The following is a 60,898-nucleotide window of genomic DNA, read 5'->3' as shown; positions in this document are numbered from 1 at the left end:
CCACAAAATGCAGATTTTTCTCTTATCTGCTGTACTACAAAAGTTGAAGGTCTTCAAAAAAAAAAAAAAATAAATGAAATAAGTTTCAAAGTTTTTGAATACAAATTTAACATCTATAGCATACATATTCTTATTTGCGAAAATGTGTTTGTTAAATGCAATGGATATTTCATGATATGATTGTAAAGGTGATCATCGGGCTAAATTTGCAACTTTCGAAGGTTGTGTTCCCGAATTCCATAACATTTACATAAATCGCATCTTATTTTATTCTATCTATATTTGCAATCCTTTAAACGCATTTGATGAAATATTTTAATTTTAGCATTAACTATACTGACTTTAAATTATAATAGTAAGATGCTTTTTAAACAAGTCTGTTTAGTTCAACCGGTTAGAAACCTGATGGTTCGGAGTTCGAATCACCTAGATTTTCCTTCTTTTATTTTGTTATGTTTCTTACTACCATTGATTTTTTTCTTCAGTATATTTAAGATATTTTCAACATCTAAAGTATCTCTAATCGAAAGCATGAGTATAAAGACAAAAATGTTGAGATAGAAAATTTTCACTTGGATAGAAAAGTTAGAGTAAAATAACCGATTTACTCCCTATCGTTCAAAGTAAAATGTATATATACATGTATATAGCGTCGACTAAAGACACATGGACAAGTTAAATTCCTTTTTATTTATTTGTATATTGATTTTTTAAAATTTCTCAATTTTACTTTATTTCATTCTGGCATGTAGGGCGTAAGAAATAGTAAGAGGCGACTAAATTTGGGGTATTATCTTTTCTCTTCTTTCTTAACAAATTTCTTCCTAATATCTGCCTTGACACTGCCTGACTTTGGGGTTTTAGTTGAGCGTTCGTTTCAGTGAGGAATACTTTGGGTTGGTCCACTGGCCGAGACATACCTGAGTCAATGGAGATGTTAAAAGGAAAACACATTTGTAAACTGAAAGCTGCTGGCGTGGAATTCGCTTAATTATCCTTGATTGCAGGTTCTTGTAATCAATATATTTCGTACCAATCGAAATAGTCGATACGTCTCCATTTGAAGTCACCGATTCGTCAGCATGTTAAAAGACTTGGCATGCATTTGATATTGCTCCATGTTGCCCTGAATGAAAACGAACACTAGTCGGCTAAGGGCACATTTTAGTTATGTCAATAGTCTGTACCTAAACAAAGACCTTGTCAAACAAGAATTCAAGCAGTTTCACAATTTCAATCTTATCATTTGTAATGTTTTGCTTTGGTCATGTATTTCAAGAAATACTTCCCGTTTTGTTCCCAACCATACGCTTCCCTAGCGAGACTTTCGTGGAAACAAACTTTAGCAAAATAAACTGGAGGCTTTTTGAAGGCTGAAAAGGAGTTGTGATAGTGTAGAAGTAGACAAATTAAATGATATAAAAGAAGAGACTCGATAGGAAGGGATGTTTTAAAGATAGATAAGAAAAACTACACGAAGCTATTTGCGGACAAGGATCAAAGGATCAAGTTAACGGATGCCTTATGTGCTGCTCGCATCCTTTAGTGATTTTAAGGCACGCTTGTTTGTTGCTAGAACAACATTTTTAGGTGCAGTTGTTCAAAAACTTCTTGCGATCCTCAGCGACGAGAAATATACTTTTCTATATTTGATAAAACCCATTGTGTTCAATGAGCTGTCTTATCATTGAGTAATACCACATCAAAAAGATGGACAAGGGGAGGTAAGTATATATACTCTCGTTGAAATGCGATTATATGGATCATATGGATGTATCAGAGATGAAATATCTTATTATGATCTAGATCAGATAGTTAATAGAAAACACAATAAATTAAATGAACATCTTAACATCTTGGGAACAAATATATGGGGGACAGTTAATAGTCAGTCACAGCTGGTATGCCATATGAAAACCACAGCCCTCTGAAGTCATGAACATTCCTAAAAATAACATGATTACCAACAGGAACCAGCCAGGAATATAAATTTATATAAAAGATAAAATAATAATACATGGAATAAATCAATTAAGAAATAAAGAAAAATTAAAAACATTTGATGAAATAAGAAAATAAAACTCTTCCTATTTCCTTCCATTTTATATCTATATACGTGTAGTGCTTGCTGTACTGCTATATTTCAACCTATGGGTGGCCTTGGAACTTTTGATCTAATATAAATGTCGTTGATGAAAGGTAGGTTTAGTGTGTAATCAAGACTTTCATCTCCGTACATTAATCAATTCTCGCCATTTATCCTGTAGAACGTGTTTTGGAGTGTTCCAAACTTTGTGTAGGAGCGGCCAGCCTTTTTCGGCTGTGGTAAGTGCGTACATATTGGACGGGTCCATGTAATTGGTATAAGCTCCCAATACAAGTGATTGACATAATCGAGCACACACACACATCTGTAAGATATCTAACTCGACATCATCTAAAGGGAAGATGGGTATCAAGCCTGCTAATATATGACCGCCGGCATCAAGTTGTTCAGATGGTTTGCATATGATTGACATATACGCAATGTTAATAGCAATGTCAAATATTGGGTAGGAATCGGTCACGTGCATGAAATCTAGCAGGCCACTGACGTCATAAACACGTGATTCAGGTGGGACATCATCCTGACCCGGAACCTCTGTGACGAGGATGTTATGGGTGCTAAGGTCTCCGTGTATCACACCTGACGGGAAAAGGACATATTGTATACAATATGTAATAAATATACATAAAAAAACCACCAAATATTAGTCAAAGATCATATGACTTTTACAAGTGTAACCGTAATTGCACAAGGTGAACAATTCGTATGTTTAAATAATCTTATAACGATATATATACAAGTAAATCAGTAAAATGAACAAGTTGAAACATTATGATGTTTAAATACTTTCATGTGGTATCATTAGTAATAATTCGTACGATATGATTTTTTACAGATGTATCATTGTGTCTATACAAGAGAACGGAAGCGGAACTAGTATCTAGAATCAAGAACTGTTTACCAAGTTAAATACGATACCAATAGCCAAGAACCAGTTGTCAGTGAAGAAGAAAAGTGATTTTGACACAATATTTATTTGCATTATATTATTGATAATAACAATATTATATTTTTTAGCTATAACTTATTCAACATTCGAAGAACCAGACCATTCTGGAAAATATATCTCAGAAAATCTCCATTCAATCGAGAAAGGAAAGACTTGTAACATAATAAATTATGTTATGTGATGATTGGAATCCCAGACCTACCTTTCTGTAATTCACCGAGAACTGGAAGAACATTGGATTCAAAGGTAGATATAACCTCGTCAATCACACGTATGTTGTTTTCATCTTGCACTACAAATATGAATTCTTTCAGCTTCGGGACCTCCACAAGACTCCACAAGAAGGAATACGTGTCGTAAAATGGGCGATGGAAACCCTAGAATAAAATAGGCTGTGAATATGTAAAATCAGAACTCGACACAGGGACATGCATATCGAATTCATTGACGTATTAAGTCCTTACGTTTGCCATATCTTTTGACCGTCGGAAAAGATTTTGCCGATCCTTGTATGAATACACATTAGAATTCATAATAAATCTGTTGAACAACAATTTTGTCTGTCTAGAATATTTTAATTCCTATATGAACATTATCAGTAATGCTAGAATATAACAGTTTAACCACTTTATATCAGGTACTAAAGTGTACGCAATAAACTGTATCATAATACTTCAAAATGAAGCTAGTAGTACACGTTCACAATTTCAATAGAGCTCATCAGGCAACTTGAGTGAAAAAGCAGACTGGAATACTCACCTTTGTTGCGTTCGATAATGTACCGATAAATTTGCCGACATTGTATAACAATCCGGGTGTACAGGGATTATTGTCCAGCATATCACCAGGAATGTATTTCAGCAAGCGCACAATATACGTACCACAGGGGGCGCTATCCCGATCTGAGGAAGGTTAAGGAGGATATGATTTATATAAATACATTTTACGGTTCTTTACTGACTATAGAGATACATATGTACAGGACAGAACTAATTATTAATTAACGTCTTCGCAACAAAAAGACAAAACACAGACAGAAAGAACATATACTTGACAGAAAGGAGCATATACAATTTTTAGTTAGCTTCAATCAACGTCCGCGGTAAATTGTAATTCTACTTCATGTATTAAATGTTTGTATCATACATTGTAAGTTAAATTACTCAATCAAAAATGATTTCAATTGATCATGTAATATTGTACCAGTACGTCAACGTGGTAACTTTGAAATGCTACACGACATACAAAGAATGTATTTGTAGAGAAATGTAATAAAATCGGAAACATTAGATCGACGATATAACACAAAAGAATACCTTTGGGATCTTTCTCCATAGAAACCGTTTCTAGGGACATCGACTCTCCGGAAGTTGTGAGAACATGTTCTGGCAGCGGTGTGCTTAATTGTTTTCGAAGATGACTTAGAAGACTGTTCTGCGCTTCTGCAAAATCAAATGAGACTCATAGAAGTCGGTCATGAGCTTCTGCAAAGGCAAATACAGTAGCTTTTACGTGGTCATTCTTTGTCTCTTTGATACCGCGTCCTCTTTGAATAATTATCAACAACTTATACTGATAGTCAGTATTATCTTAAGAACATATGTTCTTTGCAGATCAGGTACCTGTAAGCATGCAATAAATAAACTGTTTTGTATTTGTTTTTGTTTTAGCTCGATGTATAGATCGTAGCCTAGGGACACGACTATATTTACTTTAGTGGCCCCCTCTCAGGGAGTATCGCTCTTTGGTCTGATAGATCATAACTTGCTGGGAGTCATTATTTAGACATCGATAAGTGAACAAATTCGCTGACGGATTTCTGATTTCTTTTTTACTCTTTCTAGTCTATTTACATTTTGTTTTGTCTTTTTTTTTTTTTTTGCATGTTGATAACGATACCGGATTGACAATGAAAAGTAAGAGGTCTATCTCGGAAATTCAAAACGAATGATAGAACAATAGCCTATACATTCAAATGGGAAGCAAAGTAATGCAATGATAAACAATTACTTTCCACGCTAGGTCGTTCTTGTATATGGCATTCATTTACTCTATACGACATTTGGGAAGAAATAAACGATAATTTTGCCCACTTGTGTAATCCTTGCTTTTTGTCGCCAGTACAGGTCTTACGGTCATTTACAATATTTACAATCGTCGTTTTCAGAGGAAATGTGTAAGCTTTTACTTTTTAAGTTTCTTCATTATTTGTTTAGGCCTATATGTTACGCAACACATTTTCTATAATTGTTCATCGAACATGTTAATTATCGAAAATAAACTTTTAATGTTTGATATGCACTCTATATAGGTTCATTTGTTTTTATTACGTATTGTAGGCCTGTTTTACTATCAAATATCTAATCAGATGGTGACATCCACTTACCAACGATACTTGGACACTTAGAGTCCATGCTGTTCAGTATCTTCAAAACATAGCCATGCTTCCACACTTCTGGTATATAAGAGTTTTTTGATTGGTCGTGTACAATCACGTGGTAGTTCCTGTCGTTATAACTGATAAGTTCTACAAAGCTGACAACATCTAGGCCATATATGTTTCTAACAATTTCCTCAACAGCACCTTCAGGGATCACTGGTTTGATTATCTCCCCTTTCTTCTGAAACAACGCTCCCGCTTTAATATCTTCGAGGTTACTGTCCATTGTTTCTTAAATAAAACCATTCAATACAAGCATTATTGATCGTTTAACACGACGGCGCCAATTACTTGCTTATATTTTGATTTCGATTTAGGGTTATGGTTTCGTTTGCACGTCTTTGTTCTTTGCTGTTGTTTTTAATAGCAGCTTAGAACAAGTATTTCCCTTTCAAATAGTGTCCCTGTCTCCTTTATATATTTTCATTTCTAAATTTCGACCAACCAGAGGCTAGGCAATGGCCGCCACTCTAAAAAACTAATGTTTTGATATAAAAGAAACCTATTACATCGCATGTATCTGATATCAGAAAAATGCTTCAACAAATGGCAATGCATATACAGGAAAATGCTGTATCGCACGGCCCAAACTAAATCAATGATGTGTGATCACGTGCGTCACACCGAGTGGAGCATAAAGCACGTGTAAATTTCGATTCAAATTCAAACTACCGCGAAAGCTTGATCACGTGATTACAACCAAGTTGAACATGAATGACCTTAAATTCATAACCCTCCATGTTATAAGTGGGTCATATTTAACGAAATGTTACTAGAGCACGAAAATATCAGCTATTTATGGCCCCCATAGCCATAAAATACGAAATGTCGTATGTCGTTTTGCATCACATTCAAATGTTCCATCATTGTCCAGTGAATACATTAAAATGTTGGATGTCGAATGTCGAGCTGCACAACATTCAAAATTTGAATGTCAATTGTCGTGCTACAAAACATTCAACATCTAAATGCCATATCGAGCTACTTATCCATATCCAAAACACATAGGTGACCAATGGTATTATAGATATTCTCTTTTACAACGCCTTGGATCTGTTGTAGATATAAATGTGATTCACTTGGACAATTGATAAAGCAAGAAACACCATCACTGTCTTATTTGATAGTAAAAAGGTAAATATTAATCATTTTGAAAATACCGAGGAAATATCCGAGAAAAATATGGAGGAAATCTCCTGATTTCCGGTTTCCCCACTGATATTATACACAAACGCTTTCCCTCCATACGTGTTTTCAAGTATGAACTTACCTTTTCCTGTAAGGATGCAGGATTCAAGACCGAGAACGAGAACGAAGATACACACCTCGCGCTCGTAGATCGTGCAATCTTCTGGATGGCAACCACATTCAATTATTCTTGTAAGAAAGGGGAATTTTGTTGATGTGCTCTAACTCTGAAGGGATATTTTATTGATAAAAGTGTTGTCATGCTTCAGTGATCATGATTCAATCTCGTGTTCCTACATTCTATTTTTACCGATGATACTGTGTCAGGTTCCGCTCGGATAACGATATTAGAATATATGAATTCTATGGAGCACGGAAACCGCGCTTTCACCACAGGCGTCGGTTACTGGTAGTATTAATAGAAACATATATATATAAATATATTGTATGAGTGGGGCTAATATTTGTTCCTATTAATTCTAAACAAAAGCAGACGTCTGTGCTTTTAACCACTGTTTAGCATAGCAGACATGAAAAATACCTGACAAGAGACGGAAATATTTGTTAGAGGTGTCATAACTACTGCATCTGTTATACTAAGTAACCTAGAATCATAAAACAAACGTAATAATAAAATGGCGATTTTGTCACTCTAATGTATACATGGTGTTCTATAGCAGTGAGATACAATGTACAAGTACGGTCACTCGATATTTTGTTCACCCTTCGTACGACCCCTCGATGTTTTGTTCACCGTTCGTACGACCCCTCGATGTTTTGTTCATCCCTCGAACGACCCCTCGATGTTTTGTCCACTCTTCGAACGACCCCTCGACGTTTTGTTAACTCTTTGTACGACCCCTCGATGTTTTGTTCACCGTTCGTATGACCCCTCGACGTTTTGTTCACTCTTCGTACGACCCCTCGATGTTTTGTCCACTCTTCGAACGACCCCTCGATGTTTTGTTCACCGTTCGTATGACCCCTCGACGTTTTGTTCACTCTTCGTACGACCCCTCGACGTTTTGTTCACTCTTCGTACGACCCCTCGACGTTTTGTTCACTCTTCGTACGACCCCTCGATGTTTTGTTCAATTTCAATTTCTCAATTTGTTTATTCAGTAAGCCTTACGGCTTATGAGATTCATGACATATAACATGATAATAATAGTACACAATTGATGCAGCAATTAACAGGAGAGTGACAAATATATATAAACGCACCCTTACAAGGATACCTACACAGTTACTCACACATGATCACATCCTCACGGGTACGCATGCGCACGCATCCTCGCCCATGTACACCAATACACATACATTATACCAAACAGTACATGGCTATTCATTGTCCTAATATTATAGATATTAAGATGTACATAGATAATATTTTTCAAGATTTTCATAAATAAATTTACCTAAATTATGATGCATCAGAGCGTTGCTTAAATGCAAAATGTATAAATTTCCCCAGATTATTCAACTCCTTGACATTATTTACGCTAAGTAGTTGGACAAGTTTAAATACACTAGGTTTACGAAAATAGTATGGCTTTAGGTATTTAGCACGTAGATTTGAATAAAAAGGACATTTAAGAATAAAATGAAACTCGTCCTCAATATCACGGTTATTACATACCGTACACAATCTATCTGATCTAGCGATATTCGTATATCTTCCACTTTCTATATTAAGCTGATGTGAGGACAATCGTATTCTTGAAATACCTTTCTTATATAATTTATCAATAGGTTTTCTTAAATAAAATTGCAGACCGTCATTATCTATCAAATGTTGATACAAAACACCTTTCGGAGAGTTTCTAATATTTGACAACATTTCATGTGTGTGAATTTCATGGAATTTGTTTTCAATCAATTTATACATTGTTTTCCCTTCGTAATTACTGTTCCATAGGTATCCCAACCCTAACTTATCCAATTCTAATCTGATATTTACAGTCCATTCATCATTATCTAACAACCTTTGCTTATAGCATGCTTTCACCACACAATTATCTGTATCTTTAACTTTGATCCAATATTTCAATATTTTTAATTTTCTAACAATATACATTGGCAGTCTACCTAATTCAAAATAAACTAGGTCATTACATGTATTTTTGGCAACACCTAAGACATATTTACAGAAGCGTGTATGCACTCTCTCAACTTCTACAGCTCTGTGAAAACCCCATATTTCACTTGCATACCCTAATACACTACTTACATATGTGTCAAAAACTGAACATAAAGTTTCAACATTAAAGTTATGATTTTTCATCTTATTTAATAATGAAAAATATGATTTTCTTCCCTTTTCTGCCGCATGTTGCTGTGTTTTGTTGAATTTGCCGTTAAAATTAAAAAGCATACCCAAATAATTAAACTCATTTACAGCTTCAATTTCAATGTTATTATAAAACCATTTTTCATCTTCTCTTACCCGTCCACCATTTCTAAAAATCAATATTTTCGTTTTATTTACATTAAGTGTAAGTTTCCATTTGTTGTTGTACAGGAGCAGTGCATTTAACATAGATTGCAAATCACCTGGTGATTCTGCTAATAAAACCGAGTCATCCGCGTACATAAGCAAAAATATTGTAATCAAACCTATTTCAACAGATGGACTGTTTTCAGTAATAAAATTCATTTCACAATCATTGACAAAAAGACTATATAAAATCGGCGAGAGGACTTCCCCTTGAAAGAGACCGATTTGGTTATTGAAATAATCTGAAATATGACCATTGTACTTAACACAAGATTTTACATTATCGTACAAAGATTTTATAATCTTTAATAATTTCCCCTGGACTCCCTGCTTTACAAGTTTACACCAAAGACTACTTCTGTCAATAAGATCAAATGCTTTTTTGTAGTCTACAAAACAGCAATACAATCTCTTTTTATTTTTTAATGTTTTGTTAACCAGAGATTGGAGCGCAAATATTGCGTCGACAGTTGAACTACCCTCTTTAAAACCAAATTGGGCATCAGAAATAACGTTATTGTCTTTATCCCATTTTAAAAGTCTTCTATTCAGGACCGATGTAAATAGTTTCCCCATACAGCTAACCAGGGTTATGCCTCTATAATTTCCTGTGTCGTTAACATCCCCCTTTTTATGAATCGGTACTATACAACCACGTGACCAAATTTCCGGGAAATAACCAAATTCAAATAAACTAGAGTATAATTTCGTAATACACGGAAGCATAATTTCCTCAAATTCTAAAAATAACTCATTAAAGATACAATCTTCGCTACAACTTTGATCTCTTTTTAGATTTCGAATGGCGATATGTACCTCATCTTCAGTAAATGGTTGATCTAGTTCTTCAAACACAGCGAAATCTGTGTTTTCATTTGACATATCTAGAGGAATATTGTCTAAAATAGAATTACTGTCTCCGCCCAAGTTTTTGAAGTGTTCTACGAATTCCTCCATATTAATATTAGAATTTGAGGCGTTATTTCGACGTTTTGAGAAATATTTGTAAAATTGTTTGGGGTTAGACTTTCTGAGAAACTCAACCATATTACCTTCTTGACGCATATATTGCCTTTTTAATCTAAATTCTAATTTTTTGTACGCAGCCTTTTTTCTTATGAGAATAGTGTGATTTGAAACAGACTTGCATATATTATAGTCAAATAAGGCCTTTTTATATTCCCCGTATTTTCTTTTACACTCTTCTGAAAACCATGGTTTGTCCTCTGTCTTTGTTTTCGCCTTATTTGATGCACTACATTTCGATTGATAGTTCGAAGTTTTAATATCACAATTAGGTAATACTATATCATTTACAATGCCACAAAAGTTGGCTATACATACATCAACATCTTCTTTAGTATTAAAAGGCATACCACAGGTATTCATAAGTACTTCCGCCATTTCGTTAAGACCATTAGATATATTATCAACATTATCTCCATTCCATCGGACATTTGGTAGAGTACTACCTGTACATGATTTATCATCATGGTTTACATTTTCATTCAAATAACTACATTCAAGAGTAAAAGACAATGGTGAATGATCAGACAGAGTATTAAACTCGCCGGAAGAAAAATGTCGAACACGTGACATATATTCACAGTCCACAAGCAGATAATCAATTAGGCTTGTGCCATTTGTGCTATAAAAAGTAAAACTCCCTTGCTTATCATCTGCATGACGCCCGTTTACAATACGTATGCTGGTAGATTTACATACGGATAATAATTTTCTTCCATAAGTGTTTACGTTTTTGTCCATGTTCGTACGTTTAGAAGTAGTTGAATCGTTATTATAGTTAAAAACATTATTGATATCTGACCTGTTAAGACCATCATTTGCAATAAAATCGTCCCTAGTTCCTGTTCTAGCATTAAGGTCACCGGTAACATAGATGTTTCCGTTCGTTTTATAACGGATAATAGAATCTTCAAGATTTTGAAAAATATCGATATCACGATTATGATAAAACACACTATTTTCCGGTGGAAAGTAACAAAAACATAGAAATAAAGGTTCTAATAAATTACATGTACTAACTTCTACCCAGTATATACACTCATATATATTTTCAACAAGCCGAACATAATTGGCGCAATTACTTTTATAAAAAATCACTATACCGCCTCCTTTACCAGTAGTTCTTGGGAAAACGTATGTACAATACCCAGGTAAATCTGCTTCATCTGTGTTGGAGATCCAACATTTGAGAGAAATATAATGTCATGCTTATTAACAATTTCTAAAAAGTCAGGGTCATTGAGCTTGTTGACAAGTCCTTTGCCTATGTTCCACGATAGGATTGACAGATCACCCTCCTCACTGTCCTACCTGTCGTTCAGCCGAGAATCACGCGGAATAGCGTTGGAATCCCAAGTTCGCTGTGAACCTCTGGTGTTGGGTGGCTGATTGTAATGGTTGGGAGCACCGGTCGGCCTCGTTCTCGCCGTGTTGGTGTTAGAAGCGCGTCCGTTCGAAGCGCGGGACGGAGTCCCATGCGGAACTCTCCGCCGCGGAGCAATGGGAGGCCGCTGCTGACCGCCACCAGAGGTGGGGACGGGCTGCCTGTCCTCTGGGCCTGAAGTTGGTTCTCTTGTCCTTCCGGTGTGTTGATGGGCGCGGTTGGCTGCGTAGCTATCGCCAGCATTCTGACCTTCCTCATACTGGATGCCGTTTATGTAAAGTCGGTCTCTGACCAGCTTCACGGTCTGACCCGCGTTCTTGTGGCTTCGGAGGACCGGATACAGCTTCTTTCGTCTCTCTTCTATTTCCACGGGATACTGCTCGTGTATGCCAAACGGGGTCCCTTTTAGATGAAATGATCTGCCCTTGACCAACTGGAGATCTTGGTGGTATACAAATCTGGCAACAATCGGCCGGGGCTTACCACGCATGTACCTTCCAAACCGGTGGACATTTCCAAATTCTATTTTGCGTTCTATGCCGAGTTCAATATACACGAAGTCTCTAATGAGAGCTAAGGTGTCCTCAATCCGGGATTCTCCACCTAGTCCAGTGAACACAAGGTTGTACTTCATAGACCTGCACTGTAGGTCTAGTACCGTCTGCTTGGTGTCATCGCGATCTAATCGGAGAGTTTCTAACTGTCTTGAAAGTTCAGTAATGGTTGCTTCATGCTTTTTGACTGCCGCTGTCAAATCACTGTTGTTAACCCACTTGGCGTTGATTTCGTCGTATTTTCCCGATACAAAACTAGCCGTGGTTTCAAATTCACCACATCTCCGCTCAGCGTCCAACACCCGTCTTTCGACTTCACTAACTCGAGTAGATAGATGGGAGAGATGTTCCTCAATCACGTCTAGCTTGTCTAGCTTCTCTATTTTACTGAGAATAAAGTCGAGTTTACGGTTGGTTTCGTCGAAGCGCTGTTCATCAACTTTATCCGTGGCTCTAAATGTCGGTTTCGGAGTGGACGATGGGGGAATGGGTGTGAGCTTGGTAGGGCTGCCGTACAGTACGCCACTGACAGCGTTCAGTATACTACTCATAGTACTTGAAGAATTGTTACTGCTCACGCTTTCATCTCCTTCATCTAAATCCTTCTTCTTCCTTTTTTTGCTTTTACCCATGGTTGTGAAACGGTTATCGCAAGAAATACTATAATAATTCTCCTTTAGAAGTCCACATGAGGCCGATATAAATCCTCAGAGTAGTAGAGTGTCAATGGAGCGTGACGAATTTTCGGTCGTGTTTTGTGCGTGCGTCCATATACATGTACCTTCAATACAGGTGAGCACTCGGGGTCATGGTACAATGCATTCAATAATAGTATAAACACACAACTCACAATACGGTAAACGTTGCAGAAGTCACAAAGTATATCACGGATAAGCAAAACAGCGAGATGCTTACATTGCAGCGACTTGCCTCCGTCCTCGCTCAGGACTTCACATCCGAGTTCATCTTGGAAATGCACAAAAAATGTCAAAAACTACGGAGCTCGCCATACCCGGTCATCATAGGGCGCCGCCATCTTGTCAAGTCCTGTTCACTCTTCGTACGACCCCTCGATGTTTTGTTCACTCTTCGTACGACCCCTCGATGTTTTGTTCACTCTTCGTACGACCCCTCGACGTTTTGTTCACTCTTCGTACGACCCCTCGACGTTTTGTTCACTCTTCGAACGACCCCTAGATGTTTTGTTCACTCTTCGTATGACCCCTCGACGTTTTGTTCACCCTTCGTACGACCCCTCGATGTTTTGTTCACTCTTCGAACGACCCCTCGATATTTTGTTCACCCCTCGAACGACCCCTCGATGTTTTGTTCACTCTTCGTATGACCCCTCGATGTTTTTTTCACTCTTTGTACGACCCCTCGATGTTTTGTTTTACTCTTCGTACGACACCTAGATGTTTTGTTCACCCTTCGTACGACCCCTCGATATTTTGTTTTACCGTTCGTACGACCCCTCGATATTTTGTTTTACCGTTCGTACGACCCCTCGATATTTTGTTCACTCTTCGTACGACCCCTCGACGTTTTGTTCACTCTTCGTACGACCCCCCGATGTTTTGCTCACTATTCGCACGACCCCTTGATATTTTGCTCACCCTTCGTACGACCCCTCGACGTTTTGTTCACTCTTCGTACGACCCCTCGACGTTTTGTTCACCCTTTGTACGACCCCTCGACGTTTTGTTCACCCTTTGTACGACCCCTCCCAGGTTTATCATCCTTCGTACGACCCCTCGATGTTTTGTTCACCCTTTGTACGACACCTCCCATTTTTATCACCCTTCGTACGACCCCTCCAAGGTTTATCACCCTTCGTACGACCCCTCGACGTTTTGTTTTACCCTTCTTATGACCCCTTGATATTTTGTTTTACCCTTCGTATGACCCCTCGATGTTTTGTAGTATCCCTACATATCTTATATATATAACGTAGAGCATACGTTTTAATCCATAATTATCATTTTTCTAAGTTGATTTATTGAATCTCCATGTTTTACTATCCTCTTATTCTCATGATTAGTCCAACAAACATTGTAATCTTTGGCATGTTGTCACTTTGTGTGACGAAATGGAGGAGAGATCGTGACTAAGAAGCAAATACTGCACAATGGCGATTCCGGACTATAGGTCCTACTGACCAATACTTCAACGGGGATCTATCATTGATTCATCTCGTTGTTTAAGAATAACCTGTGGAACATATTAACCGTCACAAGATTTGTGAGAAGACAACATATCTCGACGAGTGGGTTTAAATTCGTCAACACATGTCAAATGTCAACACATGTCAAATATAAACACATGTCAAATGTCAACACATGTCAAATGTCAACACATGTCAAATATCAGCACGTCAAATGTCAACACATGTCAAATGTCACACATCAAATGTCAACACATGTCAAATGTAAACACATGTTAAATATCAACACATGTCAAATGTCAACACATGTCAAATATCAACACATGTCAAATGTCAACACATGTCAAATATCAACACATGTCAAATGTCAACACATGTCAAATGTCACACATCAAATGTCAACACATGTCAAATGTAAACACATGTCAAATATCAACACATGTCAAATATCAACACATGTCAAATATCAACAAATGTCAACTCATGTCAAATGTCAACACATGTCAAATGTCACACATCAAATGTCAACACATGTCAAATATCAACACATGTCAAATGTCAACACATGTCAAATGTCACACATCAAATGTCAACACATGTCAAATGTCAACACATGTCAAATGTCAACACATGTCAAATATCAACACATGTCAAATATCAACAAATGTCAACTCATGTCAAATGTCAACACATGTCAAATATCAACACATGTCAAATGTCAACACATTTCAAATATAAACACATGTCAAATATCAACACATGTCAAATGTCAACACATGTCAAATGTCACACATCAAATGTCAACACATGTCAAATATCAACGCCTTTCTCATACGGTCAACAAACTGAGGCCGAAATTGGTTTTTTATTTTTTTTCTAAATAGGTCAAAGGTCACAGTGAAGGCCTTCAAATACGCGAATGCAATACCAATAGAAAAGTCTTATCACAAGAAACATGTGTAAATATGAAAGCACTATCTCTTTCGGTACATACTGTGGCCAAGGTTAAAGTATTTTTTCAAAGTGAAAGGTCACGGTCAAGGTCAGCAAATGTAGTACCAATTGACTAAATAAATAACATAAACGCCATATTTCTTTGTACACATTCAACCACGTTCCTAGGTACAATATGTGGTGCCGGCTTCGAAAAATAGTTTTGTCGTTTCCATACCAAATACACGGCTATATAAGTTCACGTAAGCTTTTAATGAATTCGTGGTAATGATTTTAAGATTAAAACAAAACAGAATTAACAGAATATTATACTGTTTATTATACTTGTGATAATAAACGTACAACTGTATTGCATACTAGTAAGAAGGATTTTGACAATTGATTGTACATGTCAAATGTCGCATGAAATATATTCTCAATCACAACAAGGAACTTACTGAAAATATGTATGCGACAGAATCAAACGACATCAGCAACACTAAATGTCATGCCATTATTGCAAGATAAATCACGATGCTTCCTGGTGTTGGCCTATCAGATACAACCACCTATCCTTTAGTACCTGTTTGGGTGTACTCCAGACTTTGTGTAGGAGCGGCCAGCCTTTCTCAGCTGTCGTCAGTACGTACATATTGGACGGGTCTTGGTAGTGAGCATAGGCTCCCATCACAAGTGATTGACACAATCGAGCACATACAGACGTCTGCAAGATGTCCAACTCGACATCATTTAAAGGGAAGATGGGTATCAAGCCTGCTAATATGTGACCGCCGGCGTCAAGTTGTTCAGAAGGTTCGCATATAATTGACATGTACGCGATATTTATAGCAATATCAAATATTGGGTAGGAATCAGTGACGTCCATGAAATCCAGTAGGCCATTGACGTCATAAACACGTGATTCAGGTGGGACATCATCCTGACCCGGAACCTCTGTGACAAGGATGTTCTGCTCGTTCAGGTCGCCGTGTATCACACCTGACAGGAAAAGGACAGATTGACATAAATCACCAGGTAAAAAAACATCAGGAAAATTAATACAAGACAAACCAATATCAATATAACGGCAAAACTCGCTTATTCACACCAGAGTAAATTAAGTTTAAAGGTGACCGTCAATCTGAGAGCAGCAATTTGATTTGTCTCGACCAGGGATAGAACCCATTACCTTATTCACAGGTTAAACACTTAAATAAAGGCCAGGGGACAGAACTAATAACTTACACGGTCAAGCACTCAACTAGCGCTAGGGGCCAGAACCCATAACTAACTCATAGGTGCAAAAGCTGCACTAATACTAACTCACAGAGGGCAAAAGCTGAACTAAAGGCCGGACACAGAACTCATAACCTTCCTCACAGGGTCAAGCACTCAACTAAAGGCCAGGTGACAGAACACATTACCATCCTCACAGGGGCAAACGCTCAACTAAAGGCCGGGCACAGAACCCAAACCTTCCTTACAGGGGCGAACACACAACTGAAGGCCCAAAGGGGCAAATGCTCAGCTGAAGGTCAGGAGACAGAATCCAAACCTTCCTTACAAGGACGAATACTCAACTAAAGGCCCACAGGGGCAAACGCTCAGCTAAAGGTCAGGAGCCAGAACCCAAACCTTCCTTATAGGGGCGAACACTCAACTAAAGGCCAGGGAACAGAACTTCTAGCTAACTCACACGATCAAGCACTACTAAAGACCAGAATACCGAACAAATAACCTTCCTCATAGGGCCAAACACTCCACTTAGGCCAAGAGACACAGTCCAAACCTCCATCACAGCGGCGAACACTCAACTAAAGGCCAGGAGACCGAACCAAATACCATTATAGGGACAAACACTCCACTAAAGGCCAGGAGACCAAACCAAATACCTTTATAGGGCCAAATACTCAACTAAAGGCAGAGGGACTGGACACAAACCTTCCTCATAGTGCCAAACACTCAACTAAAGACCAGGGAAAAGAACTTCTAACTAACTCACACGGTCACGCACTCATCTAAAGGCCAGGAGACCGAACCAAATACCTTTATAGGGGCAAACACTCCACTAAAGGCAGAGGGACTGGACACAAACCTTCCTCACAAGGACAAACACTCGGCTAAAGATGAAACGTGGGGTATTGTCGGGGGAGTTGATAGGAAAACAATGGTGCGATTAATTGATATTCATCGCACAGTGGACAGAATTGTTGCATTTCACTGGTTACAATCGTTCCCCTGGTGACCCCTATGAGACTATAGAGGGTTAGTAAAATTTCTTAGGAGCAATATGGTTACTCCTCGGCCGTATCCTCTTTGAATTTTACTTGCCTTCTATGGTTCCATAAGAGGTTAGTATCAAACCATATACATGTAACTGATAATTGATCTCACCTTTGGACAGAATTGGTGGTTAAAATCGGTTCACCATGTGACCCCAATAAGACCAGTAAACTTTCTTAGATGGCAATATGGCGGCCCTTATTAAAACAAATAAAGACTAGAATAAGCATTCACAATCATCCCTGAACGAACATCTTCCTGCGTATTGGTTAAAACCTTTGAAAGTGTTGCCTCCCCTACGCCGGTAAAAAATTGTTGACCACCCGCTTGACAGGACGTCAGGTACTGTTTCGGAAGACAATCGAATACAAATTGATGAAAAAAGGAAGAAGATTCACGTAGAGAAGCCGATGAACTGTAACAATTAATCAGCAATATGGAACTATGGAAACCCTAGAAGGCCAGTAACATGTATAGGATGTTCGGCCTCACCCCGTATGAATTTTACTGGCCCTGTATATGATTCCACAGTAGGTCGGTAACAAACCATATCTTTCATAAAAGAGAAAACAATCCCTTTTTCCCAGAGAGGAAATCGTTTCGGATGCAGACGTTGTTCTGAGGGAAAAAACATCATACTAAAATTTACGGACAGTGCGTGAGTTATACACCTGTTCGTACCAACCTACCTCTTTGGAGTTCCCCAAGCTTAGGGAGAACATCGGATTCAAACGCTGATACGACCTCGTCAACTACACGTTTGTTGTTTTCATCTTTTACCGCGAATACGAATTCCTTCAGTTTGGAGAATTCTAACAGGCTCCACACTAAGGAATGGGTGTCGTAAAATGAGTGATGAAAGCCCTGAAAAAGACCGATCATAACGGAAGGCACAGTATTATTGTATTATAATTAAACGAAAATGAATATCATCAGGGAAGATTCAATATATTGTTGGGATGATCAGAGCGCATTTTGTTAAAGATAGAGGATAATACATTCTAGTGAACTGGTGTTAAACCATGGTCTCACGGTACTTTATCTGTATAGCTACATGTCTTATAACATCATGCAACATACAAATGTATTAAGATTACTCCTAGTTATAAACTTGTACAAAATAGCACAAGTACACGTGTCCGTTTGGCTAATGATTCTACCCGTGTCATATTACACGTATGACACTGTGTAGATATCAAATGAAAGGAAGGTAACAATTTCATGATGCTTAAATGTGATTGAAATATTCCAATCCGGATTTTACTGAAAAATAATATACTTAATGTCATAATATCATTAAATGTCACTTTTGCTTCATGTGTGGAAACTCACCTTTGTTGCGTTTGAAAATTCTCCCGTAAATTTGCCGACATTGTATAAAAGTCCAGGTGTACAGGGTTTACTGACCAGGATATCGCCGGGGATGTACTTCAGTAAGCGCACAATATATGTACCATAGGGGGCGCTGTTTCGATCTGGGAAAGAATACGTAGATTTACAAACAGATCGTACATGTTTTCATTCGATACATTTTATCAATAAGAAACAATATAGAACGCATCATTAATCGATTTCACTATTCATTTTATTTATCTATTTTTCTGAAGGAAAATGAATATTTGGATCAAAATTAGTAATGCGAATTGGAGCATATATTGATTGCTGGAATGTATTACTGTGTATCAGACAAAATTAATATAGTAAAACATCCGTAAAATGGACATGCGATAGAACTGTCGAGTATGCGACACTGTGTTTATAGTACATGTATTTGGCGACAGAAAAACTACCGTATAATGGCCATACTGCGATAGAACTGGTCGAGTTTGTTTGTTTTTTGTTTGTTTGTTTTTGTTTAACGTCCTATTAACAGCCAGTGTCAGGTTTTGGAGGTGGAGGAAAGCCGGAGTACCCGGAGAAAAACCACCGGCCTACGGTCAGTGCCTGGCAACTGCCCCACGTAGGTTTCGAACTCGCAACCCAGAGGTGGAGGGCTAGTGATAAAGTGTCGCGACACCTTAACCAATCGGTTCCTGGTCGAGTATACGACACTGTGTTTGATTTGGCGACAGAAAAACTTCCGTTTAATGGACATACTGCGATAGAACTGTCGAGTATACGACACTGTGTTTGATTAGGCGACAGAAAAACTTCCGTTTAATGGACATACTGCGATAGAGCTGTCGAGTATACGAACGACACTGTTTGATTAGGCGACAGAAAAAACTTCCGTTTAATGGACATACTGCGATAGAACTGTCGAGTATACGACACTGTGTTTGATTAGGCGACAGAAAAACTTCCGTTTAATGGACATACTGCGATAGAACTGTCGAGTATACGACACTGTGTTTGATTAGGCGACAGAAAAACTTCCGTTTAATGGACATACTGCGATAGAACTGTCGAGTATACGACACTGTGTTTGATTAGGCGACAGAAAAACTTCCGTTTAATGGACATACTGCGATAGAACTGTCGAATATACGACACTGTGTTTGATTAGGCGACAGAAAAACTTCCGTTTAATGGACATACTGCGATAGAACTGTCGAGTATACGACACTGTGTTTGATTAGGCGACAGAACAACTTCCGTTTAATGGACATACTGCGGTAGAACTGTCGAGTATACGACACTGTGTTTGATTAGGCGACAGAAAAACTTCCGTTTAATGGACATACTGCGATAGAACTGTCGAGTATACGACACTGTGTTTGATTAGGCGACAGACAAACTTCCGTTTAATGGACATACTGCGGTAGAACTGTCGAGTATACGACACTGTGTTTGATTAGGCGACAGAAAAACATCCGTTTAATGGACATACTGCGATAGAACTGTCGAGTATACGACACTGTGTTTGATTAGGCGACAGAAAAACTTCCGTTTGATGGACATACTGCGGTAGAACTGTCGAGTATACGACACTGTGTTTGATAAGGCGACAGAAAAACATCCGTTTAATGGACATACTGCGATAGAACTGTCGAGTACATGTATACGACACTGTATTTGATTAGGCCGACAGAAAAACTTCCGTTTAATGGACATACTGCGATAGAACTGTCGAGTATGCGACACGGTTTGCAGTATTTGGCGACAGTAAATCACATCAAAATTAGGCAAATCAGTTCATAATAGACGCCAAGCAATCTTTAACCCGAGAACATACTGGAAGGAATATCATAATACATGGATGTGGATAAACGAGCATGCCATACCTTTAGGATCTTTCTCCGCAAAAACCTTCTCTAGAGACATTGTCTGGCCTGAAATCGTGAGAACGTTTTCTGGCACTGATATGTTCTTTTTTCGAAGATGGTCTAGAAGACTGATCTGTGCCTCTGAAAATCATATTAAAACGTTAATTTGGAGTTAAAATGTTAAATCCTTGTAGCATATAAATACCATAAACCTTTCATTTATCAATATAACATCGGTTAAAATCTCTGATATAAACTTGTAAAGGTTTAAGAAAGTGGTGCCTTTCATCAAACTAACCAAGTCACTCGTGTATAAATTAGGTACACACTAGTATCAAATCATACCAATACCTTTATATGATGGTACCAACCACTTACCAACGATAGTTGGACGCTTAGAGTCCATGCTATTCAGTATCTTCAAAATGTAGCCATGTTTCCACACTTCCGGTATGTGAGGATTGCTTGATTGGTTGTGTACAGTCACGTGGTAGTTCCTATCGTCATAGCTGTTTAGTTCTTTAGAGCTGATGACATCTAAGCCGTATAAGTTTCTTACCAGATCCTCCACAGCACCGTCAGGGATCATGGGTTTGATGATCTCCCCTTTCTCCTGCAACAGCACTTCCGGTTTAGTACCTTCGTTGTTATTGTCCATTTTGTTCTGAAATAAAACCATCCAATCTATCAAAGAATCAGTTAATCAAGTATAGAGGCTATTTACCTACAGCAAATCTGTATGTTCAAATCAATCAAATAATCAATCAATCAAGTTTAGAGGTTATTTACCTACAGCAAATCTGTATGTTAAAATCTATTTTGAAAACCACGACTGAATGCAATTAAAATGTGATCGTAAATTGTCTGGAAATGGAAGTGAAATCATTATTTCGGAAATATACCGAACTTGTTTATAAGTTTTACCATGTGACTTACTATCAAGGCACGAATTGGTATGATGTCATTCTGAAAGAAAAGATTGGTATACATGTACTATTGTTGAAAACATATCCGAAAAACCTGTTTATGGCATTTATTCACAGACTAATGTCGATCCAGCATTTAATAAACTTGTATGAGAACACTTATTTAACATATCACCTTATATACATATATATGTACTAAATCGTTCATTAAATAAACATTTAACATCGAACCGTGACATATCAACTAAATTTTGTATTACGTCGTATTATTACAACTTAAGTTTCACGCACGATAACATATGTAAGATGGTGTCAAACAATGAAATGTGTTTTGTATTACGTCACGATGTATATTATAATGCAATTTTGTACAGTAAATCTATAGCAAAATAACTTAATGTCGGCCATGAAAAACATAAATGATCTATAATTTAAATATTATGATAAAATGTGTAAAATATCTATCAACCTTATATTGGTAAAGGCAATTAGATATTTCAATATAATGCCCGCGTCTACAACTGTTAATGTAAACACTACATCAACTTTTTATTTAATTCATATTTTCTATTCAAGCGGGACATCACAGTCTAATATGTAAAATTTAAAAGAATTTTTAAAATTAGATTCTTTTTAATCGAGGACCCCCTTGAATTATCATTATAAGCTGCACTCCGGCTTTCATGGGCAATCCTAGGTAAAGCCAAAAATGAAACTAGTAAAGTCAGATTAGGCCTACTTCATTTCCCGTTGAAGATTTTCGGTCGCGTGCTTCTCTTCTGTGTGACGAATCTCTTTCTTGCCGGCGTGTGAATATTACATACATTCACTGTTTACATTGGCGATCTATTTTTGTACCGCCTCAGACATGAATGTATTTTCATTTTGTGAATTGTGTAACATTGTTATAAACATATAAACACAAGTGGAAGAGTCGTGTTATGTGCCAGTTTAGAAAACAGGATCTGATAAAAAAACTGACACTCCCGATAGCACCGAGATCATGAAATGTATCTCGAATGCGATACTTGATATCATTTTAGTGGTCACAGAAAATAAACCTAAATTTTACCACTGTTTAACAACACAAAATAGACTGGTATCAGCAATATGCTATATCGTGCGCAGAAGTAATTTGACTCATAATCTAAACATATGGAGAACGCAAGTTTCGGGGCCGTCGAAAACCGCCAATTTTCAAATCAATGTTTCTCTAGTTCACTCTTATCAGAATATACATCCCAAAATGTCAGTGAACGAATGAAATCCGATATTTCAAGAACACCATATAAATCCTCCGCTAATCTGCGACTTAAATCCACAATGTTTCATTTTTAACTCGAGCTCTGAACATCCCGGCTATTAGACTGCATCGCATGCATACGGTCACAGGGCTTCGGTTTTAGATTTTGAATAACATATGACATCTATAAATAATCGCAAGACTGGAAATCCAACATTCATTCACATAATAAAACTTACAAAATTGAATTTTACAAAGTTTTAAGAGTGTACATGTATATTAACACTTTTTTATTGTTGTGATATTTCACTGTTGTCGTCATGCTAACCTGGTGCTCAATTTATTAACCGAGTCCCCGTGTCTCGAGTGACTAAATCACACACATACTATACTGTCAACACTGCACTTTAAATTCGTTTTATATGGGTATGGTTAAGTTTTATTATACAATATCATAGATATTTGTTTTAAATAAATATTTTATCTTGAAAGTATTGTATCTATGTGTAAAAGAAGAGAGTATAAGGTCACCTTACTAGCTCAGACTAGCGTGAATGTTTGCCTTGAGAGCGAAGGTCGACATAGTTCGAAGCCCGGCACGGGCAGGATATTTTTTCATTACTCCTGTGTTGCCTTGGCGACGAGAGTAGCTGACTGACTGCTGTTCCACTACTGTACACACATGTACGATTTATAAGTATAAAGTGACGCACGTACGTCATACCATTGGGGCCGATTTTTGCTATCTGACGGCGGTGATTTTAATTTGGTTAATTAACGTAATGCATAGACTAATGAAGGGAAGTGTGTACCAGTTGCAAGAGATTCACTTCCATTTACGAACAGCCCATGCAAGAAACAAAATTGACAATCAATCCTAAAATGATGTCATTACGTTATTGTGAGCAGTGTCACACAGCGCATTCTAGCTTCTTTTAACCCCATTCCATCCCCACCTCCTCCCAGGGTGATAACACAACCTTCGTGTAAGTTTTTGACACGCACTTTCCAAAGAGCATTGTTAAAGCTTACATTTGCTTGCAAGTAAGTGAGAAAAATAATCAAACATGGTCTGTTTCGCAAACAAGATATCTCAACCCTCGTGTTAGGCTATGACTGGCCAGCACTCGACAAGCCTCGTGCTGACTGGAGCCAGCTAAACTCTTACACTCGGGTTTAGATATCACTGTCCACGTAACAGACCCATGTTAGATTCTATGACTCCCTCTCTAAATATCCAATGAGCTATGTTGTATTATTGGTTCATGATATTTTAACAGATTATCGGCTCCCTTTTGTTCGAGGGGCGGTGCTATCATTCCAGCAAATCCTCTCAACATTGACATGTACAATGTACAGGTAGAGGTACAGGTAATTAAGCCACGTATAACAATAGACACGGAAACCGTAGCTAGGTTATTTTAATTTATTTCACTCATGCCCACTTTATATTGTGCCCGACAAGAGGTTATTGATTCCATTCGCTGAATGAGAGGTAGCCTGTGGTGTCAAGGTATGGTTATGTAATATATTTTCTACCATGTGCGTGGTTTTCTGATTTGTATAGAGGCATCAATAAAACGCACACACACATGCACACTTGTATGCGGCCTGTTATTTATACTTGGACTGCTTGTGTTTCCAAATAATTTCACGTGAGCATTTAAATTAATCTCAGTTACTTGACGTGAACCTGCAATTTCTATAGCTTTTTTTCAAAAAATGGCTATAATGAAATTAATATGTACACAAATATTTTAAGTTGAACGAATGCTGTGGAGTTGAAACATGTTGAACTTAACCCCATTCCTTGTTTCGGTTTCCAGTATTGCAAGTAGTTAAATCACATGGACTGACTTCATTTTACCTTACACATGTAGCGTGTGTGTGATACACACATCACCATAATGGGTGTGTGCTACACACACCAACGGTATCATACCGTCACTCGCCAGTTACAATGTAACCAAGCTCGGTTAGTGGGGATGGGAGTCAGAGGGGTGGGTTAAAGATGGAACCGGTGGTTATGCGATTGAACACAAAATATGACGCTATTTATAAAACTTACCGAATCAGGACAGGCTAAACCTTATGGTGTGAATGACCTACAAACCACGTGATACAGGCGGGGATGTTATCGCTGATGTTTACACACTGTGTATACATGTGTTGACATTGTGAAAGACGGCAACTATTTCTGTTAAACAGGGGGACATAACAGGCCGACATTTATCTGTTATACTTATTTCAACCGGCGGGATGTGTATTATGTACCAATTTTTTTCGGGGTCTCTAAGATATATGTGAAAAGATGTTGTTATAGCATATCATCAAATAACTTTACATAGTATTTAATTACTATACAATCATTCACATTCACATCAAAAATTCGCATTCAAAGAAATTTCCGAAACAAGTTTACCAAATTATTAAATCTGCTCTAATGACATTTACAACATAATGATCCAGACAAGTGATTGTACAATCCGGGTACTGAAGTCTCCTTTGTATTGTCTCAGAAATGAAGTGCAGGAAACAATAACAAAAGGCAGAAATAGTTCCCTGAAGGTATTTAACAATGCAAGATACCTTGACAACATGGACAATAGCCAACTTAGCTGGTCCAAGATTTAATTTTACTCTGCTAGTCAGGACTAGAGGACTAGGACATAACCTAGAATTCTGGTATCAGACTGGAGGCATATCCAGCTTTGTTCGCTACTGTCGGACAGAAGTTACCAAATTCAGTTCGGAAGAGTTGTTTTGTATGTCTGTTAGGTAACCGTGACTTGACACGTAAAACAGAAAACTCCATATATTTATACCAATTATCAGATGAGTAATGCACCGTGTACATGCATACATGTACATGTACTAATGCAATGTTGGTAAGGGATTTCACTGGCAAATATCTCCAACATACCTTTAATATTTCTATGGATTCTACCTTACAGCATTGTGCAGTCCAGGGGTCATCCTAACACAACCCAATTTGCGGAACAAGACAAGATTTTGGAAGGTCGGATAGAGTTCTATAGCTCTTACCTGGATCAGGTGAACAAGGCAGCTAGTGTTACCTCTATAAGAAATTCACATAGACGCAAGCGTCTGAATTATTCAAGGACGGCGTCCATCCAACCGAGCTATCAGCTAGGTATTTGAGGAAGCGCCCGACCCTGAAGATGTTTGAGGATTGTCAGTTATCTATACACTAGCTAGCCTTATTCTTAACAGTAGCAAGAAAGCTTGAGGTGTCGGTTATTTATACACTAGCTAGCCTTATTCTTAACAGTGGCAAGAAAGCATGAGGTGTCGGTTATTTATACACTAGCTAGCCTTATTCTTAACAGTGGCAAGAAAGCTTGAGGTGTCGGTTATTTATTTACTAGCTAGCCTTATTCTTAACAGTGGCAAGAAAGCTTGAGGTGTCGGTTATTTATTTACTAGCTAGCCTTATTCTTAACAGTGGCAAGAAAGCATGAGGTGTCGGTTATTTATTTACTAGCTAGCCTTATTCTTACCAGTGGCAAGAAAGCTTGAGGTGTCGGTTATTTATTTACTAGCTAGCCTTATTCTTACCAGTGGCAAGAAAGCATGAGGTGTCGGTTATTTATTTACTAGCTAGCCTTATTCTTACCAGTGGCAAGAAAGCTTGAGGTGTCGGTTATTTATTTACTAGCTAGCCTTATTCTTACCAGTGGCAAGAAAGCTTGAGGTGTCGGTTATTTATTTACTAGCTAGCCTTATTCTTACCAGTGGCAGGAAAGCTTGAGGTGTCGGATAAGGGATTGGATTTACTTCCACCATTAATGGATGGTAATCAAGCCTCTAGGCTCAATTTGTAAGAAGAGCGACTAGTCCAACCACTCAAACGTATTGCCAACTATGTACCAGGACAACGGTTAGTTACCTTACGCCTGACGACCATACCTTTAATGTGTTTTTATGCTCGACCTCATAGCATTCCCAAATTATCCTCGTTCCCTGTTAAGGAACCTCTCATGAAGGGTGATGTCCTGTTTGTTTACTGGAGGTATGAGGTTTGCTGTCTCATGAGCAACAGACAGCTTACAAGGTACCAATGGATCAGTACTCCAGGCCCGAAGGTGATCATTCAGTGGTGTGGCTCAATGTGTATTGGTGACCATGGGCGATAGGGTTACACACACGGACATTTTAGCCTGGCTTAATGCGTTGTTTTGGGGATGTATCCACCCACAGGATGGCTATTCAAGAGTAATTTAGCTCAAAACAATGATCTGATGAGACAGTGACCAGTTTTGGCTGTAGACTATAAAGTCTGCTGCAGACTGCAATAGATAACGGTTTACTACATTAAATAGTTAAAACAACTTGATGAGGCATACATTATGGACCCCATTACATTCTGATAAAATTAAGAACCAAGCACTTTATAGATATCACTAGTTACGGGAGAGTGTTAAGGTAGCTTAAAACCACTGAAAAGGAAATCTATATGGCTGCTTGTAAACACTAGTGGTACTGTTGAGTATATGACGAGTTGACTTCCCTTGGTAAGATACATATCAGAAGACTCTCGTCCCAGAGGTGATGTGCTGTAGAGCGCGGCAGCCATCGGCGTACGGATGTATTTACGTACATTTGTACCTGCTTGCGTGATCGTAGTCTGCACTTGCTATTGTCGTCAAATTATACCCTGTTGTACATTATAATCGGGCATCCTTCACAACATTGGTGGCAAGAAGTGAAATTGGTTTTTCGATAAATGTACGGGTATTGATAGATATGTATAGCCATACATACAGGTAGCTTTACCTGTACAATAGCAAGCCCTGTACTAGGTATTTCTCTAATACAAATATGCTTCGTACGTTTGGTAACATTAAGCGTATGAAGGATGCCTTTTCTGGTATTAGAGTCGAAATTAAAGGAATGCACGTGATGACTTAAACTTTCTGCGTATCTCTCCTACATCAAATGATTCTGTTACTCAGAAGAATCCTCGGCAAATGCCCTGTAGTTTGGATTGTTCGGGGGAAGCTTTCCATCATGATAAAGATTCCGAAGGGGCTCGATATTTTGAGGAGACCCCAGAGGAGAGTTTCTGTTGTAAAGAGGCCCCAGAGAGGACCATATTTCAGAATAAAGACAAAGAAGGCGATATCTGTTTTAAAAAGGCTCCCGAAGGAGCCCGAAAGTGGCACCGGAGAGGGGCTTCGCATATGATGATGCCCCGGGGGTTCATGTTGGGAAGCCCAGGTTGGAGTTTTTATGTGGGGAAGAAACACTGGGTGTGGATGTCGATACAACAGAAGTCCTTGGTTTGGGAACCAGGAGTGACGAGGCCTTTGATAGGGGCTTCCTGTTGTGATGGAATCCTGGGTGGGGTCCCTATTCTAAAGAAGCCCCCGATTTGGCTCCAGGTTCCAAGGGGGCATAGAGGGGTAATCCTGTTGTGAGAGGACCTTTGATGGGAATTTATGTCGGAGGAGGCAATGGTGACAAGTTCCTTCTGTGAGGAGGTCCATGTGATAGCTGTCAACACGCTGCTTTATGCTGCCTTTATGCATGAGGGGATTGGATGTTGACGCATTCAACGCACCCAATCCGTGTTCTCAATCCCTTGGCCAATTAAGTGATTGAGGGACAACGGATTGTTAGAGTGGTCATTGGGAGGTATTGAAGGCAATTGTGCGCCAGACATTTAAGACTTATATGGACAAGCAACATTTCCGTTGCCAGTTCTGGGATTGGAAACAAATGATCATGATATGTATGTAATCCCAAGATGATTCTGGAGTAGATATTAATCCTATCTTGTTTGGTGGGTGGCCCTTGTTCCCTTATAACAACTAATAAAGTCATGACAAACTGTCAGGAGCAAGTTATTTTAATAAACAATTGGAAGGGGAAACTTCTATACGTTTTGATGTTGGGGGTAGTAGGTCTCGCTACAGCAGCTGTAGCTTTGTGATTTGCCTGTTGGTCTGTGTTGAGGCACGGGTCTTCCAGGCTAATTACAGGTTGTTTCAGTCTATTGTGAGGGAACATTCACTGAATGATTGCGTAAAGATAATGTTGTCCCGTAGTCGTTATTGTTTATGAGTCATTATCAGACAGCAGTCCGAGGTTAAGCTTCAAACGAAGGTCAGTTCTCTGCGGCGCCCTCTTGCGTAGGGATGCTCATTCCTCATAGACTGCCCCGCATGCCGGCTGGCGTCCTTGAGGCTCCACCAGCAGTCCCTATCCAGGTGGTCCATGGTTGTTGCTGACCCTAGATAGTTTTGGGACGGTTGAATGCGTCGTTAACCATGCTTTACCTTAGGGTTGTGTGTCCCACGATGGCCACGGTCTTGTCAGGCGCATTGGGGATGATGTTCGTCTCTCGGCGAAGTGTGTTGTGTTGGAGCCCGCTGATGCTGGAGGCAGCACCAGTGATAGTGGTCCTACAATGTATAGTGAATTGGGGAGAAGCTCTCCTGCTGGGAAATGCTGTCGGATGGTCTGCATTCCTAGGTCGCCCCGCCAGTTTCCCCTGCTCTGCAGATACATAGATTTCGAACGAGTTGTGGGCCGGCGGTTTGGGGACGCTATCCAAGTTACGGCGATATGCTTCGTTCGTAGGCTCAATTGTTGCTGACATGGGTCAACGCTCCGCTCAGTTTAATTTGTTCTTGTTGATTACAATACATGTTTTGGAGTGTTATGAATGCATGAGACGAGTTGACTTCCCTTAGTAAGATCATTGAGATATCAGAAGACATATTGTCTCAGAGATGAACTGCTGTAGAGCGTGACCGTCATCAGCGTAGTCTACACTTCCAAGTTGCTACGTACAGGTTTCACGTTGGGTCAGTTTGACCGTAGACTCCATTTGCTGTTCACGGCATATTATAGACTTAATCGATAAATCCATATGTTCCCACGGTGAATTATCACAACAGAACGAGTTGTACAAGTACGTAATACTAGAGGGGATTTTGATACGAAATTAAAACTTCGAGAAGATTGTATCCCAAATGGATTCCAAGTTTGATAAAATCTTCGAAAATCTTGATAGTCATAGACCTCGTAAGAAAGGTCATGGACAAGGTCAGGGTCAAGATCAAAGTCGTGGACAAGGTCGCAAAAAGGCTATTATAAATATCCAGGCCAAAAATCGGCACAGAAGAAAAATAAATAGTTACAGTCTGCCAAATCAATCAGATAGTTTAAGTCGTCAGAGATATTGAAACGAATGTAGTTATAGAAGGCAGAACTACTCTTTCCTAGGCGCATTGTCGCTCTTCGCATAGTGCACAGCTAAACTTCGATTTGCGCATAAATACTGCGGCTCTTCCTTTGGCATACTGTTGCTCTTCTAGTATGCCATGCGAAGAGCGACATGTGAAAAAGAAACCCACCAATGTAACAAAAGTATCTAAACGTCATCGTGGCTTGATTTAATGAGGACGTTGCATGGGCTTTCCGTCCTGCAGGTATCATTCCTTCCCTGTTCCCATTTCATACTCCACCAAGCCATCATATGGTGAGCATGTCTCATTCGACTCGCTCTTATTGTGGATACGCATGATATCAGCCCTGGTAAGGCTGAGTCTTTGTATATTCATCGATAATGTGGTCACAATCCGTAAATAAATATGACATATGTCGCTTTTGATTCTCGCATTATAATTTTCCGTTTGTGACTGTCATTGATGTATGGTCAGGAAGTATGTGTTGTAGGTTTCTTTGATGATTAGATGTTTATTCTGGTATTGACCACCAAAAACTAGCTCAAGTAGGTAAATTTATTTATTTACTTTTTTACAACAATTGTGAAAAAAGTTATATCGACTTATATCAATCACTCTTGTTGGCCTGGATAGAAGCCCGCAAGGGTGTCTTACTGTGTGTGAGGTTTGGTTTGGTTTAGTTTGTTTAACGTCCTTTTAACAGCTAAGGTCATTTAAGGACGGCCTCCCGTGATTGCGATATGCATGCGTGTGGTGAGTGCGTATGTGTGTTGTGGGAGGCTGTGGTATTTACGTGTTAAGTCTCCTTGTGATAGGTCGAAAATTTTGCCAATTTATAGTGCTACCTCACTGAGGCATACTGCCGAAGACGCCCAGCAGGACACCCCACCTGGTCACATTATAATGACAAAGGGCCAACCAGTCGTCCCACTCCCAAAATGCTGAGCGCTAGGCAGGAGTAGCAACTACCATTTTAATGACTCTGGTATGTCTCGGCCAGGGGACAGAACCCAAAGCCTTCCTTACAGGGGCGAACGCTCAACTGAAGACCAAAAGTGAGGCATTGTCAATGGAGACATTAAGAAAGTTGTTCAGAAAGAAGAGTAAAAGGAGGAAACTCCACGTGACCGGGTAGGTGCCCTTTTCACGTCCGATCGAAAAATCGAACCCCGGCCGCCGAGGTGGAAGGCAAGTGCGTTACCACTCTGCCATCGAACACCCGGTTACAAGTGTGTTCACCTTAGATATTCGTTTGAATCGGGGAAAATCACATGGAGTTGATGGAATTTTGAATGAATGTTTTTTAGTTGGTAAAAAATTATTACTGCCTGCCTGATGTACATTATCTAATAACATTTTGGACTCCGGATGCTTCCCTACTGACTGGTCCGTCGCTATTATAACTCCGGTTTATAAAAAAGATGTAAAAACAAACCCTAATAATTTTAGAGGCATTAGCCTGTTGAGTTGTCTTGGTAAATTGTTCACGTCTATTTTAAATACGAGACTTCTGAAGTGGTCTGAATCGTATGATGTTATCATGGATGCTCAGTTTGGATTTCGCAGTGGTCTCAGTACGGTAGATGCGATTTTTGCTCTACATTCAATTATAACAAAAACTTTTAGTGAAAATAAACGCTTGTATTGTTGTTTTGTTGATTTTCGTAAAGCGTTTGATAGTGTAGACAGAATAAACCTGTGGTATAAACTGTCAAAATTAGGAGTCAGAGGCAAGCTTCTACATGTTATTAAATCAATTTATAGTAATGTTAAATCCTGTGTAAAATTCAAAGGATACTTATCTGAATTTTTTGAAAACAATATCGGTTTATTACAAGGCGAAATTTTGTCTCCAATACTTTTCTCTATGTACGTTAATGATTTTGAGTTTTTTTCATCTCTAAATGCAACAGCAAATATGATTTTGAAGAGTTAAGTTTATTTCTTATGTTATATGCTGATGATTTAGTCCTGTTTTCGGAATCTGTCGAAGGTCTACAGAACCTACTAGATAACCTGGACGAGTATTGCTCACAATGGAAATTAACTGTGAATAGTGAAAAAACAAAGGTTGTGGTTTTCCGTAAAGGCGGTAAAATTCGAAATAATGAATCGTGGACTTACCACGGGAAAAAACTTGATAGTGTTGACGAATTTTCTTACCTTGGTGTAAACCTTAGATACAACAATAAATTCACGAATTTACAAAAAAAAAAAAAAAAAAAAAAATTGGCGGACCAAGGACGTAAAGCCATGTTTGCTTTATTTTCTAAATGTTCAAATATGAGTTTAAATTGTAAAACCATGGTGAGTTTGTTTGATACTTATGTAAGTAGTATTCTGTTTTATGCTTGTGAAGTGTGGGGCTCGACCAAAGGACCAGATATTGAAAATTTACATGTTCTTTTTTGTAAGAAATTACTTAAGGTTAAAAAATCAACAAATAATGTAACAGTTTACTGGGAACTTGGTCGTTTTCCCTTAGAATATACACGCAGATATAGAATTATTAAATATTGGTTCAAACTACTCGACATAAAAAACTGTATTTTGAATACTGCATATGATTTTTATTAAGTAAAAACACTGGTTTATGTTTTAATTGGGTACACGGTGTAAAGGAGTTATTATGCTCTTTAGGTTTCGGCGAAATATGGTTCTGTCAATCACCAAATAACTCTGAAACTATTTTACCTTGTATACGACAAAGAATTTTTGACCAAGCCCAACAGTATTTGAGAGATGCATTAGAAAAGTCCTCGAAATGTGTTTTATATAAACATATTGTGGATATTTTTTCTATTCAGTTTTATTTAACTAAATATATACATATGAAATTCAGAATATGTTTATCAAAACTACGCATTTCTGCGCATTCCTTAGCAATCGAAACTGGCCGCTTTAACAATATTGATCGAAATTTGAGACACTGTTTAATTTGTTAATCAAAGACTGAGATAGAAGATGAATACCATTTTGTATTAATATGTAATAAGTATACCAATTTAAGAAGACGCCTCATTAAGAAATACTATTGGCAAAAGCCTTCAATGTTCAAATTAATACAGTTATTAAGTGTACAAAATATCAAAGAATTAATTAAGTCGCTTAGGCAAATTTATATTTGAAGCAAACAAAATCCGATCTTTATATCTTTAATCCGTACTCCACTTTGTATTTACTGTAGCATTGCTGTTCTATGCCATTATCATGTATTGTTTTGTTTATAATATGTACTTATGGGCCGTATGGCCTACAGTCAATAAAGAGTAGTACACCAAATATTGTACAATGTTGACATATATCCGAAATCTTCCGTAGACATAAATCATCTGGTATCCCTGTGCGTGTCAGCTGTTTTGATTGCTATACAAATGTTTCATACTATGACTAAGACATTAGGAATAACAGTATTAGAGTGCATTTAGACGAAATGTCTCGCTACGAATTTGACAGCTATTTTCACCAACTCGGCCTATTTTGGGTAGTGAGCTGATTTCAGAGGTCAGAACACCGACCCTCAGCTAGCTATGTACTCTATTTTACCTGTGTGTTGTTTTTACACTGATGAGAATAGGACACTTAGGCCTAAATACAGTCTAATTTTTTTTTTCAATTTGTTCAATGTTTCATTTTTCGTTTCTTTTGATTTCGTTTCGTTTCGTTTTATTTTGTTTCGTTGTGTTTGATTTATTTTCGTTTTGTTTGTTTTTGTTTTGTTCCGTTTCGTTTTGCTTTCGTTTCGCACTTTACAGGTACCCAAATAACCATGCTCCGTCAGTTGTGTGACAGAGACCGTATTTACAATGTGTTGCTATGTATACAATAATGTCTAATATACATGTACATCGCTCATAGTATATTTGTTTGTTTCTCTATTCGGTTACATTGTTTGCAATACAATCCTTGATGTGTTCTATTTGGATGCAAAATGAAATAAAAATGAATTGAATTTAACAAGCCACGCCGACCCGTTCTTTTTACAAATGTTCTACTTACTCAGTTTGTGCTTCCGCTGCAATGATGGAGATAAGCCAGTGACACATGTGTTGTCGTACTCGGCATAACTACATACGAGTCACACCTCTATACACATGTGTGTAATAAACATCAGGAAGGAACAAGCTTTACTGTCTACTCTCTTACTATCGACATTATTAACTCGAATCGAGGTAGATGATGCGTAACAAAGCATACCGAAAAGACATTTATTCAGCTGTTGTGTGCGAGACCTGGAAGTGGAAACTAACAAAGAAATGACAGACGGTCACGTTTCAGTATGCTAATATATTACATCTATACCCGTTAAAGTCGTAGGTACATGTATACAGACCAGTTGACAAAAACAAACATGGCTGCCACCTGGACGGATGTGTGTTGTGTACTACTTGTCGCAGTTGTTGCGGTTGTTGTTCTAGCTGTGTTTGTGATACAGATAATATTTATGATTTTAGCATTACTGGCCAGGTGTAAGAATTTACGTACAATTATTACGATATCAGCAGTGGGACTGTTTATTCAAAGCCTATTGGTTATTGCTCTATATAAGGGTATTACCGGGTGCAGATATCGTGTGGATGAACGTTACGTCAACAATACCTTCCTTTTTAATTATATATACCAACACGGTCTGGAGAAAAATTCAGAATATATGAAGTGTTGTGGAGACTTTCGGTTATCATCAGTTGTCTTATCAGTGATAATTTTTATCGCTTTACTTCATCAGAAATCAGTGAACAGCCTTCCCAATAATAAACAAAGAAGGGTGCTTTTCAGTGCTATTTTATACTTTTCTGTCATTACCTGTGTTATGGGATGGATTTATTGGACCCCCGGCCGTGATGTAACACTCTCCACTTTCGTGAGATCCCTCAGCACCGTTTCACTACCGACCTGTCCGCATGCTGCCCGTGTTCATGTCCTTCCGGTTCTAGTGGAGACCTTGTTCATCTACGGACCTGCGTTATATATGTTATTGATACCAAGAAACCAGCCAAACGGTGAGTGTACCGAGTTTTTCTCAAAAATGAATGCATATGCAGCACATGATGGGAATACCTTATATTATGAAACGTAAACGACTCAATAAAATTGGAAACAGACAATTATTATATAATACTTATATTGTATTTGACTTCAACTTTTACTGACAAGACCTATCCCTTATTGATTATCTACAGTTTAATACTAAGTGGAGCTATTCATACATATTGTGGTGTAGACATACACTTCATATTTCATGGGAAATGTTATAAAATTACTGTTAACGTATTATTTTTGGCGCACTCATCTTTTCGCGCATTCCTAAGTTTTAACCAATTAGCGTAATGAAGAATAAGCGCATTATCTTATTTTCTGTAGGATAAGCACACAGAGATCATGTTATAAGCTCAATTACAATTTAGCTGATGGCTTCAAGATCGAAAATCGCTAAAATATGATTACCGCTAAGATATGTACGATTACAGCACTTTATTTTTCTTGGGAAAATGATACTTCCTTACGAGTGGTGAAATGCTACCGGCGCACAAGGTAATTGCTTATTAATAGTTGTAGTTTAAGCATATTTTTGTCAAGTAATGACACAAAGAGATCGGACACAAGTTAGTGTAACATATTAAAAGCAGTCTTGTTAATAAATGGGGAACAGAGCTAGAGCAGCACATTTAACTGGATCTCTGTCTGTAAATATTTTTATCAGCAAATTTTGTATTGTATCTAAAATCATCCGAGTGTAACCAAATCATTTAGGAAATCGAAAAACACCAGGAAAATAGGAAATTGATCAGAACATATCAATTTTATATGTAAAAAAAGCTTTCATATACACATTAATACGCATGGCTGCTCAAACTTGATTAACAGAAAGCCACTCAAGATTGTTCATGTAGTTATGTTTACATTTGTGTGTTCGCTTTTAGACAACGCCTAATAAGGGTGATTTTTGCAGGAGAAGGAACGACTCACAATAATTTCATGTTTGCAGCAATATGCATTTTAATTGATCTAAGGCCAGGATTTGTATTTGGCAGATATTGCCTGGCCTCGTTTCAGTTACAGCAAAACAGTTAACATTTTTAAGATTTGTACTGTAAATCCGCCTCTTACTGTTTCTGAACCGATTTAAGATCAGACGAACAGTAAAAAACACTAAATACCTTCGTCACAATAGATGGTTTGACCTATCATTAATTACAAACGGACGACAACTCATCTTACTTTCCCTTTCTGCTCCGAGTGACGCTTTTCCTGTTTGAAAGTTTTAAATGAATATATTCTTGAGATTACTATTATCAAATATTATAAACGTCTTTCTTTTCTTTTTTCTTTTCTTTTTTGTCAATTTGCATGATCGCACGTGCAACTTAAAACACGAAATATGAAAGCAATTGATCTGTCCCTACATGGAAACATAGGGAACGACAAATTTCAACCAGAAATTATTTTGTTTAAAATTGCCAATCGTACAAGTAAACCACAACTACATAATTTTATAAAATAAATGATATTTCATAGTGACGTAAAATAGTGAATAGTGAAACCTCTACATCGCATATACACATCCATTTACACACCAAGCATATTAAAGAGACCTCAGAGAGGGGTTAAAGTCACGTGTCATTTCGAGATTTAATAATTTGGTTTAAATTGAACAGAAACTACCCCGTTATACTAGGTTGCCACTGCCTTCTATGTATGTAGCCCTAGGCTTACTCAAAATTGACTCGTGTATATTCTTGCACACTCATGTGTTTTATGTACTATTTTACAGCAACATTAAATAAGGAATATTGATATTAGAACTGCGTCAAACCAAATGTTACGCATACATTTTGTATGTGTATACACTATACAATGAATGGTTTCGTCCACGAGGATAATTTTACTAGACTTTGTATGTCATTTATACATACATACAGTTGTACATGTATAAACTGTTATAACCTTCAGTTTGACATACAGATAATCAGACGATGGATGTAATATCTACCTGCTTTATGGTCTCATCAGTTTCTCTGTATTTCCTATGTGACTTAGTGGTATTGTTTTATGTCAGACATATTGTGTCCATTATGTTTTACACGGAGTTATGTCTCTTACATACTATTTATATACAAAGCATCATGAGATTTTAGATCATTATACGATTGAAACATAGACTCTATATATGTACTTCATAGACTCTATATATGTACTTCATATACTATATATATGTACTACATAGACTCTATATATATACTTCATAGACTCTATATATGTACTACATAGACTATATATATGTACTACATAGACTCTATATATATACTACATAGACTCTATATACATGTATGTACTTCATAGGCTCTATATATGTACTTCATAGACTCTATATATATACTTCATAGACTCTATATATGTACTACATAGACTCTATAATATTACTTCAGTCTATGACTCATAATATATATGTACTACATAGACTCTATATATATGTACTACATAGACTCTATATATATGTACTACATAGACTCTATATATGTACTACATAGACTCTATATATGTACTTCATAGACTCTATATATGTACTTCATAGACTCTATATATGTACTACATAGACTCTATATATGTACTACATAGACTCTATATATGTACTACATAGACTCTATATATGTACTACATAGACTCTATATATGTACTACATAGACTCTATATATGTACTACATAGACTCTATATATGTACTACATAGACTCTATATATATGTACTACATAGACTCTATATATGTACTACATAGACTCTATATATGTACTACATAGACTCTATATGTGTACTACATGGACTCTATATATATACTACATAGACTCTATATATGTACTACATAGACTCTATATGTGTACTACATGGACTCTATATATGTACTACATAGACTCTATATACACATGTATGTACTACATAGACTCTATATATGTACTTCATAGACTCTCTATATATATACTTCATAGACTCTATATATGTACTACATAGACTCTATATGTGTACTACATGGACTCTATATATGTACTACATAGACTCTATATGTGTACTACATGGACTCTATATATGTACTTCATAGACTCTATATATGTACTTCATAGACTCTATATGTACTTCATAGACTCTATACTACATAGACTCAATATATGTACTTTATAGACTATATATATGTTCTACATAGACTTTATATAGTACCACATAGACTCTATATAAGTGTACTACATAGACTATATATGTGTACTACATAGACTCTATATATTTACTTCATAGACTCTATATAAGTACTTCATATACTCCATACATGTGTTCAGCTTATGTGTTAAATATGATATGATGAAACTATTAGCGCATTTATAATTAAGCCTAAAAATTCAGTGCAAAAATCCCAATAAAAATCACTGTTAAAATAAATAGGTTCCGGTAAATGATATCACTGTCATTTGTATCGATTTCAATCATATTGAATTAACAATTACTTTCTTTTTTAATTTTAGGACAGCCGGAATCTCAATTGGAATGTACGATATTCAAGCATTGTTTGACAAATGACGGCTCTCATTGTGCTGTTTGTTGTGGCGCCAATGGACTACTGAGGGATTCCTTCTTGTTTTACACCCTAATAATGTTAGTTTTCAGACCTTTTATATACATCTATTATTCAGTTTACAATGATGAGGTAGCTGAGATTTTCGTATTTGGTTGCAATTTGCTTATCCCTATAGTTCTTGCTGTAAACGCAACGCCATATATCGGCAGAGTATTCCAAAAACCAACGCATGTTGATTATGATGATGCCTTAACAACGCTAAATGTAATCAAGATGTAATATTTCACGTAAAATCAAAACAACTGTTATGTACATAAAATTTATGTCTTTTTTGACTATAAAAAACATTCTTAAATCAATTTTGTTATTTTGTTTCTTATGCTGCATAGGGGTGGTTATTAAACACATAAAAAACAAAACATTTTGGTGGATGTAAAACAGTTATGTAAACTGCTTTGTGTTACGGTTATTGTGAATTGTATAATTACCTGGTCATGTTTGAAGGGCATGGTGCGAATTTAATCTCATCAGATACGAACCTATATTAAAGTTATTATTTTGATATTGCACCAGGAAGTACATGTAATGTGATCGAGGCTGTTTATTAGATCAAATATTTTAAATGTGACAAACGGCTTAGGCCTATATTCTGTGCTGAGAAGAGCAGAAGCTTTATTGCTGACGTTAGGTGATATACCGCCGAATGCAAATTGCTGGACGCATAATCAAGTCTTTGTGTCCATTTTAAAGAGGCAATTGGCGTTAAATTGGATTTAAAACGAGCAGTTTATCGATTATCTATAGGTGTTTGATATCATATGTTCAGGTAGCAGTATGCACACCCATAATATGTATACATGTATAACCACAAGAATTTATAGCCTTGAAACGAAAACGCTCCATGAAATCAAAACCAAATTTTATTTCTCCTCAACGACTTTTTCCCTTAACTGTGTTATAACTGTGCGGATTTACCGGTAGACATTACATTATGATATGACGCAGTCCTCTTCGATAGTATTTTTGGTTTTACTGAATACGTTGTGTTCATCGACACAATTGGTATCTCATTATTTCACGCGGGAATAAAGCATGCTTATATAAAACTACTATATAGTATTTTGGATTATTTTGCAATGAAACAATGAGGACGACCTACACATGTAAATATGGGTTCATTTAGCCATAAACAAGCATACTCTTAATAATTTATGATCAAGTAGGAATTAATTTGAATATTGTCTTAATTGAAAAAAATGTTAAAATATAGAATGAATTGTTTTAACCCAATAATTCAATCACTAATGTACACTGTATATTGAATATCCTAAAAGAGGAATTTAGAACCAGTATGCAGACTTCCATTTTATATTACAGAACACACCAGCCAGTAAGTTTCTGTCAATGATAAAGTTAACTGTGTCTGTAGTTTTAAATAACCCTTATTGAATAAATCAGAGAGGACCCCGTGATGTGTCTGTTATCCTTAACTTACCCGAGTGCAACATTGAATTACTACTTTTTGGTCCAATGTATAGGTTTTATATTAGGAATCTGTTGTGAACTAAATAGATTGAGGAGTGTATCAGGTTTCATGTACACAAAATGTTTTAATTGTTTAAGTGTAACTTTTGAACTTTTAACCTTGAACGATGCTCACCCAAATTGAATAAAAGCGACCCTTACACATTATGAACCCCATTTATCATCGCCCACCCCATCCCCCTCACATCACAGTGGAACAGCATCAGATATATAGGGCACCCCATTTCGAGTGGGCACTAATATTACTGTGAAAACCACATAGTTTGTTTGCGTTCCGATCAATCACTAGCGTTCCTAACATTAATCACTAGCGTTCCTAACATTAATCACTAGGTAGAGTTCCTAACATTAATCACTAGGTAGAGTTCCTAACATTAATCACTAGGTAGAGTTCCTAACATTAATCACTAGGTAGAGTTCTAACATTAATCACCAGTATTCCTAACATTAATCACTAGCGTTCCTAACATTAATCACTAGCGTTCCTAACATTAATCACTAGGTAGAGTTCCTAACATTAATCACCAGTATTCCTAACATTAATCACTAGCGTTCCTTACATTAATCACTAGGTGGAGTTCTAACATTAATCACTAGGTAGAGTTCCTAACATTAATCACTAGGTAGAGTTCCTAACATTAATCACTAGGTAGAGTTCTAACATTAATCACTAGGTAGAGTTCTAACATTAATCACTAGGTAGAGTTCTAACATTAATCACTAGTATTCTTAACATTAATCACTAGGTAGAGTTCCAATCATCAATCACTAGGTAGAGTTCCTAACATTAATCACTAGGTAGAGTTCCTAACATTAATCACTAGGTAGAGTTCCTAACATTAATCACTAGGTAGAGTTCCTAACATTAATCACTAGGTATAGTTCTAACATTAATCACTAGGTAGAGTTCCTATCATTAATCACTAGGTAGATTTCCTAACATTAATCACTAGGTAGAGTTCTAACATTAATCACTAGGTAGAGTTCTAAACATTAATCACTAGGTAGAGTTCTAACATTAATCACTAGGTAGAGTTCCTAACATTAATCACTAGGTAGAGTTCCTAACATTAATCACTAGGTAGAGTTCCTAACATTAATCACTAGTATTCCTAACATTAATCACTAGGTAGAGTTCCTAACATTAATCACTAGGTAGAGTTCCTAACATTAATCACTAGGTAGAGTTCCTAACATTAATCACTAGGTAGAGTTCCTAACATTAATCACTAGGTAGAGTTCTAACATTTATCACTAGGTAGAGTTCCTAACATTAATCACTAGCGTTCTATCATTAATCACTAGGTAGAGTTCTAACATTAATCACTAGCGTTCCTAACATTAATCACTAGCGTTCCTAACATTAATCCCTAGCGTTCCTAACATTAATCCCTAGCGTTCCTAACATTTATCCCTAGCGTTCCGATCATTTACTATTGGCGAGGCGTTAACCTTACAATACCAATGGGCTTTTTAGGGCGGCTATTACAGAACGAGACATCCCTGTCAAGAGATATACTTGAAAAAATAGAGTTAACTGTGTATTTGACCTTTTTAATTAACTAATTCCGGAACAAGAGTTTTCATACAATGGTTTATCAAATGCAAAATATCCACATACAAACTCATTAAGAAATTTAGACTCATTAGTCAGTGATATCGTAACTATTATTGTTTTTGAAACCTTTGACAGTTAAAGTAATTATTCAGTATTATTTCACACATTAAAGCTTTAAGAATATCGCTACAGTGTAGCTCCTTTTTTGTGCGCCATACATTTTCCTACTCCTTAGAGCACAAAACAGCCTTACCCTTACGTCAACAAATTTAGTATAACTGTTATACCTGGCTGGCATATTTATCCATAGACCATCAAAACTTATAGAAGGGTGCAAAATAAATAAGAATAAACAAAGGACAATTATAGACAGGTTATTATAAATAATGATGATGGTAATCAGACTCCCAAAGTTTTATCAATATCAGTTTATTTTGAAAAAATAATTCAACAATATGTCTGAAACATGAACAAATATTAATTCAAATATAAAAATCCCAAAGAAATTAATGTATTTATCAATAAATGTCTACACTGTTACAATGTGCAAAGGATGTTAAATATGACCATTATGAACGAACTGTTCCAAAGCAAAAATAAAACTGATAAATGTGTACTCGAGTGTTGCTTAATGAAGGTTGTACAGTGTTGGTCAAACAGCACGATAAACAAAAGATGTTCCGAACTGACATTTAGGGCATGGTTGTCACTATTCCGAAATGACAATTAGGACAAGTTCCTTAGCAGCACATATATACAAATCAAAATAGATTTCGATATAGAGGACATACGGCTAGCAATAAGCAATGCAGTTCCACTTGTTCATTGCTTAATTTATACTTGATTATTTCATCAACTTAAGATATCAAACATCCGTATAAGTTTATATAGCATTGTGATTGGTCCATCAAACGTATCACCAAATTATGTTAATGGCGATATCCATTATTGCATTTAGTATTTTTGTCGAAATGTAGGGGAGATTGGGATGTACGAAGATAGTCTACACTTCTGGAGTAGGTTTGTTATGATTGGTATGCTATATACATCCACGCTTTCCTCGAAGTCGGACGATTCGTTACTTTCTTCATCTCCATCTTTCGCCCAGGTCAGCAATCCTCGGTCCTCGCGAGTACCTTTCAAATAAAAGACTAACGCGATATAATGAACATCTACTAATTACAACCTTCTCCTTTGCAGATATCGGAATGTACATGTAAACATAGGCGATGAGGATATTTTCTTACATCAAATGTTGATTTACATAAAAGATCAGTTTTCCAAAACATGAAGTCGTATTGAGAACGAAATCCCATTTCACATACTTACCCGGTAAGGTGTTGTCCAGTAGGCACGCCACCAACCCGCCAATAAAGTTTGAGTTTGTCAGCAGTATTCTCACCAGGTCAGTAAGTTGCCGTGTACCTTTCAGGAAGAGAATAACAAATAACAGAAAAAAGCAAGACATCGGAGATTTCGTTATTGAACAACCTGACTTCTTTAAATATATTAACAATGAGCAATAAAACGAAGTTCGTAACTACCCATCAAACACATTCAATGTTAGCCTAAGTGTCGTGTTGCTTTAACAACAATTCCAAAATCCCCCCAAAAATATCTCTGGTAATGCTAACTTTTATGAAACTATAGCACTCGCATGTCTCTTCCCACACACCTTTAATAAGGAAAACACAAACGAAGGTTTCGAAGTAAAGGAGGTATGAGATTTTCGGTAACTTAATGTTTAAGCTAATTATCTTTTAAACAACTGGGTCCAAAATATTAAAAGATTCTACATCTCTTACAAAGAGCAATCAATGTCGCTCGAAAACAAGACAAGGCTGTTGTATAATTTATGTAAAACCACAACGTCTACACTTTCCGCTAATTTGTTTTGGCGAGTATTTCATGCATTCGGTTAGATATTTGCAAGATAATATCTAAAAGCCAGTGTCAACAACCTGCTCTCATGAACAACGTCAAATAAAAATACGAGTTTCACAACCTACTCTGACGAGTATTTAGGATATGACAATGAACTTGACCTTGAAACAACCCATATGCATAACCAGGTCATTAGGTCTCAAGTCATGCCTGGTATACCGTACCAGGACCTTATCCTTGTTGCGCTAAACCCTTGTTTTCACAAATTATTTTCGTGCCACGTCTGAATCATATCTACAAGCAAGACAAATGCGATACAATGAATGAATGACTTACTCTTCCATACAGTACTACCATTAGTGAGTCGGTGGATAGTAGCGGATCTTTTCAAAACAAAGCTCCGAGACAAACCCAAACCTGTAGGTCATTCATTATTATTTTTTAATCTGAGGATTAAAATAGGAGTGCAAGCTACAACGCTCTGAAGCACGGTATAGGGTGTGCTTTTCGTATGTCTTACTGGAAATATGTAAACGGTACCTTGACCCCACAAGAAAACGATACAAACTACAAATTGCATCAAAAATATTATGTTCCTATATAAGGCATAAAAAGGTGGGTACCTAAAACACCATTGGAAATTACAGAAGAATAATCTAAGAACTAGTACACAATATTTAGGTCCTTCTACAGGTGCTGGTCTCGATTTACTGGAACTAAAAATCCCAAAAGAACCTGCATAAAAGTAGAAGTTTTCTGTAATCTTGGCTCTTCTGTAACTAACTCTAAATTTGTTTTGAAAGGTATTAATATCTTAGGTGTCTTTTGTACAATAACTTGGGTCGGGTTGCACAGTGGTAACACACTTCACCTAGGCGGCCGGGTTTCGATGCTCCGATCGGACGTGAAATGGTATTGGGTCACCTTCCCCACAACCCAGGTACTCAAGTTTCCTCCTACAGTAAGACCCCTCGCGCGCTTCCATCCTGGCCAAAAAGCGTGATTAGTATAAGTTGATATAACTTGTTTCGCAATTGTTGTAAAATAAATAAATTTAATACTTACAATACATTAAACCCTCTCTTTACTGTGTTCCTTATCAATGGACACTAAGATACGCCTCTCCTGTATTCAAAACAGGCTCAAAAGACCAACCTGACAAGTTATAGACCAATATTTCTGACATGTATCTGCCGGAGATGATAATAACACGTGGAAGTCAACAAAGTTATGAATAATGCATACCAAAACAACAACATCGAACTTCTTCAATGTGAGTTTTGAAGGTCCTACTCATGTGAGAGTCAGCTAACCTATGTGATTGATGATGTAAGTTCCAAACTAGACAAGGGTAAACAGACCGATGTCTTAACCATAGACTTCTCTATTGCGATTGTGAAAGCCAACAACTCAAATCGACACCAGATCACCCAACCCAGTCATATTATACTGACAACAGGGAAACCAGTTGTCTCACTCATAAAATGCTGATCGCTAAGCAGGTGAAGAAACTGCATGAACCATTTTAAAGACTCTGGTATGTATCGGTCAGGGGTCAGAACCCAAAGCCATACCTAGGCAATATCTAAGACACCTGTATATATATCATTTAGTATGACTAGATGGAGTGGAATCTTAGACTTTCCTGTAGAAAGATTTATCATGAAGGGGTGGAATTGTATATTAGACATACCTGTATATACAGTTATATGTTTTAGAAAATAGTTTTTTATCCAAGACATACCTGTTTCAAATTTGTCGATGTTTTGTTTCGCCTAATGTGGAATCATCAGACCACATACAAATATGTTTTAGAAAATAGTTTCTTATCCAAGACATACCTGTTTCAAATTTGTCGATGTTTTGTTTCGCCCAATGTGGAATCATCAGACCACATACAAGCGACATCCCAATAACCACTAGGTTCCGAGTTGAACTTAGATTAACATGGTTGAGGTTTGAGAAAATAATACCGAAGAACGACCCCGTTAATATAAAGGTTATGCCACCAATTACAGGGTACGGGATGGCAACGAAACAAGCCGACAGCTTCGCAATAATGGCTACAAGTACAAGCTGCAGTCCAAACATCTGGAAAACTCGTAGACTGCCAACCTGTAAAATAATGTCTTTTTCACTTCCAATATCTTATGTTATTTTGATTTAAATACATATTTTGGTATTTTACCGGTATCATATAGAACCCATAGTTACAGGTATATTCTGGTATTTTACCGGTATCATATAGTATCAATAGTTACAGGTATATTCTTGTATTTTACCAGTATCATATAGTATCCATAGTTACAAATGTATTCTGGTATCTAACCGGTATCATATAGTATTCATAGTTACAGGTATATTCTGGTATTTTACCAGTATCATATAGTATCCATAGTTACAGGTATATTCTTGTATTTTACCGGTATCATATAGTATCAATAGTTACAGGTATATTCTTGTATTTTACCGGTATCATATAGTATCCATAGTTACAGGTATATTCTGGTATTTTACCAGTATCATATAGTATCCATAGTTACAGGTATATTCTTGTATTTTACCAGTATCATATAGTATCAATAGTTACAGGTATATTCTGGTATTTTACCAGTATCATATAGTATCCATAGTTACAGGTATATTCTGGTATTTTACCAGTATCATATAGTATCCATAGTTACAGGTATATTCTTGTATTTTACCAGTATCATATAGTATCAATAGTTACAGGTATATTCTTGTATGTTACCAGTATCATATACAGTAAAACCTTGCTATAACGAATTCCATGGGACCAGGAGAAATAATTCGTTATAACAGAAATTCGTTATAGAGTTTCTGAAACTAAACGTTAACGTCATATAGGCCTACATTATACATATGTAAGCTTAGTTCCATCCCGATTCCACGTATGTTAGTCCATAAACACAACCAAAGACGACTGCACGTTACAAATATTTTATTTCATAAATAGACATCGTTTTTTTTCTAACTCATTTTATTTCTTAAGCTTACATCTTTTTAAACCAATCTGTAATTTTGACTTGTTTTTTTACTGAGACTTTTTAAAAGTATGCTTCGAATGCTGATAAGTTGCTGAATAGTTCTTGCGAAGTGTTTTCTGTCTGACAAATATATCTGCGTAACGTTTCAACACATTGAACGGCCGTTTCAGTTTTTACTGGTTTTACTGTAGTATGCATAGTTACAGGTATATTCTTGTATTTTACCAGTATCATATAGTATCCTTGGTTACAGGTATATTCTTGTATGTTACCAGAATCATATAGTACGCATAGTTACAGGTATATTCTTGTATTTTACCAGTATCATATAGTATCCTGAGTTACAGATATATTCTGGTATTTTACCAGTATCATATAGTATCCATAGTTACAGGTATATTCTTGTATTTTACCAGTATCATATAGTATCCATAGTTACAGGTATATTCTGGTATTTTACCGGTATCATATAGTATCCATAGTTACAGGTATATCCTGGTATTTTACAAGTATCATATAGTATCCTGAGTTACAGATATATTCTGGTATTTTACCGGTATCATATAGTATCCATAATTACAGGTATATTCTTGTATGTTACAAGTATCATATAGTATTCCTGGTTACAGGTATATCCTGGTATTTTACCAGTATCATATAGTATCCATAGTTACAGGTATATTCTTGTATGTTACAAGTATCATATAGTATCCTTGGTTACAGGTATATTCTTGTATTTTATCAGTATTATATAGTATCCATAGTTACAGGTATATTCTGGTATTTAACCAGTATCATATAGTATCCATAGTTACAGGTATATTCTGGTATTTTACCAGTATCATATAGTATCCATAGTTACAGGTATATTCTTGTATTTTACCGGTATCATTTACATTTAATATCCTTAGTTACAGGTTAAACCGATGTTCATAAGGATCTTTATAAATGTCAGCAATCCATTATAAACGAAGTAGATTTCCCTCTTTCGTACTTTCCGTTTTTTGAAAGATTACATCACTGAAGAATGGTTGTGATTGTGCATTATGTCATTTGTAGAGACCCCGGACAATATGTAGGCAGGGAAGGGAACAAAACATTTCTAAATCAGATCGTGGTGTTGACAATAAAACGTTCCCATCAATTGTCGGGTGTTTCACCGGTATCATATGATATTATCCTTACTTACGGGTATAGTCTACGGTATAATGTATTATTCTTAGCTACAGGTATATCATGGTATTGCACTTGTGCCTGAGATTCTATTAGGTTCATACATATTGGTTTATGTCCTTAAACTGTACCTTAGTCATTCCAATGATCCCAATATTTGGACCATATGTTGTAGTAGCATGGCCCACACCGAGACATCCGGCCAAAAAGCTGAAGAAACCTTCTGTTGCAAGCCCTCTGCTTACAGCATGGAGAGGAGGAGGTGGCACTTGAACTACCCTGGCGCATGCGTAATAATCAGCAATCGAATCCAAAATTGAAACCAATGTCGGTATCAGATAGGTAACGAAAATACCGACACTAAATGTAGGAGTGCCAAACTGTCCTGATATAGATAAATAAATCAATCAATTAATTGATTAATAGATAAAATTACTACAGACAATGAATTTACCTACAGTACACAATATCAATGTGGCTCAATATTAAAATATATATTAAAATCGGTAGTTTTTCATGGTAGGACAATAACATAGTTCTTCAATATTGTTTTTATTTAACGAGTTTGAAAAGAAAGAAAATTTGCAAACACATGAATGACACCGCTTGCAAAAATTACAAATATGATATTATTATCAAAATCAAAAGGCCAATCTCATTTAAGAACTAAATATCACATGACGACACATTACCTGGGTACGGCAGGTAGAACCAGGGAGAGGACGATATACCACTGACGGCAGAGTCAATCCTGGCGCGATAGTCAACGCTAGTGACCTCAACACTGAAGACATTTGCTGCTGTCAGTATGGCAGACAGACACAAGCCAATAATTATACCCATTAGAACCTTTAAAACAACAACAGATTAATGTAATGTACAGAAATAAAGAGATCCATCCCGAAACTATAAAATCTGAGAGAAAATGTTTACAAGTTTAACATTTGACATTTTGTTTTCGTATCAAATCAGTATCAAAATCAAAATCAATATATCTTATGTACTGAATGAAATAAAATTGCAAAGAATCTAATTAATAACTGTAGAGGGTAGTAAAACATCATGAACTTACAGAGTAGACCTTTTTAAAGTTTAAAGGGTAATGTAATACAATTAACGAACAATCTTTCAGACAGTGTTGTATATAATAAACTAACTGAGAGGACCATGTGCAGAGGGTAACGTAACGTAATTAACTTACCGAGAGTACCTTATGTAGAGGGTAATGTAATATAATTAACTTACCGAGAGTACCTTATGTAGAGGTAATGTAATATAATGGACTTACCGAGAGTACCTTATGTAGAGGATAATGTAATATAATAAACTTACCGAGAGTACCTTATGTAGAGGGTAATATAATATAATTAACTTACCGAGAGTACCTTATGTAGAAGGTAATGTAATATAATTAACTTACCGAGAGTACCGTATGTAGAGGGTAATGTAATATAATTAACTTACCGAGAGTACCTTATGCAGAGGGTAATGTAATATAATTAACTTACCGAGAGTACTTTATGTAGAGGGTAACGTACTACATAAAAGCCTCTGCCTTTTCGACAAATCGGTACGGGCATGTTTCTTCTGTCCAGGTACATTGACAGCACCAAGGTGGACAACGCTGTTCTATAAATATCCAGAAAAGACTTTAATCTTTTAAATACAATTCAAATATAAATATGCATCCATATAAATTCTTCTTTCTTTAATCCCAGTCTTGGTGTCGTTGGAAGCTTGGTTGAACTTATTGATGACACTTTATCGTCATTTCGTTAAGGAGTACCGGTTAAATCTCAACATTTTATAGTTTTATTTGCTATGTATCAATCTTTACATACTATTGATTTTGATATAAGTGTCAATTTGTGATGCAATATTGCTATTCTTTCAAATCATTCAGCAAGTATAATAACACTTTTAGTATCTGACGTTACGTTCTTTTCAGGGTGTTGCGTTCTTCCATCAAACGTTGCTATACATTATATGTGAGTAGGGAAGACTGTCTGATATTCGCTCTGAAATGTTTTTTAGTCATGAGGATGACTATTGTATATAATAAATTTTAATGTCACCATTTTATTGGCCATTTCATTCAAAACCTGTTGTTCGAGTTTTCTTGTTCTGATTGTAGAGCAAAAATACTAGTTCAATTAGTTACATAACTCACACGGCCGCCACTGCCCAGGATGGTTCACAGAACTTGACCAGTATGAATGCCTGGGGAATGGACACCAGTATAAGAGTGGGGACGATGGTAAGTGGTCCGATATATCGTATTAGAATCCCGACGACTCCCGTCATCCCAACGAGCATGTGGACTATGCCGGCCAGCATTAGACTGCCTGCTAGCTAAGAACAACAAATTAATCATTTAAAATAGATATGTCTCTGATGCCTCGAATAAGGATAGTCGGTAATGTATGGCAAGCCAACTTATCATGTATACATGGAACAATGTTGACGCAGTAATCTACCAAATTATATAGTGAAATATCTGATGAATAAATGACAACTTGGTTTGCCATATTGTTGATTAATGTTCAACATTGAAAGTAAAAATGCAATAGCCTTATATAATGTTACTTCTTAACAGAAGCGTAACTGTTATAAATCATTACTCTTAAGCGCGTTTAACTTCTAGCCCTTCAAACATATGAATGTAAAAATGCATAGAAAAGAATTTAAAAAAAAAAAAACAAAAAACACTAGATATTTAAAACGAAATTGATGTGTTGATATAATTGATCCCTACCACTTTCAGTTTGGGGAACACATACGTCTGTTCAAATAAATGTTGTTTCTCCATGAAGTCATCATCCGATATATTCGTGTGGATCGTCGTGTTAAACGGAGAGGAATCTTCTGTACAAATGTAAATTAAACTTATCTAATAATGTAATATTGTATATAAATCAGATCCATTTCCTCAGGATTTATCAACATTATTAACAAATCGTGTATGTTTTAATATTCGCCAGGGAAATTGTAAAATTGAACTTAATGGTATTACTGAGCAATACTTTCTATAATCTAAGAACTTCTGTCGTGACGGTTTAGTTACAATGTGATATAAGAACAACTTCAAATCCAGGGGTTCTAGTCAGGTCAGGTTCTGTTATACAGATCCGCAGTTATGGAGTTCTCCTTCATCATGATGTGCAAAAGAGTAATACACTTGTGGTTTTGAGGTGTAATGTGCATTTGAGTGATATAACAAGCGGTTGAAAACTCAGGATGGCCACAACAAAAGGCAGGTATTATTTCAATAATTCATGCATACTTTCGACTATTTGGTCTCATATTTTCATCTGCTGTACGTACATTGGTTTGATTTGTTTTTGTTTAACGTCCTATTAACAGCCAGGGTCATTTAAGGACGTGCCAGGTTTTGGAGGTGGAGGAAAGCCGGAGTACCCGGAGAAAAACCACCGGCCTACGGTCAGTACCTGGCAACTGCCCCACGTAGGTTTCGAACTCGCAACCCAGTGGTGGAGGGCTAGTGATAAAGTGTCGGGACACCTTAACCACTCGGCCACCGCGGCCCCGTGTACGTACAAGTAGACATACGGTTGCTATGCAATTCAAAATACAAAAGTTTGAGGTGGTATTGAAAACACACAGAGAAAAAGCATAATTCATTTGTTGGTTTTAGTCATGTCTGAGCACTACTTTGACGATTTTCTCGTCATTTAAATTATTATCAATTTAAATTAATGTGTATGCCAAAACACTTATTATAAGGGAAGAAATAATTTACAGTTTATAGTGATATAAAAACGAGAAACTGTATTAAAACATCCATATAATCAATGCATACTGAAAACCATCGAGTAAAAGTTTCATTTCTATTTTAGTAATATGGGTTTTTTTTTTTAAATTTCGATTGGTTAGGCTTCAATAAGTTCCTCAAGTGCTGTAAAATCATATATATTTCTTTATTTACTTTATCATTTGTGATATGGGTTATATTTTTGCATATATATTTTTCTGTTTCCGTACATATATGACTTATATTCAGCGCATTGTTCTTGAGAAATCGTAAATATCAATATAGCCAAATTGCTTTTTCCAGCCCAGCGGTCGGGCAGCTCCGCCATTTCCTATCTACCTGAGGATGTTTCCACTTAAATTATCTTCAATTCCAATTAGCGGTTATAAGTATAAGAAGTAGCTTGAAGTAGTTTGGGCAAATATTGATTGTTTGGATTTGCGAATGTATAAATAGTATCCTGAAAAGTGGCTGTGCTAATTTGACTATGACCTCATAAACAAATAAAATTAACGATTATTTCTGACATCTCGAGAACTATGGACATTTCTGAATCTCCTATTACTCAACCGCACATTACGTTACAAAACTGCACGTGCATTACTCATATGCACAGAGTGTTTATCTATCGGAGTCTGTACATGATAAGATATAGTTTTGTGACTGATATTCCATTGATTCCTTAAAATTGCAATTGATACAATTTTCATATGTGCATATCTTTTTTTTATTAATTCTGACCATTTCAGATAGACCTATATAACAGGTAATAACATATGAAGACATTCTATATCAGTAATGAGATATTTAATTTGATAAATTCATGTTCTGTGAAGTTTATGTAATATGCATTTCCAAATATTGCCTTAAAATTAAGAAGATGGAATCACTAATGTTTATATAATCTATAAACATACTAGCAATCCCGATAAAGGAATCTGGACATTTCCACTCCGGCAATGAAGAAAGCGCAATCAATGGTAGTATGTAGTATGTGATTGGTCCCTGATACAGTGGCAATCTGCAAAATAATTTCATGTTTAGCATTGACGATACATTTTAGGAGATGCATACGAAGCTTAGAATTTGTTTTTAAAAGTTCCATCCAACTAACCAAACCACCACAAATAATACATCTTTCACCCCTGTGTAACTTAGTGTATTGCTTTAACACACACAACCGTTTACGACGCTTACCTTATACCAAATGTACTCTGAACAAACGTGCACAGTCCAGACAGAAGGATCGTTGACGAAAACATTTGTATTTTGAAGTTCTCCGTGTTTGTAGCACATACAACCTCTGCCAAGAGGGCGACGACGAACAGACATTTTGGAACAGAGGAAATAGTTTGCTGAAATATAGATACATTTTCTCAAAGATGATGCAGCATCGCCGACAAAAACTAATTAAAACATAACCGACTGAAAAAGATACATACAAGATACATACTTAATGTTATCCCCACCCTAAAACCTTTTAAGCTGTTTATTCTCTCTCTCTTTTTTAAGTGAACACATTAATAATTTCATCTAGACGAATTTCTACCGTTCCCCGCCTCTGTATTTTGAATGGAACATTCAGTTTTAAAACGGCATTGTAAGTGTATTGATTATGCTGTTGGTGATGTAACGTCTTTAAATGCCCATTGATCTTTTTACATCAGCACATATTGCTGCTCTGTCAAGGGTATTAAAGTCTGCTCAGTTACAGTTTTATTACCGCAATATTATATGAGGAGCAATATGCAGCTGTATGATAAATGTAACTCATCAACAACTGGCGAATTATACGCCTTTGACAGGCCATATGTCATCCAAATTGGTTAAAAGTCTTCACAGTAATTCAAATATTGCACACTTAATGCTATAAGATTAAATTTTTGATAGAGATATAGAGAAAAAGGAATTCAATGTTATATAGTTAATCTTCAAGGACAAAATAAAAGAAACGTCAAGAGAACATTAAAGGGAGTGTCAGCAACTACGGAGAGTCAAATATAAAATCAGAAATGCATCAATAATATAGGACTGCCGGGAAGATGCTATAGGAAAGAAAAGCACAGAGACATAAACAACAGTAACAGAAGACGTACAACACAACATCCAGAACGACACCAACAGGAGCCGAGGACATACAAAACATTATCAGGAATGACAACAATGGGAGCCGAGGGGATACAAAAAATATATCAGGAATGACAACAATAGCAGCCGAAGGGATACAAAAAATATATCAGGAATGACAACAATGGGAGCCGAGGACATACAAAACATTATCAGGAATAACAACAATGGGAGCCGAGGGGATACAAAAAATATATCAGGAATGACAACAATAGCAGCCGAAGGGATACAAAAAATATATCAGGAATGACAACAATGGGAGCCGAGGACATACAAAACATTATCAGGAATAACAACAATGGGAGCCGAGGGGATACAAAATATATATCAGGAATGAAAACAATAGCAGCCGAAGGGATACAAAAAATATATCAGGAATGACAACAATGGGAGCCGAGGACATACAAAACATTATCAGGAATAACAACAATGGGAGCCGAGGGGATACAAAAAATATATCAGGAATGACAACAATAGCAGCCGAGGGGATACAAAAAATATATCAGGAATGACAACAATGGGAGCCGAGGACATACAAAACATATATCAGGAATGACACCAACAGAAACCGAGGGCATGCAAAACATTATCAGGAATAGCAACAATGGGAGCCGAGGGCATACGAAACAATATCAGGAATAACAACAATGGGAACCGAGGGCATACGAAATAATATCAGGAATGACAACAATAGCAGCCGAGAACATACGAAATAATATCAAGAATAACAACAATGGGAGCCGAGGACATACGAAATAATATCAGGAATGACAACAACAGGAGCCGAGGAGATACGAAACAACTGGGATGGCAACAACAGGAGCGGATGAGAATCGGCTTCAAAAAAGTCTTTGAAATCGAGGACATTCAAAACAATCGGACAACAACAAGAATAATAACTGAAGACATCAAAACTGAATTTAAAACATAACTGGAAATACAACAACTGAACGACAATGACAGATACCAAAGACATAAAAAAAACTCAATGAAAAAAAAAAGGAAACTCCGAGACCAGAATCCGAGAACATCAAAGTAGGAACAACATTTCAGAAAACAGAGACACACAGCAACGAAATGGAAAACAACAGAAGCCGTAGACAAACGAAAAAAAAGTGTCATACTAAAATAGAAATAACAATCATCAAAAGTATAAATGAATATTTGAATGACAATTACATTGATTTCTTGGTACTATGTCTGTGTATAATTTACATCGACGCTATATAAGTGAGAAATCATCTTACCTGGAAAGCCAGCACTACCGTTAGACCTAATGGCGGGTTATCGCTAATCCCGTAAATAAGTGTTGAATGTTTGACAGCAGTTTCAATTTCTAGTGTATCTTCCTTTTGTTGATCAGTATTGACAGATGTAAAGTTTGTTTCCTTCTCCGAATCCACTATATTACTTCTTGATGAAAGTTGCAGAAACTTAACATTTTCTGTGTCGTCCATTCTTCGCATATTGCTGCTCATGGCGTTATTTTCAAATTCTATGTGCAATTCCATACTCTACCTCTGTCTATACTGGAATATTAACAATGACATCCTATATTTATACGGATTTTGATGCGACAGGTGTGCTATATACATAAACTATATACTAAATTATATGTTATCAAAAATAAAATTGGAATTAAAGAAAGAAAGATCAATACTTTCTGTTAATATCATCGGTTTAAATTTTTTTTATTCAGTATTCAACAATGTTCCACATCCATATATTCATATGGGATGGGAACATAAGCTCAGAGTTTATATTAATTTATACCAATAGTACATAGAAAGGGAAATGAATCAATATCAATTTAACATTTCAAATAAACATTTACACATACACATCTGGTGAAAAGAATTTAGTGTAGACATATGCTTCGTGGTGCCTATATTGTTAGTCTTTGAGTAAAACCCGTCTTGTTTATTTCAGAATAATTTAATATTTCAGATCTTAGATACAAAGGGAATTGGGTAACCGGCAAGCCCTCTCTCTCCTCACAGTGATAAGCAGTATACATTCAAATTACAATATAAATGATCAATCAAACGGGAAATATATTATATACGGAGTAATAAATATTGTTATTATGACTAGTACACACCAATAACAGAAGGGAAAATGACAGGATAGTGTAAAAAAACGTCAGCTAGTTTCTCGTACAATGTAGTTAGGTGGACTGTATGTCCATTAATTGTTCTGTAAAGACATCCATCCTTTTTAATAAGATCAATGAAAAAGCGATGGCCCATGTTTATTGGAAGTATATTAGAAACGTCCAGCGTCATTAATAAATCTCTGAGTCATCTCCAGGAAGGTTAAAAATATTCATGTCGGCATCACGTCCAGGATTTCCATCGAATTATCAATCATTTCATGTCGGCATCAAGTCCAGGACATCCATCGAATTATCAGTCATGATTCCATCTCAACGACAGGATGAGTGTTCTGTAAAATGAGTAGGGTCGTCAACAAGTTGACATACAATTATATCCATACATTATATTGATAACAATACATGTACGACTAGGGTAGATAACTCACTGACTTTATTGAAAATCATCTGTAATTAGAATAAAGATTCATTATCAGCCCAATATAAAATATAATGATCAATAATAATCATATATTCAGTTTAAGATTTATCTCCAGAGTTTTGGTGGTCTATAAAAAGTGTCCACCATGAAAAATTTATTAACGATTTTCATTTCAACCAAAATGTATTTAAGATTATTCATTTCAGATTCTGAAAGTCGAATCGCAGTGATATTTCTTAACGTACACAGCAATATCTCCACAAATGGTTTTATGAATGGGTACTGAAATTTAGATTCAAAACGCTCACTTTCTGTGTTCCGTTATAACCAACTCTCCGTGAATTATGGAAAATCATATTGATGTAATTCATTTAAAATCAAATCAGTTTTGGTAATAAACTCTGGACGTTGTGGTTCACTAATGTTTGCCTTTATCAGTAGCTTTTCCAAATGTCTACCGGATATACTGTGCAAAGGGGGGTAACTCAAAAATTAAGGGAGGTAACTTGGTACACTGCACAAAGAAATGAATAGAGAATACTGCGTAGAGTCGTATAATTCCTGTGCATGCTAGAAAAAGGAAAATTCTAAATGGTTATCAAACTAGCTACAGAATTAATAAGCCGGTCTTCATATGATAAATTAAATTATATTTCAGAAATAATTTGTTATAATCTTGGTTAAGGAAAGTTAAATAAGAAAATGAAGAGAAATGTTCAGGATCTCGGTTGCTTTCAATATCACAGAGAAAGAGTAGCTTTAAAAGACAAATAAGTAATGCGATACACGTGATAGAGGAAAAGCTTTAGCATATGCAAAGTCATGGACAAATAATGGACAAAGTCAGGGACAAAGTCAGGAACAAAGTCAGGGACAAATTCAGGGACAAAGTAATAGACAAAGCCATAAACAAAGTCAGGAACAAAGTCAGGAACAAAGTCAGGAACAAAGTCAGGGTCAGAGACAAAGTCAGGGTCAGAGACAAAGTCAGGGTCAAGGACAAAGTCAGGGTCAAGGACAAAGTCAGAGACATGGACAAAGTCAGGGTCAGGGACAATTAAGCTATGGTCAGGGACAATTAAGCCAGGGTCAGGGACAAAGTCAGGGTCAGTGACAAATTCAGGGTCAGGGACAATTAAGCTAGGGTCAGGGACAATTAAGCCAGGGTCAGGGACAAAGTCAGGGACAAAGCCAGGGACAAAGACAGGGACAAAGTCAGGGAATGATCTACAACGTAAGGTAATGTGTACAAAAGCCATCCCAGTAACATAAAGTACAGGGTATACTTTTACGACTGTAATGTCAGTGTAATCGGCCAACTTCTGATCAGTACTCAAGTTTTAGGAGGATTTGGTACATGCACACACACGTACTATGATAGCACATTTATTTTGCATACTATTCCTAAATTAAAATTTAATCTAGCTGCTTACTCAAAGGTATTACACGACCTCACGTGATACAAACCGATACAGACACGGTGAGACAAATAATCATCAGGTCCATGCATTACGTAATATCATACACATAATAAGGACCGATCTGTGTACAAAAATAACCAGTTCACATAAGACGGGTTTTAGTGATAAAGTTACAAACATATAGCACTATTCAATTGCTGTACGTAGTAAAGCAGCACGGTCTATACATCAATATACATATGGTAAGTTCAATGGTTCACCACCGTGGAGAAACATAAGACGATGTCAAAAAATAATAAAGCTAGGGAAAAGCTATTAATTTAGCCGGTTTTCTACACCATGTTCTATACATATTTTAAAATTCTAAACATCTCGTTCGTTCATTGGGATGCCATGTTTTTATATTAAACTCGATATTTCTCATGTAAGCATGCCTCTTATGGTATTGGATATATCTTTGATGTTTTCTGGTAAATGACATTGTATGTTTGCGGGCTAGGGAGAGGGGGCTGTGATAGCACTTGGTAAGAGTTTGCGTAACCTTAGATTACCCGAGGTGCGTGGTTCGGCTTGTGTTTCCCTGGAAGCTGAGAAACGGACCGGTCTGTACTATTATGTAATTGGGCGAATCACTTTACCCGAACCTTACTGGATGGCATGCGACGGGCCCCCTGTACGTTTTAAGTGAGGTAGTCACCAGCTACTATAATGAGACCTCGCTCCAATATGACCCTGGTTGTTCACGGGGCCAACATACCTAACAAACAGACTAGGGTAATGGCCCGGGTGATAGGCAGCAATCTCTGAGGGTAGTTCCGTACATGTAGCTACCTGGAATATCGTTTCTCTGAGTAGTTATGGGCATAAACGTAATCATTTGGAAGAAAGACCAGGAAGACCAGGGTACAATGGGTAATTGGTAGAAGGACTTACTTCGGAAGTTTGGCTTCTTTACCACAAATTCTCTTATACATTTCCATTCTGAGTTAATTCATTCTTTTACTTTATAATTTGCATGATAGCACTTGCAAGTCGAAACAGGAATATGAGAACAATTATAATCTGTCCCTACTTGATAACACAGGGAACGACAAATCACAAACAGAAATTAATGGTTTTGCATATAACAATTCGTACAAGTAAACAACAACTACATAATTCTATTAAATAATGTTATACATATATAGGGACATGGATATTGATACATCGACATTTCATCTGCATATCCTTTGACACTCCAAGCATAAAATATCACGTGTCACTGTCGAGATTCAACGGTTTTAAAATTCAACAGGGGAATATCCCCGTTAGACTTGGTGGTCCATCTAGTCATAGGCTTGCTCAAAATTGACTCGTGTAGGTTTTACACAATGATGTGTTTTATTCACTCTTTTTCAGCAACATTGAATAAAGAATTTCTGTGTCAAAATCAAATGTTGTTCACACATATCGTAGGGCCTAATATAGAACACTCCCTTGGGCACATCCAACCAGTCACTGAATATAGTACTAGTACCAATCTTTACCTGCTGCTTCCTGCTGCTTAGGTAGCAGTACACCAGGTCAACAGAACCTCTACTCAGACCGTAGGATTCCAGCTTCCTGACCAGCAGATTATGAGGTAGGCAGTCGAAAGCCTTGGACAGGTCCATTCGTATGGCGGCGACATACTCGTGGTTGTACAATGCCTTTCGTCAATCCTCCACAAGTCACAACAGGGTTGATTGACATCCAAATCCTGGTTGCAATGAAAGGCTACAAGGAAAGGATGAAAAATATTAGTTAAAAAAACCCGGTCAGTTGATCACACATGGCTCTTTTAAAGATCTTAGAGATACAGGGTAAAATAATGACTGATCGGTAGTTTTTTTTCTAAAATATTGTTTTTTCTTTAAAATAGGAACTACATATGTGTATGTACCTGAGCATCCTTTAACCGGCTAGGGAACTCTGATACACCAAAAGAGTGATTTATCATGCCGCTCAAAGGTGCACTGATGTCTGTACAACAGTCTGTAAGGAATTTAGAATGTTATCAACAACAGTGGCCTTCATGACTTTGACCTCACAGATAGCCTTATCGACAATTAAAGGAGAAACACAACTTAAGCTGAACTTTGATGGAACGTGTGTACGCTCCCTTATCATATGTAACACAGTCTCCTCATCAAACTCTCCTGTACAAATATCAGAGGCAACATTTACATTTGTTAATTGTTAAGAAACATCCATTTAATCATATTTAATTGTCTCACTTTCCATTAAACTAACATTATCAAAACCGGTTGTGCATTTTTTTGATAAAAATATTTTGATAATGGGCCAGAAATCTTTCGCTTATGGACCACCAGCACAGATTCTGAGATAATATTAGGAACGTTCCTATCATTAACCACTAGTATACCAATCATAAATCACTAGCGTTCCGATCATTTATCACTAGCGTTCCGATCATTCATCACTAGCGTTCCTATCAATAATCACTAGCGTTCCTATCGTTAATCACTAGCGTTCATATCATTAATCACTAGCGTTCCGATCATTCATCACTAGCGTTCCTATCAATAATCACTAGCGTTCCTATCGTTAATCACTAGCGTTAGTATCATTAATCACTAGCGTTCCTATCGTTAATCACTAGCGTTCCTAACATTAATCACTAGCGTTCCTAACATTAATCACTAACGTTCCTATCGTTAATCACTAGCGTTCCTATCATTAATCACTAGCGTTCCTAACATTAACCACTAGCGTTCCTATCATTAATCACTAGCGTTCCTAACATTAATCACTAGCGTTCCTATCATTAATCACTAGCGTTCCTAACATTAATCACTGGCGTTCCAATCATTAACCACTAGCGTTCCTATCATTAATCACTACCGTTCCTATCATTAATCACTGGCGTTCCAATCATTAACCACTAGCGTTCCTATCATTAATCACTAGCGTTCCTAACACCAATCACTAGCATTGGAATCATTAATCACTAGCGTTCCTATCATTAATCACTGGCGTTCCAATCATTAATCACTAGCGTTCCTATCGTTAATCACTAGCGTTCCTATCATTAATCACTAGCGTTCCTATCGTTAATCACTGGCGTTCCTATCATTAATCACTAGCGTTCCTGTCGTTAATCACTATTGTTCCTATCGTTAATCACTATTGTTCCTATCGTTAATCATTATTGTTCCTCT

At 36.8% G+C, this 60,898-nt stretch overlaps 5 protein-coding genes and 1 long non-coding RNA gene across 9 annotated transcripts; 1 reads left to right on the top strand and 5 right to left on the bottom strand.

Annotated features, from left to right (window-relative positions):
- Nucleotides 1-721: 721 nt before the first annotated feature.
- On the bottom strand, nt 722-6,919 carry LOC117340005 (hydroxylysine kinase-like). The gene is made up of 6 exons (XM_033901748.1): nt 6,767-6,919; nt 5,443-5,727; nt 4,373-4,498; nt 3,816-3,958; nt 3,259-3,433; nt 722-2,686 (listed from the first exon to the last, which is right to left on the bottom strand). Exons 2-6 carry the CDS (start codon nt 5,720-5,722, stop codon nt 2,226-2,228), a joined length of 1,185 nt encoding a protein of 394 aa, XP_033757639.1. The 5' UTR covers nt 5,723-5,727; nt 6,767-6,919; the 3' UTR covers nt 722-2,225.
- Nucleotides 6,920-15,558: 8,639 nt separating this feature from the next.
- LOC117339432 (hydroxylysine kinase-like) lies at nt 15,559-35,033 on the bottom strand. Of its 4 annotated transcripts, XM_033901007.1 has the most exons (7): nt 24,969-25,048; nt 21,668-21,697; nt 21,110-21,395; nt 20,750-20,872; nt 18,858-19,000; nt 18,215-18,389; nt 15,559-16,241 (listed from the first exon to the last, which is right to left on the bottom strand). In XM_033901007.1, exons 3-7 carry the CDS (start codon nt 21,387-21,389, stop codon nt 15,772-15,774), a joined length of 1,191 nt encoding a protein of 396 aa, XP_033756898.1. In that variant the 5' UTR covers nt 21,390-21,395; nt 21,668-21,697; nt 24,969-25,048; the 3' UTR covers nt 15,559-15,771. The 4 variants fall into 4 exon arrangements, with proteins under 4 accessions (XP_033756898.1, XP_033756899.1, XP_033756897.1 ...); XM_033901008.1 differs by lacking the exons at nt 21,668-21,697; nt 24,969-25,048 and adding an exon at nt 34,921-35,033; XM_033901006.1 differs by lacking the exons at nt 21,668-21,697; nt 24,969-25,048 and adding an exon at nt 34,117-34,227.
- Nucleotides 34,254-39,035, top strand: LOC117339433. The gene is made up of 2 exons (XM_033901009.1): nt 34,254-35,117; nt 38,624-39,035. Exons 1-2 carry the CDS (start codon nt 34,439-34,441, stop codon nt 38,953-38,955), a joined length of 1,011 nt encoding a protein of 336 aa, XP_033756900.1. The 5' UTR covers nt 34,254-34,438; the 3' UTR covers nt 38,956-39,035.
- Nucleotides 39,036-42,188: 3,153 nt separating this feature from the next.
- Nucleotides 42,189-43,629, bottom strand: LOC117338822. The gene is made up of 2 exons (XR_004535046.1): nt 43,109-43,629; nt 42,189-42,915 (listed from the first exon to the last, which is right to left on the bottom strand). It is a non-coding gene; the product is annotated as an uncharacterized LOC117338822 (long non-coding RNA).
- A 1,133-nt stretch (nt 43,630-44,762) lies between these two features.
- Nucleotides 44,763-48,687, bottom strand: LOC117339020 (solute carrier family 23 member 2-like). Its single transcript, XM_033900385.1, has 4 exons — nt 48,537-48,687; nt 47,976-48,229; nt 45,505-45,778; nt 44,763-44,788 (listed from the first exon to the last, which is right to left on the bottom strand). Exons 1-4 carry the CDS (start codon nt 48,685-48,687, stop codon nt 44,763-44,765), a joined length of 705 nt encoding a protein of 234 aa, XP_033756276.1.
- Nucleotides 48,688-50,560: 1,873 nt separating this feature from the next.
- Nucleotides 50,561-55,221, bottom strand: LOC117339019 (solute carrier family 23 member 1-like). Its single transcript, XM_033900384.1, has 4 exons — nt 54,991-55,221; nt 52,814-52,971; nt 52,534-52,637; nt 50,561-50,709 (listed from the first exon to the last, which is right to left on the bottom strand). Exons 1-4 carry the CDS (start codon nt 55,219-55,221, stop codon nt 50,561-50,563), a joined length of 642 nt encoding a protein of 213 aa, XP_033756275.1.
- Nucleotides 55,222-60,898: the final 5,677 nt, after the last annotated feature.

Source organism: Pecten maximus, chromosome 12 (genome assembly GCF_902652985.1).
Source record: "Pecten maximus chromosome 12, xPecMax1.1, whole genome shotgun sequence".
NCBI lineage: Eukaryota > Metazoa > Mollusca > Bivalvia > Pectinida > Pectinidae > Pecten > Pecten maximus.
Note: the sequence above shows the minus strand (reverse complement) of the source record. Positions and strands in the feature narration are given on the sequence as shown.

Excerpts from the sequence above, each read along its gene's own strand:
- LOC117339432 (XM_033901008.1), bottom strand. The coding sequence starts at position 21,389 with ATGGACAATAACAACGAAGGTACTAAACCGGAAGTGCTGTTGCAGGAG. Across the intron at positions 20,873-21,109 it reads TAAGCGTCCAACTATCGTTG|AGGCACAGATCAGTCTTCTA; the intron begins GTAAGTGGTTGG and ends TATGATTTTCAG. Across the intron at positions 16,242-18,214 it reads GCTTGGGGAACTCCAAAGAG|GTGTGATACACGGCGACCTG; the intron begins GTAGGTTGGTAC and ends TTTTCCTGTCAG.
- LOC117339019 (XM_033900384.1), bottom strand. The coding sequence starts at position 55,221 with ATGAGCAGCAATATGCGAAGAATGGACGACACAGAAAATGTTAAGTTT. Across the intron at positions 52,972-54,990 it reads CGGTAGTGCTGGCTTTCCAG|CAAACTATTTCCTCTGTTCC; the intron begins GTAAGATGATTT and ends TCTATATTTCAG. Across the intron at positions 52,638-52,813 it reads CAGAGTACATTTGGTATAAG|ATTGCCACTGTATCAGGGAC; the intron begins GTAAGCGTCGTA and ends ATTATTTTGCAG.
- LOC117339020 (XM_033900385.1), bottom strand. The coding sequence starts at position 48,687 with ATGGGTATAATTATTGGCTTGTGTCTGTCTGCCATACTGACAGCAGCA. Across the intron at positions 48,230-48,536 it reads GTTCTACCTGCCGTACCCAG|GACAGTTTGGCACTCCTACA; the intron begins GTAATGTGTCGT and ends TATCTATATCAG. Across the intron at positions 45,779-47,975 it reads GGATCATTGGAATGACTAAG|GTTGGCAGTCTACGAGTTTT; the intron begins GTACAGTTTAAG and ends ATTATTTTACAG.
- LOC117339433 (XM_033901009.1), top strand. The coding sequence starts at position 34,439 with ATGTATACAGACCAGTTGACAAAAACAAACATGGCTGCCACCTGGACG. Across the intron at positions 35,118-38,623 it reads ACCAAGAAACCAGCCAAACG|GACAGCCGGAATCTCAATTG; the intron begins GTGAGTGTACCG and ends TTTTAATTTTAG.
- LOC117340005 (XM_033901748.1), bottom strand. The coding sequence starts at position 5,722 with ATGGACAGTAACCTCGAAGATATTAAAGCGGGAGCGTTGTTTCAGAAG. Across the intron at positions 4,499-5,442 it reads TAAGTGTCCAAGTATCGTTG|AAGCGCAGAACAGTCTTCTA; the intron begins GTAAGTGGATGT and ends TTGATTTTGCAG. Across the intron at positions 3,434-3,815 it reads CATTATCGAACGCAACAAAG|GGTTTCCATCGCCCATTTTA; the intron begins GTGAGTATTCCA and ends ATTTTATTCTAG.